Source organism: Peromyscus maniculatus, chromosome 11 (assembly GCF_049852395.1).
Source record: "Peromyscus maniculatus bairdii isolate BWxNUB_F1_BW_parent chromosome 11, HU_Pman_BW_mat_3.1, whole genome shotgun sequence".
Classification (NCBI taxonomy): Eukaryota; Metazoa; Chordata; class Mammalia; order Rodentia; family Cricetidae; genus Peromyscus; species Peromyscus maniculatus.
The window spans coordinates 89,094,911-89,166,290 of NC_134862.1; the positions used below are offsets into that span (position 1 = coordinate 89,094,911).

The window sequence follows — 71,380 nt, forward strand, 5'->3', positions numbered from 1 at the left end:
GGTTCTCCATCACAGGGACAGTAGCTTTGCTGGAAGGAAGGGGTTCAAAGCCGGCGGGAAGCTGGAGAAGCAGGAGCTCTGCTCAGCTCTGGTGGGACCTTGTGGACCCCGGGCCGAGACTGGAGGGAGAGGGGTCAAGCCTGAGAACACTGGGGAAATTTAGCCAAAGTCAGACCTGGGCCCCAGTTTCAGCCAGGCAAGTCTAGAATCTTCCCTAGGGCTGAGATATTCCAAGTAGTCTCCGATCTTTGGAATGGGCTGGCAATGCCCCCCGCCCCCCCACTGGCTGGAGCGAGGCGTGTGGGCCGGCTCCCTGTGAGTAGGCGTGAGAGAAGAAAGCCCTGGATATCGTCAGAGAACACGGAAAATGTACAGCAGTTAATTTAACAGAGACAAGAGACCCGAACGAAGCCAACGGCGACACCAAAACAGTAATTCACAACCCGGCACTTGTCATAATTCAGCAACCGAGCCAGGGTTGAAACCAAAACAGCAGCCTGTGCCACGGTATCCAACTGTGCCTGTGAGGCAGCCAGCCACAGCCCCACAAAAGCCTGCAGAGAAAGTTTGTCACAAGCCTATCATCACTCTCGGCTCAGATCTTCCCTCCTCCTCTGCTCCTCGCTGGCTCCTGGGCCAGGGCAGGCAGCGTAGGAGAAATTCAGAAAATGAAAATCCTGTCTGAAGTCCCAGAAAAGCCTCAGGAAGTGGTCACTGCCTCTTCCCACCTCTCCCACATCAGACCACCCTGCAGCCCCGGGACTTCAGGGTATCTGGATTTGGGGCCCGTGGGGATGCGGAGCCCAGAAGAGAGAGGAACCCGGTGTGCGTAGGGGGTGGAGTTGGGGGTGAGGGGTGGCTGACTGGGGTGAGGACAGCAATGATACAGCTTTCCCGAGTTGTCACCCATGCTGGGGTGGGGCTTTGCTGTGACGTAGCTTACCAAGAGTCCCCCATGCTCCTGTAAGTAACCCCATAAACTCACTGGGTCCCAGGCTTAACTTTGGTGGTATCCTTTCTTTGGACCTTTGGTAATCTACCTGTGTTTCCCCAGGAAAGGTTACCTGCCCTGGGGGGAGGGAGGTTGCGGCATGTTGGACTAGTGTTTGTTTTGCCAAGAAGAATCTGGGCTCTCCCTGCTCTGGGCCTGCCAGCCTTCGTGCGTAGGAAGGTCACCATGCCTCCCCTGCCTGGGTGGGCTTGGGTTCTCTAAACCCTTGGCTTTGGCAGGACTGGGAAAATGAAGGGCTGGCTTTATTCCTATACTGTAGAGAACAAGGCAGATAGAGGGACGTGGGTGACGCTAGACCATAGTCACCCCGAGACGTGAAGGGTACTCGGGACCACCATGGTTGGGATTCAGTCTGTCATGGTGCATCATGGGATGGAGGCTGGGTCGTACTCTGAGTGGAATCATCCCCTGCCTCTGTGAAGCCAGTAACATTCAGAAGCTTTCGAAAGCCGACAGGAAGAGGAGGAAGACTGTAGGCTCTGAGCCTCCCCTCACCACTCAGCTGACCTATTCACAACCCTATGTCCCTGCTACTACCCAAGATGACCTCCATGTCCCCGACAACCTAGGCACAGAACTCTCTGGAAGGATACAGAGCAGCTGGGCCTTGAAGAAAGGGTCTCCCCAGCCTTGCTGTCCCTGGTGGAAGCTGGGCACTGCAGGGATGTGGAGTGAAGGGCCTCTTTTGTCTGAGCTCAGGACCTGAGCACTTTTAGCACTGAAGGAACATTTGCTAATGGCAGAACCCCACAGCTGGGCTGGTGGACCCCACCCCCGGCCCACAGATGGTGTCCTGGCTTCCTGCCTCCACTAGGGGGAAACCTTGGTCTGCATTGGGCACACTTCTGCCCTGGAGTATGTGATGGCAGTGTCTACAGAGAACACTAAGCCCGAAGCCTCCCAAACCACAGGGGAGGCCAGCCTCTGGGAAGCCATGACTAGGGAGGCTGGGGGGTTCCCAAAGCTCCCCTCGGATCCCTATAGTGGAGCTAGAACATGATCCAGAGGGTGTGAGAAAGACCTGCCAGAGCGTGACCACTAACAGCACTGCATTTCTGCATCCCCGGCATGCTGTACGTGGCCCCAGCTTTCTTCATGCGGGTCTTTAAGAAGGACGCACATCACTAAGGACTGGGTGGCCCACTCCCACCTCATGTGAACTGGAGGCATGTTAAGGTGGCCACCCACCCAGCCGGGAAGAGACCAGCTAAAGAGAAAGACAGCTGTGTTTTGCATCTTAAGGAAAAAGGATCACTTTCCCCCTTCAGAAACCTTAGACCTTTGGGTGGGGGATTTTTTTGGTCTTGGGGTTTCAGCCACCGTATGTTGGCCTTAGACCCAGTGTTTGAGATGTATAGATGGCTTTTCTTTTGCACTTCTTGATCCTTTTCTGTGTGGGGGACATGCTGGGTCTCCTCTAGCTGAGCTCTCCTCTCTGCTCCCCAGCCCCCAGCATCCTACACCCCACGATTTTGTCATGCATCCGTGCAGCCTGGTCCTGTGAGGGAATGCAGGAACTGGATCCCATAAGCCAGGCAGCTCTCAGCACCAACTGTCTCCTGCTGCCATCTGCTCCCACCCTCCATCGGGGGCCCGCAGAAGCCAGGGGGCATGGCTTTGAGGGCAGATGAGGTCGAGGCTCCAGGAAGGCAGGGGAAAACACTGCCCCATCCATCTGAAGAGGTTCACTCTCCCTCCCTGTGACTCCTGGGTGGGGGGGGGGTCTGGGGGAGATGCCTCCACTCTCCATGGGAAAGTTTAACTAATCTCCTCTCTACAGGCTGTTCACAGAACCCAGGAGATGAACTGCTCTGGGCAACACCTGGGCCAGGCCTTCTGGGGGGCTGTGCTCTGGGGCTGGACACAGGTCTGGGGCCTGGAGGCAGGGAGCAGACCATGTCCTTGTCACTCCCTTCTCGTCTCTCCAGGGCAGCTGGAGACTTGAACCAGGGCAGCAGTTTGGTCAGTCTGAGGCTGGGGGTGGGTGATACCATTGTGGCCACAGTCCACAATCCACAGGACCCCTGGCCACGGTCCGGGGTCCCCAGTGGTCTCCACAATATACACTACATACTGCTGCTTAGTTTTAGCTGGGCAAAACCTAGAACCACATGGGGAATGTCTTAATGAGGAATTATTCAGATCAGATTGGCCGGTGGGCATGTCTGTGGAGGATTATCTTAATTGTTAATTGAACAATTGTGCATTGACATTAGCGGTCCACCCTGATTGTGGGCAGCACCGTTTCACGGTCCTGGACTTGTAAGTGTACATAAAACTAGCTGCGGGGCCAAAGAGCAAACAGCATGGACGCATTCGTGTCTCTGCTCCTGACTTCGGATGTACAACCAGCGGCTTGAGATCCTACATCCAGACTCCTCTGCTATGTCACCTGGATTAGAAGAAGCAAAAATGCAAACAAAAACAAAAGCCTCCTTCCTCCCGCCTGCTGCTCATTTGTCAGTATATTTTATCATGGCGACAGAAAAAAAAAACCAGGGCGCTCGGGCTACCCGGCACCTCGCTCTTGCTCCAGGGTCCCACTGTGGTAGGAAAATGGCCACTTTGACCACGATGCCACGTCAGTTCCCGGCAGTGTCTCGTTCCCCAGGATGCTCTCTGTGCGCCTTTGGTCTCTGCTCCTGGCACTCATAGCCAGAGAATATTCTTCTGAATTCTTTTCCAAGGTTGGGACAGTGGCCCTGAGCTATGCCGTCCAGGCTGCCTTGTCATTGAAGGGCCCTGTAGCCACGAAGCAATTTCTGGCTTGATGGCCCTGCTTTCTAGATGGCTGGTGTTTAGTAAATGAACTCTGGCCACCTAGATCCAAGGGCCAGGCTGGACTATGTGGAGTAATTTATTCACTGTCCATCATCTCAGAATTATTCTAAAGCTGTGCCTCACCCGGAGGCTGCTGTTTGTGGTTAATGGTAACCCTCAGACTCACTATTCTGGGGGGCTCCTAAGTCTACCCACATCGGCTGCCTGGAGTTGGGGGGTGTGCCAGGGAGACAGCTTTCCAAGCTCATAAACCCCTGTATTAAGTCATCCCACACTGGAACTCATGGTGACACTTGTCACTCAGAAAAGTCCCACTCGAGTCTGGCTCACGTCACGAAACAAGCAATACAAATTGCCGTCTCCTTTTAACTCCCCCTGGAGCCACCCCCAGCCCAAGCCAGGCACATAGACGTCTCCCTCACTGTGGGGGCTGCCCTTGCCAAGGCCTGTCATCACTGGCTATGTGGAGCAAAGGGCTATGGGATGGCAGCTTAGGAGGGCACATTGACCCATCCCTGTGCCGTGGCTGTCTGGTACAGCTTTGGTACCTGACGTAGCTTCCTCGAGGGCAGTGATCTGCCAGAGTGGTGTCCCAACCCAGGGGCTGTAGACACACAGAAGCAACAGAAGGAAACGCAGGAAGATACAGGACCCTGGCAGGTGTTTGAGGATGCAACTTGATCCCACACGGCCCTGGAAGAAACTACTGGGTAAACACAGGGTAGGACAGGCAAACTGGTCCAGAGTCAGAGCTGGGAGGGAGTAGTCACAGGACTACATGTCTTCATGATGACGTCAGGGGCCGTCCAGTTTGGGGGTCTGCTCCCAAAGACGGCGATTAAGAAGCCTGGTAGGGGGCTGGAACCCCGGGGCCATGGGAGCTGCTTCCCAAAAGCCTCCATCCACCAAGGCAGTGGGCGGAGAGCTCCTTTCTTTAGCCCTGGCCATGCAGTGACAGAGCCTCTATTAGATAAGGAAAGGTTCTCCAAGAGGGACCCACTGATGGCTCACGGCCAGCGCGGCTGGGAACTGAGCTCTGGGCCTGCCCCACATGTTAGCGCTTCCTACGTCAGGACGAGGATGAAGGGAGATGCGAACAGCCACACCATCGCTGTAACTTCGGGTCGCCTTTCTCTTCACCAGACTGGTGCCCGCAAACCTTCTGTGGGTCTCTCGCCCTGCTGACGATCTAGCTCTGTACTGGTACGTCACTCCCAGGTTTGCCGCTTAAAGGGCCACCAAGGGCCACAGGTCCTGACACCAACTCCAGCCTCACCACGCATTCTCTTGCCGCACGTACGAATTCCAGGTCGAAGCCCTCAACCTCACGATGTTGCTCTTCTCACACTTCAAATGCAGACGAGTCTCCAATGTCCCCCCAGGACTTGCTCGGGAGACCTGAACGGGCGAGGTTATTTACATTTCATGGGTCCCAAGCTGTCTGACTATTCATGGGAGTCTCTAGAGACAGCCGCATGCTTGGCAGTGGGTGGGCAGCCCAGACTCAGCTCGGGTGTTAGGAAATAGCAATGAATGGATGCCGTCACCTTCCTAAAACCGGACCATCTGGATTCGGAAACACGGGGATGTCAGAAGGAGAGGGGACCAGAAACAATAGTAAATACATCCAAGAAGGCTGTTGGTCTGCAGCCACTCACAACTCAGTCTGGTCATTTTGCATATAAACATCTGGAATTCTAGCAATACCATCCCAGAGGTGGAGCCGGTGCCAACCTTGCCTCTGGGAAGCAAAGGTCTCACACACACACACACACACACACACACACACACACACACACACACACACACACAGCCACTAAAAGGCTGGGGTATCATCAGACACCTGTGGAGACCCAAGGACCTTTCTACACTGGGCTACCACCTGGCTACCTTGCAACCTCCACCCTGATACTGCCCCCAGGAGACCACAGAGCAGATACGGGGAGCCACATGGCTGAGCGAGGGGGTGAGGGCCCGGGGGAAGTGTCCCATGAAGTCCTAATGCCTGGAAGAGTGCCTGATCACCTGCACGAGGTCTACAGCAGCCCATCCTGGCAGGCCTGGGGGAGTGGGCAGTGGGAGTGGCATGCCCAGCGTCCCTGGTGCTTGGCCAGTTTCCTGCCTCTAGCCCAGTCCTGAAGTTCTGGCCCTGTTCTTCCTGTGCCCTCTGGAGCAGAGGGAGAAGTTGGCCTCAGAGCCTGCTGAGAAAAGCAGGTGTGTTTCTCGAAATAAATAATATGTTTTGAAATACTCCCTTTCTACCCCAATCTGAGAGGTGGCAGGAGAGAACATGTGAAGGTCCTTGTGCCCGGAGTCAGCTGGTGCAGCCCTCACAGGACCCTGGACTTCCCTGGCAGGTTCTGGAGGCTCACAGCTGCTGTGGGATACCCTGATCCTTGTACCCTGTGAGGAAGAAGAGGAGAGGTGGTTAGGAGGACGCCCCCTTTAGGATCTGTCTAACACGACCCCAGACCAGAATATACTAACGAGACCTTGTTTATAACATGAGGACCTTATTTGTACAGTGAGCAGCAAAAATCTACTATTTACAGGCAAGGCTATGTAGGAGGAAAGAGGGGAGGAGAGAGGAGAGATGGAGGAAAGCAGAGAGGGAGGGAGGGAAGAAAGGATGAGGTTGGCCATCCAAGAAGGGAACGACTATCTGACATATGCTCAAACCAGCTGGATTGCTGGGACAGGAACGGGGCTGGAGCACACTGCGTCTTCAGAACATCGTTGCTAATGGTGCGATTTTTGTTTTCCTGTACCAGAGAGGAAACCCAGGCTCTCATATGCACTGATTAGTGCTTCTCCCCTGGCTGTACCCACATCCCTCCCTGGGAAAGTTGGAACACTGATGATGACGCGAGGGAATTGTTGCTAATCTGACTGGGTGAGGTTACGGAGCTGAGAGAACAGGGAAGGGGTTACTAGGCTGTGACTCTGCCAGCCGGTTACCTTGGTCTAAGAAGGAATGCCAGGGGCCCAAGCTGGGTCTCTCTCTCTGTGTAGTGGGTCTCCTGTCAATCTTAGGTGTTAACAATCCAGTGATGGTTAGGGGTCTGGGGGAAATAGAAGTAATGAGCGTGGTCCTGAGTGGCCAAAGATGGTGGAGACGTTAGGGACCTGTTATGCCAGGCACTCTCTTTCCCAAAGAAAGGCTACAAACGCAACTAACCATTCACCTATAAGGGGCTGGGTATCTGCAGGAGAGAGGGTGTGCATCTACCAACAGACTCACCTTGGGAGACTGCAGCCGCAGAGAGGTAAGGCAGCAGAGGGAAGAGGAGAGAGAAAGAGAAACAGTCTGAACACAGAAGCCAAAGCACTGGCAATGTAAATCGAGGGGGGGACTCTACCAAAGACCCTGCCAAGACAGGGCTTCAGCCAAGGTGGCCTTAGTCCTTCCAGTGAGCAGTCACTGGGGCCAGCTCTACCGGTTGCCTGCCCCCCGGCTGCCTAGTGGCGGCTTCCAGCCATTCTCACAGCTCTGAGCTCTGCTCACCGCCTGACTTTCTGCCTTCTTCACTCCCGGCTCCCAGCCCATGCCCTCAGGGTGCATTCTGGGTGGTTTAGAAGAGGGACAGGTACAGAGATGGCAGGTGTGACCGACAAACTAAAGATGCCGCAGTGACCTGCCCCGGTCCCAGCCCAGCTCTGTCTGGGCTACCCTATTAGTCCTGTCTACGGACTGGACCCACATTATAACGCCTGCTGCTTTGGGAAAGACCTGAGAATGGAAAACGTCTTGCAGACATCTTGGATCAATTGGTAATGAGTGCCCAGAGCCTTATGCCGAGACAAATGTCACAAATGATCATCAGTGTCTGCTGTGGATGTAGCCCTAGAAAGAGCTGTCAGGGGAGCTACCAGGCAAGCAGTGACCAGCGATCAAGACAGGCTGCTATGACTGTTGCCGCTCGCTATTAACATAGACGGAGCGTCGATGTTCAGCCGACTCTCTGATTCTTCTCAGAAGTTTTTATTTGATACTGTGTTTGCTGGTGGCCAAGGTGCCATGGAAACCCGACCTGTGCTCTTACGTGAGTGATGCCAGAGGGACACCCCTCTAGCCAACTGTTCCTGGGACAGTCGGTTGCAGCTGTCCCCTTCTAAGGGGCTATTCCAAGACCCCCTCCTCAAACATGGCTGCCTAGTGCCAGACCAGCCCATCTCATGGGAGGGGGCATCCACCTTTGGAGAAAAAGTGAAGAGGCAGTGGCTGCTGAGATCGGTGGGTGCATCTGGCAGTCTGCAGAGAGAAGGCAGGAACCGACTCTCTTCTGCAGCCCCCCCAAAACCATGGTGAAAATTTGGTGCCAAGACAAAAGTCCCTGGATACATCTCAGATACCCAAGGGGCCCGACAAACCCACCAGGAAGAGCTGGGCTGGAGGCCCTGACATCTGTACGTCCTGCAGCCGGATTATAGCTCCTACACCAGCCCACAGGGTTCCAGCCAAGCCAGCAGCCTGAGAGACAGGCAGGCAGGGAGGACATGGACCCCCATCAACACACCTTGGGGTCTATGTTATCTCATCTAGGGCTAACAAGAGTGCTCTTAAACTTATGGTTTTGGTCTAGACCCCTGTTCCTGGGGATTAAGGAGGACCAGAGACAAGCGTGAAAGATTCCTGACTGACAGTGGTTCAACTCACGACACTTCAAGTTTAAGACGTGGTACTTGGAGTCCTGAACTCACTTTTGACATGGTAGCCCTGGCATGTGATGGATTCGATGGGCAGTAATCAGAGGCAGGCCAAAGAGATTTGGCATCAACACACATTTATGGAGACCTCGTCTGGCACATTCCTTATTGCCATGGCAGACCTGGAATGTCCCCCGAAGGCCCAGATATGAAGGTCGGCCCCCTAATGGGAAGTCTTGGGCTTACTTGATGTATTCCCTCGAAGGGGATCTGGAGACTCTCGTCTCTTCCCTTTCTTTCCCCTCCCAAGGCATGAAGGGAGTGACTTTTGTCCTGCCATGGAGAGCTGTCTGGTCACAGCTCAGAGCGACAAGGCCAACCAAGCCTCTACCAAGTCTTCTAAAACTCAGGGTGATGGAACTCATTTTTCTCGATAGGTTGATTTACCCCAGGTGAGTTACGATAACAGAAAGCTGACTAAGTCTCTTATTAGAGTCCCAACACTGCTGACCCGATGCCTGTTTAAGGAGCAGACAAGCCAGTGGTGTGAGGCTGGACTAGCCTTCCCAGGTCTTCTAGAGTAGCCACACCTCCTAGGATCTAACTGGGAGTGGGATCTGGGACCTGCAGACGTCCCACGAGTCCCAGGGGAAGTGACCTAGTGGCCCCTGGGAAGTCAACAGTGGAAGCGAGACTCAGTGGAGGGGTCATCAGATTCGGGGTGAGCTGTACAGTTCACCTCGATGAGGCTCTTCCCAGCAGAAAGGGGTATTCTCCTCACTGCAGCCTGGTGCTCCTCCCCTGGCTCTACCGATGGGACATCCAGACAGTCCAGCCCACTGACCTCCTCTCTCAATTCTGGGAAGACAAATCTGGCACCCCCGGCCACCCACACTGAGTCCCACGAGGCTCTGACACTTGAACCTTTCTCTGGTGGGGTGATTCAATTAGTCACTGACTCTGGTCCTAGCATTGTGTGTGCCTGAGTTTCCTGCATCTTCCAAAGACTGACTGAGGCTAAGTAAGTTCTGGATCAATTTAGACTATTCTAGGTCATTCTATGGCCTCTGATCTTGGCTTCTCCTCCTGCCTCTAGGGTTCTCACCTGGCACAGCTCCTCTACGCTGACAATTCAAGCTGTGAGCCAAAGAGGAGCAGCATGTGGGGAGAGGGTACAAAGAACAAAGCAGCTGAGGAGATGTGACCCCAGTCACTGAGGCCGTCCGCCCCGTGGGGGTAGGGACAGGAGTAAGCAGCTGTTCAGGGAGGTGATGTCTGACTGAAGAGTCTGCCAGGTTATTTTTAAAATGATCATTTGTCTTTGGTAAAATTTGATTTTGAAAACTTTATATACTTCCACAAAACTCTTTCATGCCTAAACCGATTTTGCATTAATGATGGATGAATCACTAACGCCTTCGAAGACAGTGAGAAGTTTCTAACCAACCAACCAACGTGTGTAGCTCAACCCAGGGAGGAGACGTCCAGGTCCGTGTGTGACACAGTTACACGGCTTCCTGCGGGTGAAGGCAGTGTGTGGCCTTGTTCTTCCCCTGGAAACTGATGCAGACACACAACCATGGGCCCGGAGGCTGACCTCAGTCTGAATCCATCGGCTTAGCCAGGTTCCGTGGGAGAGCGGCTTCCTTGGCAAATGCTGGAGAGGACCCTCCCTTGGAGAACCCCCTGCAGGGCTGGTGTGGTAGAGAGAGAGGCCTCTGGCACAGGTGGCCAGGGCACTAGGGTAGAGGAACAGGTGTGCCCTTGGAAGCTGTGTCCAAGGATGCAGGCGTCTTTGGGGTGAGAGGTCCTGGCCCAAGTGTAGACTTCCTGTTCCTCCTGGGCTCCTCCCCACCTCTGGCACCCTGGCCAGACCCCGCCCCACTCTGCCCTCCACACACCAGCCATTACTCACTGGCAAGGATGACCATGTCCATGCCCCAGAAGATGCTCATGATCCAGCCCACCATGACGATGGCCGTGAGCACCTGAATTAGGGCCGCGGCGATATTCAGCCAGAAGACGCAGCACACGTGCCTGTCTGGGAGGTCAGTGCGGGCCCCACACAGCACAGTGAAGGCCGAGACGAAGGTACCTGGGAGAGGCCAGAGGGGACAGCTTCAGGGGAGACTGCAAAGCTGCCAACCCACCCCCACTGCTCAGCCTCCAGTGCTCAGGGAGAAGCAGGGGGGAATTCCCACACTCTGTCCTCAGGGGCCTCTGTCCTGCTCAGGTCCTAGCCACTGTGTGTCTCCAAAGTGAGGAGATTAGGATACCACTTGGAGGAGGTGTGACGTGGGGCTGGGGGGGGGGGGCACGGGAGGGGGGCACTAGGGCCCAGCACCAAGCTTGTGGCTTCTGGAAGACAGGAGTCATTGGGTGACCCAGAAGTCAGTCTCAGAGAGATGGAGATGGAGAAGCCAGGAGGTAACCTCAGCCCACGGGATGATTGCTGGGAAACAGGACCGGGACCTGGGACCTGTGGGGTGCGGGACTTCAGCCAGACAGTCTCAGAGTGTCCCTGATGTTCCCACAACCACTCCAACCCACAGGGGAGGGGTGTAGGAGGAAGGGCCACCTGGGGGGGTGTTCCCCTTCCCATTTCCCACCCTCCCCTCCCCTTCCCATCTCTCCCCTTCCCTTCCCTTCCCTTTCCCCTCCCTCCCTCCCTTCCTTTCCTTCCCCCTCCCATCTCCTCCCCTTCTCCCCTCTCTCTCACTCCCCCCCCCCCCCCCCCCCCCCCCCCCCCCGTTGAAGACACTGCTGCTTACTGAGCTTTGCTTGGCTGTAGATCTTCACTGATGTGAGCTCTGACCTCCCCTCACCCCCCCTGCCCGAGGACTCTGCCTGCTCTCCCTATAACTGTTCCCTGGGGGCCCTCACAACAATTACCACAGGCTTAGTGGCTTCCACAACACAAATGCATCCTTCCTCTGCTTTGGAGGTCGGGACAGTCTGAATAGACCTTCGGGGCTAGTATGGGGATACCATTTCCTGTTGTCGCAGCTTCTAGAAGCTGCCTGTGGTCTTGGCTCATGGCCTCTTGCTCCGTGGCTAGAGCTGGCGGCTTAGTGTCCTGTCCTTGATCTGCTCTGGTCCTGCTGCCTGCCTTCTGTGAGGACACACCTGGATAATCGCATCTCTCAAGATCCCCTGCTTCATCTTGTCTCAGAGTCTCTTTCATCACGTAAGTCTACATAGTCACAGGTGTCGGAATTAGGACACAAACATCTTTGGGGGCAGGTATTCATCCTTCCACTTTATCTTACATATGGAGACTCAGGAATTAAGTATGTTACTCAAGGTCACAATCACAAGCTGACCCCACACTGACCCCAAGGGTCCATGACCTGTCAAAAGCAGGCCAGGATCTAAATTAAGACATTTGGGAAATTGGCCCATGGACTGGTGACCATTCTCATGACCCCAATTCTCTCGGTTCCTGCCCTGGAGGACACTGAGATAGTCCATTCACTTCCTGCTGAACTTGGTTTCTAGCTCCCCCTTTCCAGCTTGCTGGCTCCTACTTGCTTTGGGACACAGGCTTTACTCCGGCCTGCCCTAATGCCTAAGATCAAGGTTATGGGAAACTGAGTCCAGCTGCTGATTTCTCATCCTGACCCTCCCCATACTCCTCCTCATCTGAACCGCCACCCCAATGAAGGCCCCGCCCCACCTCGCCATCTCCTTTGCTTTCACACCTCCAGCAAGGGTACTGTACCTCTCGCCCAGTAGGTGGTCTGTGGGGCCACAGAAGAAGCCTTGCACTGAGTATCTTCAGACCCTACAGCACCCACCGCCTGTAGCATTGGTTACAGACACAGTACCCGGGCTCCCCAACACCCCTGGATACCTGAAGTGCTCAGGACTCTGCATTTCCAAACAACTCCCTCTACCCCATCCTTAGGAAGGATGGAGGAGCTCAGAAAAGCGTGACAACCAGGAAGCCAAGCCCCCACCAGCCACACGGGCCTATCCCAGACCATGGCAGTCCCATGGGAGCCGCAAAACCAAGCTCTTGTCTTCACAGAATGGACAGTCCAGCAGGGGCACCCAGCAGCTGAGGGCTCTCCCTTCTGGGTGATGAGGCGGGGTGACCCCTTTGCAAGTCTGTGTAGGCTGCCTCCAGTACTAACTCAGTCCTGCCCCTGCAGTCTGTAGGGCTACGGGGACTCCCTACTCCCCTGGGGAGATTGAGGGCCTGTGCAGAGTTACAGGAGGGAAGACCTTGGGACGTGAGAGCCACTTTATCTAGTGGAGAGAGGAAGGTGGGTTTAGTCAGCACTGGAGCAGCAGCGGCGACCTGGGCTGAGATGAAGGTGAGGAGGAGCTGGGTCACTGTGGAGGACTCTGAAGGCGGGGATAAGTTCTACCCAGCCTGCAGAAAGCAGAGCTCCAGGGAGCTGTGGGCAGAAGAGGGATGTGGTGGGAACGGAGGCTGAAGGGAGAGAATCTGACAGCAGGTGCTGGTGGGTTCCAGCCTCCCTGGAAGGAGAATGCAGCCTCTGAGAAGTGACAGGCACACACACGGGGGACTGAAGAAGTGCATGGCACCATCCCTTGCTGCTGCGGGAGGGGCATGTGTGGGGGACCGGAGACGAACGCAAGCTGACAGCATTGCACAAGAGAAGCTGCAGATGTAAAAAGATGGTGGGAGAGGAACTCAAATGCGTGGGGGACATATTAAGTGAAAATAACACAGATGCCATTACTTGCAGAGCTAGCGGGCTGAGTACACGCTACCCCCTTTCTACCTACGCTGCTGCTGCTGCTTTTTTTTAACATTTATTTATTTATTAGAGGGAGACACACATGCCACTGCATGTGTTGAGAGATCAGAGGACAATGTGCAAGAATCAGTTCTCTCCTTGTACCATGTGAATTCCAGGGATGGAACTCAGGCCTGCAGGCTTCATGACAGACAAACATAAAAGCATGTATATGTACACACACAAAAAGTGGAGAAGGCTTTTTTTTTTTTTTTTTTTTTTTTTTTACACAGAGTCTCATGTAGTGAGGCTGCCCCTGAAACCCTGGCCACCCCGTCTCTACCTCACAAGTGCTGGAATTATAGGTATGTGTTACCATGCCCAGCTAAAAGCGTCATCCATAATGATATTCATAGATCCACGAGTCACCCCACCCATTGTCACCCACTGTGGGCTTTTGCCAAGGTGCTCTGACCCTCTGTTCCCGTAACTATGGCCTCCCTTCTCTCTTCCTGCCAAGGAAAACATCTCTAAAATAGGCATTCTTCCCCCCACAGGATATAATATACAGCCCAGGCTACCAATTCGAAATCTTGGCCTCAGTTTCCCACGTGCTGGGATTTCAGATGTGTCCCATCATGCCCAGCTCAAGTTAGGCATCTGTCATCACTGACAGTAGATGGTAGCTCATCGGAACCGACAGACCACAGGTCTCTGGGAATGCCTGTGGAGTATTATCTTGATTATGTTAGCTGATATGGGGAGAGCCATGGGAATTGTGGGTGGAACCATTCCCTGAGCAGAAGGTCTTGGGCTGAGTAAAATGGAGAGAGTTCAGCAGTAGTCGAGCATGCGCCCATCACGCTGCTTTTGGGCTGCGCACGCAATGCTGACCAGCTGCCTCAAGCTCCCGCTGCCTGACTTCACCACCATGAATGTGAGCTAAAATAAGTTCGCTCTCCCTTGGGTTGCTCTGGTCAGGGCATTTTATCACATCAACAGAAAAAGAAACAGAGACAGAATCCAAAGCCGTTTGCACATGAAAACCCTTCGATGGAGGCTTCTGAAGACGTCGATTCTGGAGTTCCAGCTCGAGCCCTCGAAGGCACAAGGCTGACTCTGGAAACTACTTCTCTAAAAACACGGAACAGAGGCTAGAATGCAGCTCACTATCATGCGTGAAGCCTTGAGTTCCATCCTCAGCACCAAAAGAAACCGAACACAAGCATCCCCGCCCCCCAGCTGACAGAGATGGGCAGCTAGGTTTGAGAATACTCACTCTGAGGGGGGCAGAGATTTGCCTCACAGACATAGCATCAGAAAGCTACCCCACCAGGCTGGGGAGATGGCTCAGTGGGTAAGAGCATATCCTGTGTAAGCAAGAGGACCTGAGTTTGAATCCCCAGCACCCACAATTCCAGAGTTGGGGGTGGGGTGGGGTGGGAGTGACCAGGATGAAGACAAGCAGACCCCAAGAGCTCTCCAGCCAGCCTAGAAATGTTGAGTTTCAAGTTCAGTGAGGAACCCAGCTTCAAAAGCTAAGATGGAGCCGGGCGGTGGTGACGCATGCCTTTAATCTCAGCGTTTGGGAGGCAGAGCCAGGCGGATCTCTGTGAGTTCAAGGCCAGCCTTGGTCTACAGAGCAAGCTCCAGGACAGGCACCAAAATTGCATGGAGAAACTCTGTCTGGAAAAAGCAAAAACAAAAAACAAACGAACAAAAAAAACTAAGATGGAGAACAATAGAGGATACCTATCATTTTCCTCTGACCTCTATGTGTACAAGCACCTGCACATATATTTATGTACACACACACACACACACACACACACACACACACACACCCCAAAAAAGAAGAAAGAGAGACTCAACCTTATCAATAACTCAAGTGTCCATGGTTTTGCCCTTTTGATCAGTGTGGTAGCCTCTCCATGTCACAGGGCAGGGCTGCCCTGGGGCCTGGGCCCTGGGCATGCTGCTTCTGAGGTGACCACGGCACCACCCGGCCCAGAGAAATGATGATAACACTCTACCATCCAACACAGGAATCTGTGCTCCACAGCACCCGGCCTGCGGGCCTCGGTGTGCGTTCCACACACCCTCCCGTGGCTGTGACAGCGCTTAGCAGGCAGGCGCAGCCTGAGGAAGGCCTTCCCACAGAGTCACGGCAAACACACGGCATGCCAGTTTACTACCACGGTCCCTCGGGCCACCATTCCACCTGGTGAGGTGTCTGTGCCCAGCTTCCCCAGGGAACTCAGGATGCAGGTTGAACCAGGAAGTGGGAGGAGAAAGAGCCCTCACTGACTCCCCTCTCCCACCCCGTGGGAGTCCCCAAAGGGCTTGCCTGGGGTGGAACACTGGGCAGGGTTCCCAGAACTCGCCTTCCATTCCTTCCCCCACTGCTGCCAGGAATAAAAAGTGAGCCATGGAGTCACCCCTCTAAGAGCGGGGGGTGTCTCTGCTTTTAAGAATAGAGCCCGGGGGCTGGAAAACTCCATCCTTCGCACTCTGGTGGGGTTCAGCTTCTCCTCTGCATCACATGGGAGCTGTAGATGGTGATGATGGGTTTGGGTTGGGAGAGATCTTACTGACCCTTGGAGCTTGGAGAAGGGCAGGACTGGCCCTCTGCCCTTCAGTGAACCTGCAGCAGTAGTAAAACATGCCCCACCGGGCACCAGGCGGTGAGTCAGGCCTGGCCCCAGATGTGGTCCACAGCTGCCTCTACAGTCCTTAAGTTGTGATGGTGGTAGTGAAGGACAGCTAAATACCTCCATCACTCAGCTGAACACAGTCATCCATCTTCAGGGCCTGACTGGAAATAAGCTTTGGGAACAGGAAGACAAGGGCAAGGGAGCCCCAACCCTACAGCCATTTGGAAGTTCAAGGCACACCCCTAGAAACAGGCCCCACTGAGGACAGCCCGGTTCACGGCAGATGAGGTAAAGACAGATTGCATTAGGGCTAAACTCAATCCCAGGAAGCTCCAGTCCAAGGGAAAGCGAACCAGAGGGCCACAAACGTCTCTGGATAAAAACCCCAGGGACAGCGTTTAGTGAAGCCTTGAAAGTAAACAGGCTCGCTCGCTCTGGCCACAGCCTGTTGGCTTGTCAGCATGGTCAGCCTCAAGCAGTCTGAGAAGAAAGCTGTGCTAGACAGGGCAGAGAGGTCGAACTGGAGGGCCCAACTGGGCTGCCATGTGACTTGGTAGTGGAATACCTGCTTAGCACGGTCAAGACCCTGGGTTCTAAGGCCAGCACCGGCCTAAAGGACAGCTGTGTCTTCCTATGGAACTGCATTGAGTCAGTCATTCATCCAGAGAGAGCATCTCATAGATCCATCCTGGGTCCACAGTTTCCCATCCTGGCTGGCAAGGGACTTGCAAGACCACCTCATAGCCAGGGTGTGTATCGTGAGGAAAGCATGGGCGGGTCTCATGTTATCATCATCTTGACACCCTCAAAGTTCTTCAGAACAAATTCACCTGTGAATGTCATACCTACACCCTGGACCAGTGGTAGGAAGGGTCAATGGATAGCTTTAAACTTTGCAAAGAGCCCAGATGTCTTCGTAAAGATATCACACCATTCGTGCGGACACCAGAGAGCCACGGACATCATTCATCTCGGTAGACCTATTGAAGCTCTCTCCTGGAGTCAGCAGCTCCTACTGACCTTCCTTCTGAGGATGAGGACTGTGGAAATGAGACCAGCTCCACCTCCACCCTTCTCAATGCCTCCACCTTGACCTGGGGTTGATTGTCCCGCTGGAGGCCAAGTCAGCTGGAACCGGTCATTAATTTTAATGGCATTGGACATTGCATCAGCTGCCCTGGGCTTGTTAGCAAATCTCTGCCCTCTGCCTCCCTTCCTCCTCCATCTCTGGACCTGGAGGGACTGTGGGGACCTGGGGAAGCTGTGGAGCAGAGTCAGACACCTGAGTTGTCCCTGCGGGTCTCCCTGAGATGCTAAGTGTAAGCAGAAGTTTAACCTCACAGGATGCTCTGAATCTCATCACAGATCCTGGGCTTCACTCCCACAGGATACACCTAGGAGAGGGCATGGGACGTGGGCTGGAGGACCAGAGCAGTGGGAAGGCCCTAAAGCACTCTGCTTTGTTCTTACCCCCATCTGGCATGTGCCTCCCTGAGGACGGTCGTGTAGGTGAGAGAGTGGGGGACGGATCGCCGGTGACATTTGCTGAAGAGGACGAGGCAGCTTCCACTGCCTAGGAATTTACAACCTGGCCAGATGACATTTCCACGGATGGAGAGGCACCCAGATTAAAAGCAGAGAGGGGCCCTACCCAAGCTGGCAGCTGCCAGGAGCGTGCCTGTGATCAAGGACATGGCAGATGCTGATGAAGCCCAGAGGCTCTTCTCCCAGGGTACTATAGACACTGAGGAAGGAGCCTAGGCCTGCCTTCTTCCTTAATGGTGTCATTGACACAGGGGCTAGGCTGAGATACCTGGGCTCATGGCTGAGCCCCATTCAATCACCGGAGGAGTAACATGATAAAATGCCTATTATGTGACTGGAGGGGGGGGGGAACAGTCCTCCATAGTAGTCTGGACTGGAGCAGAATCTTGGCAAGTGAGCTTATTAACTATAAATATGAAAGTGAAATTGAAAGCAGAGAAGCCTAGAATTGTAATCACAGTAACCGATGACACCATTATTCATTCTACTTTTTAAGAATATGTTTGGCATGGCGTACGTCTGTGTAGGTGTGACGGGGTGCACTCACGTGTTTGTGCGTGTGTGTGGCTGGAGGATAACTCTGAGTGTCTCTCTCTGTCACTCACCATCTCATCCTTTCAGGCGGGGGGCTCTTCCTGAGTCTGGAGCCAGACCAGTTAGCTAGTAGCCCCCAGAATCCCTCTGTCTTTGCCCAACCCTGGGGTGGGCTGCTGCACCTGGCTTCCCTGTGAGTGTGATACTGAGGAAACAAACACGGGTCCTCACGCTTGCACAACAGACATTTTCCCCGTGACGTCATCTTCCCAGCCCTTTTACCTTTAAAAAAAAATTATACTGTAACTACTAAGTTCACCGTGTGTCGGTGTCATGAAGTCTGAGGCTTGGTTTCATCCGTAAGTCGACGTTTAATGCAGCCAGGAAAAGTCTGATCGTGGCTACACAAAGAGATGGGGAAGCTCTCTAAAGTGAGGTTACAAAAATAGGGTGCATACTGTGCAAGGAGATTATTTAAAAATATCCACGTGTGTGGACAAGGACAGGAGCGAATTAATGAAAAAATAATTAATGAAAACTTGTCTTTACCTTGGCTGAACTGCTGGTGGCTTTTCCTCTTTTTCTCAAAAACAAATACTCTTTTCCGTTGAAGAAAAAAAAAAAGGTCACAATCACCTGTTGAGATTCAGCTTTCCGAAGATGTCCCCCAGTGCCGTCTTTCTGGCTACAGAGAGGGTGATGTAACAGTCAAGCAAGCGAGGGGGACAGACGACACACAGACGTCTGACAGAAGTGACTGGGGCCGTGGAACTGGCCCAGGGTTGCCGGTGAGACCCTTGAACTTCCAGGAACATCCCCAGCCCTGGGGCGCCCAGTGCTGGTAAAAGAAAGACCCGGGGGTTCTGAGGAGTCCCCTCCCAGGAGAGCTTGACTAGCTATCCTGGGTTTATTCCGGTGACCACTTAACAAAAGAAGGGTTAAGTGAGCTGAGCTGGCTCCCCAGCCTCCCGAGGACCAGGGAGAGGAGGCGGAAGCAGTGTGGCCCAGGCTCGGGTGTTCTTTGTCTGGCTGATGACTCCCCACAGGCCTTTCAAGCACGCCCCCCAGACGCCATGCCCTACAGGGTAGCCCATGAGCCCATGTGTATACCCTCCGTGCCAAGGGTCGTTTCCAGGACTCACAGGACAGACTCAGGAATGGCTTCTTCCATACCAGGATGGCATTGCTGCTCACAACACTGGAGTACTCCATACTATAGGGAAGGGTTCCCCCACCGGGACCCTTATTTTGAACACAATCAACTGCAATGAGCTTGATTTTCCAGTGAATTGCTGGAAACGCCTGGAAAAGCAGAGTGGGGTGGTGGTTATGAGTGTTGGCTAAAGGGTCAGCCTGCTGAGTGTTACTGCTGACTTCAGGGTTCACAGGCTGTGTGGGCCTAGGCAAGACCCCGCATCTGCAGGCCTCACTCCACCAAGTCTTAAAGGGCCAGTGTCCTCCCTGGAAAGATGTGGGGTAGAACAATGTCCAAGTACATACAGCAGGGAGCTTAATAGGGATCACACATTTAAGGGGCCTGGAGCAAGCTGAATTCTTAGTAATGGATTGTTGTTGTTGTTAATAGTCATTCAGGGCTGGTTTGCTTTCTTGGTCCAATCATTCACTATAACCCAGGGTTTTCCATCTCCCTGCTCCGTGTTCCACAACAGGACTTTTTCACAAGGCCGACATCCTTCACGATGACAAAACTGTAGCAGTTCCAGTTTTCACGCCCAAATACCACACGGCCAGAGAAGAAAGAGCATTTCTGTGCCAGCATTCCCACCAGGAGTCCTGAGATTTGCCCAGCCTGGACTTCGTAAGTCACGTGCACGCTTACTCAACCATTGGCATGGACAGAATGTGACCACTGTCTTAAGTAATGACGTCTGTGCAAGGGGAGCGTGGGTCCTTGAGAGAAACCTAAGTCATCTTGGGATATAGAAAGAGGGCTAAATGATGCGGCATAAACAAGTCTGCAAAGTTCATGCTCAGAGGCGAAGCCCGTTAGAAACGCAAGCAGAGGAACCATTCAGGTTTTGTTTCCAACTTTTTTTTTCCAAGTAGGGTATTGTTTTCTTAAAACATGGCCCCAGATTCATTGACACTTCTTATCAATAGTCAGTCGTGGTCAGAAAGGTTATTAGTCATGAACATGGACACTCAGCTACCCTCTGATGGACACAAACAGAAATGGATAGAAAAGACGGGACTATTTTCCTGGCTCAGGACACCGGTGCCCTTTACAACCCCGCTGCTGCGCTATGAGGATGCCACACCATCCCACATGAGACATGCTTGGGAAAGGCCATGTGACAACCCTCCTCAGTATCAACCAGCAGATCTGGAAGAGATGAGACTTTGTGATGATTCTCTTCCCTGCCACCAAGTCACCCTGAGACAGAGACCAGATAGCCCCACTGTGTCTTCCTGTCCAAATTCCTGACACTCAGCATTGGACGAGCCTAAGAAAATGTTCACGCCACGGAATTTGGGGGTGGTTTAGCAGGGCAGCAACAGACAGCTGGTGTCAGAGTGTCTCTAGGTAGATGTTGGCCATGAGGAAGGAAGAGAGCAGGAAACGGGCCGGGCCCGTATGGCAGTCCAGCAGTTGTGTGGCATCTGACTGGAGTCCTGGAGGCCTTCTGTGCTCTGCTTTTGGACTCATATATGTTTCTTCCCACCTCCCTCCTAGAGCCCTGCCCAGAGGAGAGATGCAGCCTTACTTCCCACTGACTCTGTCCCAGCCAAGTGTGGCTTCTTCAGGAGATCCTCAATGGTTCCCTGGCTGACAGTTCCTGTTGCCTACCCAGAACTCCACATCACTGAAGTTTCACCCTACAGATAGCTTATCTAACTGCCTACCGGTCCCCCCACCCCGTCCCCTCCCCGCCCCCATCAAGAGAGGCACACAAGTTCTTGTTGATACCTTTGTGTCCTCTGCACCCAGCCGAACACAGAACAGCGTTTCCATGCCTGGAGTTGGTGGCCCCAACTGTGATGACATGTAAGTTAGATTAAAGTGGGCAAACAAAGAGAGAGGTTTATTTCAGTTCATGGCTTCAGAGATTTGAGTCCGCAGCTTCTCGGCCTCATTGCTGTAGGTTCATTATAAAGCATGATGGTGGGAGGGGGCTAGGGGAGCAGGCTGCTCCTCTCATGGTATCCAGGAAGCTGGTGGGTAGAGACAAATTTTCCTTCCAGGAAATGCCCCCAGTGACCTACTTCCTCCGATTGGTACACACACACACGCACGCACGCACGCACGCACGCACGCACCTCAGGTTTCTACCACCTTTCAATGATGTCATTGTTATAGAACACTGTCCTAGCATGGCATGGCCATTACAACCTTGAAATCGGAGGGGCTGTGATGACCCACAGACACTTTCCCAAAACTGGACCTGTTCCCAGTCCCATAGGAACAGGGCTGGCATCAGACCCTCACCTGAGAGTCCAGCCATGCCCACCTACACTCTGCCACCTGCGCTTGGGAGATGCCAGAGCAAACAGAGGGTGGAAGGGTGCCTGTAGGGACAACTCCATCCACGTGGCTTGCAAGTGACTGTCACCCATGCCAGTGGGAGTTTCCAGTGTTACAACTGTTCTGAGGCCACCACATGTTTGTACCACCTCACCCACGTGCCTGAGGGAAGCCTAACACACCCATTGCTTCACGAACGGGACTTGGGCGAAGTAGTTTCTTTGGCCTGTCATCAGTGCAGTCTCTAGGGTGAGTAGGTATCTGTCCGTATGTCCCTAGGAAAAGTCATACAAAAGCCACCAAATGACTCCTTTAAGGCAAGTGCCCCAAACGCAGTAACTTCCCCAAAGCCCATCAGCAACCAAGCTTTCCATGCCTGAGCCCTTCTGGAGCATTTTAGACTGAGCCATTACCAGCTAGTCCAGCATCCTACTCCTCCCCAGTCATCTCCTTACAGCGCTGCACTGGTGTCTCATGCCGTCTTTTTTTCAACCTGTTACCAAGACATTTCACAAGGCGTTCGAGAGAGGCTGGGGTGATGAGATTAGGACCAGAGCCTTTAGCAAGTGTGGCATAGGCTTCAGGTCCAGACCACAGAGCAGTGCACTGCGATGGGCAGGGGGAACACACCAGCAAGGTGACAGTACTCGGGGTGTGCAGAAAGTACAGATGCGTGTCCACTGACCGGAAACCAAGCTCTGGGGCCAACAGCATGGCTGGGCAGGCAAGGGACTTACCATGCAAGGCTGGTGACTTGAGTTCCCATCCTATCCCAGAGCTCACGGAAAGGTGGGAGGGAGAGAACTGACTTCACGGAACCACCCCCTGGCTTCCACGTAAGTGCTGCAACAATCACACACACACACACATCCGAATCACGCACATGCACACGCACGCACATGCACGCATGCACACGTATGCACACATACACATATCCGAATCACGCACATGCACATGCACGCACATGCACGCATGCACACGTATGCACACACACACATATCCGAATCACGCACATGCACACGCATGCATGCACACGCACGCATGCACACGTATGCACATACACACACACACACACGTGCACACACATATCCAAATCACACACATGCACATGCACACATGCACACATATGCACACATGCACACACACACACATATCCGAATCACGCACATACACACACACGCACACGTGTGCATGCGCGCACACACACACATACACACACACACTGATAATAATGGTATTTTTTAAGGCCAGCTGTAAGCCCAGCTTGGTGGTGCAGACCTGTAATCCTAAATACCTGGGAGGCTAAGGTAAGGATAGGATACATTTGAAGTGAGCCTGAGCTACAAAGTGAGTTCAAGGCCAGCCTGGGTAACTAACTGAGACTCTGTCTGAAAAATATAAAATAAATAATGGGCTGGGGACGCAGCTCAGTTGAGTGGTTGCCCAGTATGCACAAGGCCCTGGGTTCAACCCGCAGGCAGTGGGGGGGGGGGGGCGACAGGGACCAGACACCTGACCGGGCTGTAGCACCTGCTTCTTGTCAGTGTTTGTCTTTAGGTCCCGAAGAGTCTCTTTCAAAATGCAACTTTACTTTCAGGTAAGTCCCCATCTGATTTCACTGTGTGGAAGGGAGCTCAAACGAGAAAACCCTGATGCTGGGGGGACAGCTGAGCAGGACTCAGAAGGTCAGGGAGCGTGGCCTTCAAGGAGCAGCCGTGTGCACACACCCCCAGAAGCACAGCAGCAGCAGGCGAGGCTGCAGGCTTCCCCCACGGCCCTCACTTCCGGTGGGCTCCTCCTCTCTGGACAGGCAGACTGGCTTCATTACCCGTCTAATCAGCACCTGCGACCACGAGGCGCAGAGGAAGGAACTCTACCCTGACTTCAAGGGCCGAGTCCCTGAGCAGCTGTGTCTCTGCCACCCTACGCTCACCCAACAAAGCCACCTCCTCTGCCACTGCAAGGCCAGCAGGCAGGGTCCCCAGCACTGGTCAGAGAGAGCTGCCTGTTTGAACGGGGACGAAATTGCTAGGAGAGCATTTAAGGCTATCGTTTGTAAGGAGAATTGAGAGAGGAACTTGGTAAGAAAGCACTCCGTGAGCAAGTGTAAATAAAGCCCCGGGTTCCGTCCCAGGCACCACCAAAAGAAAGACACTTGAGGAAGCACGTGAGAGCAAGATGCTAACACATGCTGAAGATGCTGAGGCATGCTGGGAAGCTGGCAAACAGTCATGACCTCGCTGTCCTCCACTGCCCAAGGCCCAGCTCTGGTCCCTTGTTCCCCGGGACGAGTGCCTCATGGCACATCTTGTCAGCTGAGTGGTATAGCCTCGACTCAGAACAATAAACAAAACAACAACAACAAACACACAAAAGAAAAGAAAGAATGAAAGGTTGTCTAGCCATAAGTAATCCTTGGTGTGCACCGGTCTGTGTACGTGTGTACCTATATGTATATGCATGTGTTTGCATGTGTTAACATTGGTAGTGTGGAGCTGAAGGCTGATGGAGACATTTCTGTCCATGAGACTCCTTTCATAAAACACGCATAGTCCATACAACAGCCTCCATGTGATGAAATTCATGTCGGTGCAACTTTGAGCACACAAGAAGTCCTTTCCTGACATGAGTGGCAGGCTGATTACAGAGCCCCAGCCCCTGAGAAGGGGTTGTATGGACACCAAAACCAGGCTGCCAGCCTGCTACACATCTCCGGCCTGGGAGTCCAGAATTCCTGGCCCAGCTGTGTCCCACAAACACATGGATTCCCCCCAGCTCCTGGAGTTTCCAGCCAGCGCCTCCATGGATTGCCATCTCCTTTCTTCTGAGACCTGGAGTAAGACAGCTTCTCAGTCTACCTGCGGAGGAATCCCTGAAAGAACAGCCATGCTCCTGCCCACTGTGTGATTGAAGGAATCACCAGCCAGAGCGGGGAAGCTCGGCCACTGATAACATCCCAAAGCAGAACTTCCTAGGAAGAGGCAGTATAAAGGGACTCCACAAGGCAGCCCAGGGGCTCCTCTTTCCAGCAATCTAAACAAGCAGAGAAGGGATGGAGGAAGTAGCCCAAGATGGGAGTCAGGGTTCAGCTCAGCCAGATGCCAAAGCAGGCCCTGGGGAGAACTGGCTGAGACGTTTCCTATTAGGGCAAGAAGCAGCAGATGAGAGGGCGGAGCCTGGACCCAGCACATTCGCCTTCAACATCGCGGTCCTAAGGAGCCACTGGGGCTCCAGCAATGCTAAAAAGGACTGGAACACAAGAGGCCAGCTCAGCATGCAGTTGCTGTAGAAATGGCTGGTAGATTTCTGTTTTGTTTTGTTGGTTTCTTAAAAACATTCCCCCTCTCTCTCCCCCCTCCAACACCTCCGCCCCCCCCCCCCCCCCCCCCGCCTTGGAAACGGCACAATGGGGGATCTGGTCCTCTGACTGACACCAAAAGCTGTCTTGAGTCTCCCTGGCAGGCCTGTAGAAGCAAGGGCTGGCTGGCTGCCAACCCCCTCACCCTCTCTGTCCAAACTCTTTATGGTCCCTCAGCCATCCCATCCTGCTCACCAGCACCCAGTCATCAGCTGGGAGCTGTCCAGCCTAGAGCCTGGCCTGTGTCTCCTGCCTGTACTGTCTGTTTCACCAGCCCCAGAGGATCCAATGGTGTGGAGGTGGGCAGCAACCCGGCGGCACCCCAACTCCGGTCCATCTGTCTTTCTGGAACCCTTAACCTTCAGCTCAAGGTCCTCCCCACTTCTCCTACACTACTGTGTCCCCCATCTTATCTGATGACAGAGTGACAGGGTAGCATGACACTCGTCTTTACTAGGGGGTCACTGTGCTGGCCCACTCCATGCAAGCCTTACGGTCCCTTGAGATCAATACGATTCGCCAAGGAGGGGGTACTGCCTGGGCAGAGACCAAGGGCTGGCTCCTAGTGCTAGGCTACCAGATTTCCTGCGGTCATGCCTCAGTATCTCCTCCTGCCAGGTAGGGTAAAGTCATAGCACCCACTTCAGAGAACTGGTGTGAGGAGTGCCATAATACACAGAGCCCCTGAGCAGCCTGGCAGCCCATGGTGGGGAGCCCAGGTACCTGCAAAGTCACCCTGGTGCTGTCATAACTGTCACTGGGTGTGTGTGTGGCGGGGGGATCCGCACCTGCTTGTCCCCCTGTGCCTCCCTCCCACAGTCTGCTTGCTCACTGAGAGAGCTCACTTCCCAGCTCAGATGCTGCCCCCTGGACATTCAGATGCCCTGGCTCCTCAGCAGATTTTAAAAGGCTCCAGCACGAAAGGTGCTAACTAATGTGAATAGTTCCCCTGAGAAATTTGTCGATCCCACCTCAGTGTCCATATCTCTGAAATGAGAGGCTTCTCACAGGTCCCTTCAGCATGAGCATTTGTGGCCGTGGTCCGGTTCTCCAGGCTAGCTAAGCACTGGGAGGCCCACGACTTTCCTACACATGCCTGGGTGGAGCCTCTTGGGGCACTGAGGTCTTTGCTCAGAGCTTGGGATAGCTTCTCTGAGACCAAGCAGTCAGACTACCTGGGTCCCAGGAAGACATCCCTAAGCCAGCACAGGGTCTCTGGAAACCTAACTAAGATGCCCCACCTCCTAAAAGGAGCCTGCACAAACCATGAGCGTCCCCAGCCCAGAGTACTCATGGTGAAATGCAGCAGTGACACTCTCTCATTTTTGGGTTCCTGGCGTCCACCGAAGCGCAGGTTCCTAAGAATATCCCTGTAGACCCCAGATGTAGCCGAGGGTCTCCTACATCTCAGGCACTTAATATGCACTTAACAAAATGATTAAATAAATGAGATAGATTTGAGGGGAGAAACAGACTGAAAAATGTTCCAAGAATAACAAAGAGCGCTCTGCGCAAGTTCAAACGACTTTTCAGTGGCCTTGACCCGAGAAAACCTGTGCTGCGAATTCTGCATTATGAAGAAAGGTAACACTGGGGGTTTACTGAATGGCAGGCACAGTGACAAGTTCTCACCGCAGCCGAAATCATACTCCATCTCGTCACCTGCTTTCAACCATTGCGTCTGTCTCGCTGTTCCTGTCTGTCTGTGCACACCAGCGCACACCAGGCAGTGTGGGTATTGAAGAAGCTTCCAGGACATGGGAAGAAGAGGATGGAGACCGGAAATGGCCGTACAGGGGTAGCCTGGTGCACACAGCCAGGATCTACAATGTGGCACTGGAAAAAAAAAATCTCATCATAATTTTTGCCCACCTCTACCTTGACGGAAGCATCTCTTTTTCTTGAGAGGGCAGGCACCAAGCTAGACTTCTACCTGGACAGAAGTTTCTGCACCACCATGCAGCAGTGAAGCCACGTTCTCAAATGACCACCACTCCTTCAAGGTGACAGTTGTCTATACTCCGGGGACTGGCGCTTCCTGTTTGATGTCACCACATACAACACTTCTATTGACCATCGTTTGCCAATACCACTGGGGTGTTTTGAGAAGTCAACCTATTAGATACACTTTAAAAAGTATTTTAAAATAATGGTGTTCTCATGAGGAGTCTAGATGGTAAAGGGGTCTGATGGCACAAAATGGGGCTAAGAAACTCTGGCTTTGGGTCTCTAACTGCTTCCCCGACATGTCACCCCCCACTCTTCAGGCTAACAGGCTCGAAGGTCCTTTGACTGGACTTTGGGTCTCTAGGGCTGGGAAGGATGGAGGCTGGAGGAGGGGCAGGCTTAGTGATGTTCACCAGGGGAAGAAGGAATAAGGGAGGGAGAGATAGAGAGAGGGAGAGAGGCAGAGTGTGGTCTGGCCCCAGTACCCACCCTAGTGCCCTAGCTCACCCCACAGCATCTACATCTGTCTGCGGTTCTGAGTTTTCCCACCTGTTGGAGGAGTTGCGCCCGGCTCCTGGCTCCCGCTCAGCACGTTTTTATTTTATTTTACACGGTGCTTGTGGGCATTGAGCATTGCCGGGTGTTCTGACACTGGCAGTGTGCTTTGGATGAGCCCTGTTGCTAAGAAACAAATCCCAGCTGTATCTTTAAACACTGCTCTAGAAAAGCACATTCCTCCTCACTCAACTCCGCGGTGTCTTTTCTTGGGCCCTGTTTAGTTTATGTGAACAGTTACTTGCCAAAGGCCACATTTTGAACCTCAAGGAAAATCCAATGAAAGCTCCATTTGCTCAGAGGAACCACTTTGAGAGCACGGAGCCACGGCTTGGGGTCGAGAAGAAGATTCCTAGCCGCCACAGTCACCCGCAAACCTCAAGCAGGGACGTGGGAAGGAGGCCCTTCAAGGAGGACGAGTGGGCAGTGTGGGCCAGCCCAGCCTGGAGGTCTAGCGCCATCTTACTGAAGGACCAGGTGAGCCATGGCTCTGTCGTGCCAGCAGCTTCTTGCATTTCTAAGATGCCCGACCTTACCTCTCCTTGCCAAGCAGTTCCATGTTCAGTTTGATTTAAACCACATGCACTTACATCCCCAGTGCCCCTGCCCCTGAAGACTGGGATTTTCTGGGTTGACTGTCACAGGTACAAGGGTTCCCATGTGGGCTCCCATGTGGGTTCCCACTCCCCCATGCCTTCCTGAACACAGACATAAACAGGAGCTACAAAGGCAAGCTGCTGTCTGCAGTGGTCACCGTGGGACTTCCTTTCTCCAAGCCCAGGCTTCAGGGTCACCTTGCGCTGAGGCCTCCCAGAAGTGCTTTCTAAACTGTGCAGACCACAGGCCACTCCACTCCTGCTCTGGCTACATCAGACTCTCTGCCAGACTCCCCAAGGGATTCTGATGTACATGAGGTCAGGGGTCAGCAATATAGGACTAGGTATCAGCTCTATTCCTCCAAATTAACTAAGCATGTGTTTCAGGCCAGGCAGGGCACCAAGCTCAGAGACACAGTCTGAATGAGAACCTCTCCTCCACTGGACCAGCCCATGGTCTAGCGGTCCTACTGAGTCACACAGCATCGGGCCCCATGGAGCCAGACCAGACCAGAGAAGCTGAGGTGACTTTACCACAGCGACATTCCATTGGGCAATAACCACACTTAATCTCCACTGTGTGCAAAGTACTATGTATTCTAGGGCTGTAGATGTAATAACTTGACTAGCTCTCTTTAAGAGAGTTTGAAGAAATAGGAACTATTCTCCCCATTTTGCAGATCAAGCGACTGAGGCACGCGTAGAAACAGTGTGAAGCCTAAAGTTATCAAACTTCCAGAAGACTCAGGAGGCAAACGTTTTGTAACCTGGAGGCAGGAAAGATTACTAGAATAGAAAAACTTTAAAAGGAAAAGAAACTGAAATGCAAAAGAGGCGGGTCACTTGACCAAGTTCACACAGCTATCACGTGGAGTGCAAGCCAGCGAGCGCTCTTTCAGCTAAAAAGAAAGTATCCGGGAAAAGATCATCGGGGTTGGGGAAGGACACACATGATTTCTCACCCACGACAGACCCCGCTCCAGTGAGCTGGGCCCCTGACTGATGGCCATCAACTGTGCCCTCACTGGGGAGCTTGCTAAGGATGCCCCGAGCAGACCTTCCTCTGGGCAGCAGTTGGGTGGCTTTGTTTCTGCTTCTTGCTTCTCAGAGAACGAGCCAGCTGGCTTTCTTTCCCAAGGCATTTTGTACCTTCAAGTCCAGGCTCCTGCCCACAGCTCGGCCCAAACAGTGGTCATCAGAGGGGACAACAGGCAGCGAGGCCCTGTGCAGGGCGACACTTTCCTCATGCAGCAGGCTCCTCTCTCTCCTGGCCACCCACCCACCAGTCCCTGCCAAGCTGCCAGCTCTGGGTGCTTTAAAACATTTTCAATTAAATGCGTTGTGGGTAGAGTCTGGAGCGGCATGGCAGGCAATGCACCGGTTCCCACTTCCACCGTGGACGGGGTGGTGGCGAGCCACATTCCTGCAGCTGTCCCTGCCAAACTACGCTGGGCTATTTTGGAGCACACACCAAATGCCTGGGAAGTCCCCTAAGCAGCCCTGGCAGGGCCCTCAACGCGTCATTGCTAGAGCTGACAGCTGGACAGGTGGGTAAGCAGGAGAGGAAGCCATCTCTCCCTGAGCTTAGAGTGTGACCCACTCTAAGTGTGATCCCGAGCAACCCAGACATAAGCCCTGTCCAGACCTCACTCACTGTTATGGAAGCACAAAATCCTACCTAACACCTCTCATTCATCATTTTTATTAAAAAAAAAAAAAAAAAAAAAAAAACCTCAACAAATCACACGTCACCAGCAGCTGCCAGCTGTCTGGACCATTTGCCCACGGAATAGTGACAGGTGTGAGAGGTGAGACTATGTGTCACGGGACTGAAGCGATGCATCTTTTTAACGTATACCAACTTCCCAACACACGCTTGTCCTAAGCACACATAGAACAGCGGCAATCTATGCTCACACCTGCACACATCTGGCTCACACACCGTACCTTATGTTTGGCCAGAGACAATTTGGAGAACCTCCTCTTCTGGGTGGCCCTCTTTGTGTTTTTGGCACTACATAAATAATAACAGTCAACACAATGGCTTTCTAGTAATTCAAAATTCCTTCTGAGTCATACTTCTGTATGATTCAAACCCCTTGGCTCTGCCCAGGTGCTCAATTAGGCAGTGCTGAGTCAAATCCTGACCCACTCTCTTGAGAGCCCTGGGGGGACCTGAGCCCCCCATACGGCCACTTACAGTTCCTATGGCCTTTCCAGTTCTTCCTTATTTGCCCCATCTCCCTCCACCTCTCTAAATAGCTCACTCCTGGGGACACAGTTCCTCTGCGAGTCAGCACTCATGGTTGGCACTACTGACAAAAGACGATCCCACTCAGTGCCATTGGTATAGCTGGCGTTCCTAGAGCAAGAGCCTCAGTTCTGGCAGCCCCGACAGGCTGGGCTTGGCTACCCATCCCCGTATGCCCATTAAAGACACGGACATCAAACAAATAAACAAACGAATCAAAAAACAAAATAAAATAAAACCAGAGAGAGGAGATTTAGTCCGAGGTGGACACGCTGAGAAGAGAGACAGCGAGAAGGTGCGTGATTAAGCAGTCCTGGTCAAGGTCAAGTGTGGTCCTGCCACCCTCCTTTCAGCACAAGCCCCCAGGGTAGTCCTCTCAGGAGACAAATGCTGGTGTTCTGTGGGTACAGCCTCATCACTGTAGGTAACACCCTGGTACTGGGGGGGGGGTCCTGCCCCAGGAGGCTTTGCTCTTCCTGGAATCCAAAGTGGCGAGACCAGTTAGGCAGCCAGACACTCTTGGGGGGGTCACCATGTCTACGATGGTCAAGCGGGAGTCTGAAGCAGAGTAAGGGAGAGATAATAAATGAAGGCCAGGGGCCAGGCTTCCGCTCCGCTTTGCATTATACTGGGCACAAGTGAGGGCTTGGAGCTTTTTAGCACAGGCAGCTTCTGAGTGCCTGCTCCGCTGAGACCATCTACCTCTTGGGACAAACTTTCCTTAACCCTTGGCATTCCGGGTCAGAAACTATTTCTTAGTCGATGCTTTCTTGTTTAGCTGCTCCGTTAACCCTCATCTACATTACAAGTCTTCTGCACCTCAGCAGTACAACACACTCTGCAGAAGTTTGGGAAAGCATGGTTAAAGAGAAAAGGAGCCCTCGCTCCTGGGGTGGCTCCAGGCGATCTAGTGCCCAAAGGCTTTTTGATGCCTAGTGGTTTGGGGGAAGGCCTTGGGTCCTTCTGACCTGGACAGGTTAAAGAGCCTGCAACCTTTCATCCTGCTTTTCTAACCTGACTATGTCCTGAAGGTGTCAATGGTGTTTGTGGAGACCCAGGACCCGGCTGTGGCATGGTTCTTGGAATGTATTTGCAGCATTTGAGGGAAACAGTCCCCGGGTAGCTGCCAAATTCACCACCTACTTCCCCCCAACACTGCATATCAACCTCATCCTTCAATGTGCAAAACTCCCCACAAAAATCATGTTTATGGAAATCATATCACCATGGCAACAGTAAAGGTCTCACAAGTATTTTTAAAATAGCAAATTAACAAAAAACCCACTTATAAAAAAAAAATCTAAAATCTGTTCCTTTATGGGCATTAACGAACGCAGGGATTTGAAGAAAACACACAATGTGTTTGATAGCAAAGAGTCAGCAGAAAGGACTCTTGACCCGGATTAATTGGGAGCAGAGGGCTAACTCCATGAAAGCCAAGTTTGGCTTCTCTAATAAGAGGTCGCTCTTTGGATTTATTCTGGAAAATGACACCAAACTCTTTCCGGTGCCGAAGGAATGTGGCTAAGAGACTCAAATTGCTGAAATACTCATTTCTAACTTTCTATTTTCACATCACTGATATTATTACCTTCCCCACTCTGCAAGACTATTCCATTTTTAATTCATAGGTTTTTAGCAGTTGCATAAGCCTCCGCCACTGTGATTTAGCCCGGCTGAATCTCTATTATAAAACCTGTTCACTCAGAAGTCTGCACACAAACTCACACGGGAAGGGAAAAAAGCCAGATTCACAGGAACCCAGTCAGAACCTCTTTGCTTTTTAAGTATGCAATTGATGTGGCTAGGAAAGGGGGGTGCTTTTAAATAGAAGATGCACTAATTTTTGGTGTCTTTTGTAAGATTTAAAGCACAATAGGCGTGTTCTGATGACTTGGCTCATAACAAGGGATCCCTGCGAGCTGGAACAGTGCAAACACTGGAGGCTTTTTCTGTGAGTGCAGGGGAGAAAAGCAAGCCTTGCAATGGATGATTTCCTTCTACACGGGGGTCTCCAGCACCACAGGAGGGGAACCAGAAGGAGGGCAAGCAAAATGATGGGTCCTCAGAGTGGGAGGTACACTGTTTGGTGGGAGGATTCGCTTCCCTCAGCCTCTCTTGCCACCGGAAAACCGAAGAACAGCTGTGCAGCATCGGCACCACCACAGGCTGGACAGATGTTGTACCTTCCCAAACGAGGGCTCCGGGCAAAGGAAGGGACCGGCATTCCCCTGGAGATCGAGTAGAACCTGAGTCTTGTTGCTGGAAGTGCTCGAGCAAGAGCAGGTGGCACAGAGCTCTGAAAGCCAAGCAACCAGGATCCAGGACTGCCTGGGGCGGAGGCAGGTTGGGGAGTCCTGTGCTGCACCCTCTAAAGCTGCCTGCCTGCCGTCCCTCCCAGAGTCAGTCTCTTCCCAGCCCACCTGGGATCATGGCATCTCCTGAGCACCGAGAGCCATCTGGAAGCCGGGCACCCACGCTTTTCAGACAGCAGGATGCTCAGGCTCTGGAGCCGGCTGCTGCCGCAGCTTCCAGGAGGAGGAAAGTAGAAACCAACTTCTTCATGAAAAGCAGAGGGAGAGGGAGTGCGGTGTGAGCCAGGGCTGGCAGCCCAGGGTTCCATGGTCCAGTTGGGGCACTTGAGATGCAACCTCCAAATCGGAGAAGCTTGGAACAGAAAGCAAAAGCTCGCATACCTAGGCCTGAAGGGGTGGCCAGAAGGCTGGGTCAGAGCTGCAGGCTGGGAGCCATGGCCATAGCCTGGTAGCCAGAGGGAACAGAGAAGCCCCAACCTCTCCCCTGTTCTCCTCCACCTTGCCAGGACCTTCCTCAGAAGGCACAGGACCAGGAAGTGGCAATGCAGGAGCCAGAGGACAGCCTTCAGGTGCAGAGCAGATTATGAGGGCAGGAATAGATGAGGGGACAGAGAAGGCGGTAGGAGCCCATTCCCCAGCGGGAGGCTGAACTTCTCATGCATTCAGAAGCTGAAGGCATGAGAGAGGCCGAGATGGGGCGCTGGGCTCCCCACAGGACGGGCGCAGAGCTAGGCACCCCTGGGCCTGATTTTATTTCCTTAACTATCTCATCACAAACTAGAAAGCAGGACTAATAACCCGCACTACCCCAAATGGGTACAAAGTAGAGCCAGGCAGAAGCAGTGGGCATATCACAGCAAGAGTACAGTTATTACAGAGGTGGAACAGGAAGTCTCCCGGGAATGCAGGCCTCAGCCCCGGAGGCACATTGCCCAGCTCATCGCAGCAGCAGGAATGGCTGGAATTCTATTTGGGGCTGTGCCCTGGGCCACATGCTGGAGGAGACACAGAGAAGGTGCAGAAAGACCAGACTAATCCACATGCTACATCAGAATACGCCGAGTTAGAGCTGTAAGCAGACCAGACACTGGGAAGAGTGGGTTCCTGGTTTCCATACATTCTGGGTTCTCACTCTCCTACCATCTTCAGAGCATTGCCCTTCACAGTGGGTGGTAGTCCCCGGAAGCCCCCTACCAACTGAAACGAGGAACTGGAAACAATCCTGGGAAAACACAGCATACACCCCTCCCTTCCCTGGGTCTACTTCCCCAGAAGACCTCCATGTCTGCTCTCGGGCCTGAGCAGAACCCACCACGGTGTTCTAGAGAACCACAGGAAAAATAAAGCATACAGTGGCCCAGCCAATCATCGGCCTGAGCAGTTCAGTATCAATACACGACAAACCCATGACTCTGCTGTGTCCCCTTACCCTCCAGCCCACATCGGTCTCCAAGCTCTATAAGCCTGTTAGGACCCATGAGATTCAATCCAGCCATGGGCAGCAAACCCAGAACCACAGAGGTCAAACCTCTGAGCTTGGGGCACGAGGCCACCACCCTTTCTGTAGAAGAGTCCAGAAGCCTAGCAGTTTGGTCCTAAGATGGTCATGTTTACTCTTTCTCTTCTGAGTCAGGCCACATGATGATTCCTGAACCAATTCCTCTTGTGCACTAACCCACATTGCCTCTCTCCGCAGCCAAGGCCAAGACCAAGGCTCATGACATCTGAGCTCGGTCTGGCATGGGCAGTGACTACTGGTTTGAGTTGGTTTCTCTGAGACCGGTGAATGATTCCTGGACTCCAAATGAGATGGAGAATAACCAAGAAAAGAAAGACATCTTAACAATGTTGTGCTTCTGACATCCGGTCCAGTTCTGGTGGAAGCATTCAGATTCTTGATTGGTCCCAAAGGACCTGTCAGGCCACCAAGGGGAATCTGGCCTTGTGTGCTGGCTTTGCATGATGGGGAAAGTTGCCAGAGTGACAAGCCATTGCTGATGGGCCAAGGGGCACCTCAGACTTCCAAACAGTGGCAATACACTTCTTATGACCTTAGAGTTTTAATGGTAGGCACCCCAGGGAAATCTCCTTGGGGAACCCAGGTAAATGCTACCACAAGCATGCTAAGAAAGAAGGCATGACTACCTCAGGGACAGTATTTGTGATTAAGGTACAATTTCTGTCTGAACCACTTAGCTATATCTGGCCTTCAGCTATGTGACTTTTTAAACTTTTTATTTTAAAATACTTTTAAACTGGCAAAAAAAAAAAAATCAAGGATTTCTCAGAGAACCCCAGTCTACTCTTATCAGATTACCGATATCTAATATTTCTCTGTTTGCCTGTTTTTCTCTTCTTCCTTTGTCCTTTCTCTTCCTTCCTTCCTCCCTTCCTCCCTCCTTCCCTCCCTTCCTTCCTTTCTCGAGAGCTGAGGATGTACTTGAACCCCTGTTTCTCTTGCCTCTGACTTCTGAGTGCTGGCATCACAGGTACTTGCCACCACGGTGGTTTTAGGTTCCAGGTGGTGCTGAGGATCATTCCCAGGGATGGGAGCCAGCTAGGCAAGCACTTTACCAACTAAGCTACATTCCAGTCCATCCTTTTTTTCTTCTTCTTTTTTAACCACTTGTGAATAGGCTGCTGATTTTGTGGTATGCCTTCATACACTGGTATGCGTTTCCAGAGAAGAGAGATATTCTTTCAAATATTTATAGCACAATTATAGAACTTAGGATGCTAAATAGTAATACACTGTCTTATCAAGTCTACAGCCATGGCCCTGTTTTGCCAGCTGTCCCAGTGTCCATGCTGGTACCTTTTTCTTCTCCAGCACAGGATCTAGTCCAAGGCCACAGTTGCTTATCACTGAGCAGACCAGGATAGACTCAAACTTGCAATCTTCCTATCTGCCTCCTGAGTGCTGGGAACACATGTGTGTGCCACCTTACCTGGCTAATGTCTTTAAACCACCTTAGTACTTTTGTGGTGGTTTGAAAGAAAACGGCCCCCAAAGGGAGTGGCACTAATGGAAGGTGTGGCCTTGTTGGAGGAAGTGTGTCACTGTGGGGATGGGCTTTGAGGTCTCATAGATGCTCAAGCCACTCCCAGTGAGACAGACTACTTCCTGTTGCCTACAAGATGTAGGACTCTCAGCTCCTTCTCCAGCACCATGTCTACCTGCACGCTACCATGTCCCGCCATGATGATAATGGATTGAACCTCTGAACTGTAAGCCAGCCACATGTTTTCCTTTGTAAGAGTTGCCATGGTCATGGTGTCTCTTTATAGCAATAGAAACCCTAACCAAGACAACTTTCATGATTCAATTTGAGTTTGTCTGATGTTTTCTCATGAATAAATTTAGGTTACTCAAAACTCATATTATATTCCTCAGGAACTCACATCAGGAGGTACAGGATGTCTGTATGCCTCTTTTTGGTGACATTAACCTTTAAGAAACTTTAGTTATTTTTCACATATTAATAATTTAGCAGCTTTTAGTATACTCACAGAGTTGGACAACCGTCACCACTCTCATTTTCAGAATACTGGGGGCTTTTCATTACCACCACAGTTGTTAGTGGTCAGTCACCATTTCTCACAAGCTCAGTACCATCCCCCATCCTCTGTTTCTCCAGTCTTTATTAAGATTGATCAGCTCAGGGCTGGAAAGATGATTCAGTGGTTAAGAACACTTGTTGTTCTTCTAGAGGACCTGGGTGTTAGTCCCAGCACCCATGTGGCAGCTCACAATAATCTGTAACTCCATTTTCAGGGGACCCAACACCCTCTTCTGACCTCTACAAGCACCAGGCATTCAATGTGGTACACAGACATATATTCAGTTGAAATACCCACACCCATAATATAGTAGTAGTTGTAGTAAAAGGATTGATAACTCCTTCCTAAACACTTATCAGTAGTTAGAAATACAACTTCACAGGAGAGGGTTGATGATGGCTAGTGAGTGATCTTCCAGTGAGCCCCCCCACACACAGATCAAGTCACGTGGACCTTACCTCTACATTCCTCTTGTGATAGTCGAGACTCCAGAGGCTCATCAGAGATACACATACTGTCTCACACCACTCCCGGTCACCCTCATCCTACTCGGAGCCTTGAGAATGCCAACCTACCTGCCTCTGACTCAGGGAGACTGAGAAGTGAGTGGAAACTTGTGTGCCCTGGATAAGGGCATCCTAGGTTCCAAGAGTAAGGACGCTGTTTTTGTCAGCCTCCCACTGCTGCAGCAAAGTACCCGAGAAAATGAAAGGAGGGAAGGTTTATCTTCGCTCACGGTTTCAGAGGCTTCTGCTCATGGTTGTTTGGCTCTGTCTGTTGCTCTTAGGCCTGCGGCAGGCGAGGCAACACACAGTGGTGGGAGTCTGGGGTAAATGAAAGCTGCTCACCCCTTGGCAGCCAGGAAACCGAGAGACAGGAAGTGGTTGGGATCCCAGCATCTCCTTCAAGGGCATGCCCCCAGTGACTTAACTTCCTTCTACCAAGTCCCACCTCTTAAAGTTTCCGTGGCCTCCTAAAACTATCACAGGTTGGGGACCAAGCCTCTGACCTCTGAGGGGCACTCATTCCAAACTATAGCAGGCCTGCTTTACCCACTATACAGTCGGAATGTAAATGTATCTTCACTCCAGCAAACACCTGTGGTGATATATTGTTTGTAATCTAAGGAATAAAACTTTCCTGAAGATCAGAGGACAGAGCCAGCCATCAATTAGCCACAGAGGTCAGGCAGTGATGGCACACACCTTTAATTCCAGTACTTGGGATCACACACCTCTAATCCCAGCACTAGGAAGGTTGAGACCGGAAGTGATGTGGCTGGGTAGAGAAAGGAATATAAGGCAGGAGGAGACAGGAACAAGATGTTTCAGCCTGAGGAGTTGGTGAGGTAAGAGGTGGTGGCTGTGGCTTGCTCTGCTTCTCTGATCTTTCAGCTTACACCCTGATACCTGGCTCCGGGTTTTTATTATAAGAATTAGGATTTGTGCAACAATCACCCCTTGGAAGAACAGAAAGTGCCACAGGAGGTAGAGGATGAGTGGAGCACATTTCCACCCTCTAGGATATGATTTCACAGGAGAGGATTAAGATGGTCACAAAAGAACCAGTTTGAGGCAGAGAATGGATTGATCTGTTGGAGGAAAGAAGAGCCGACCTCCCTGGAGCGGTGATGTTATCTTTCAGAGGAGGCTGTTTGAGGTGGGACTTGGAGGCTGTGCAAGGGCTGGACAGTGAGGCAGAGGCAGAAAACACAACTACGGCTCCCTAGACCTTTGAGATCAAACGTGGCCTGTAAACTTAGTTCAGTGAATGATGGGGAGTGACTGAGGACTTCAGGGTGGGAGACATAATGACCAGAACTGAGACGTGGGCAGACATGTGCCTAACCTGCAACACAGGAAGTTTACTGTAGTAGGGAGCACCACAGACACACTGCAAGGAGACCTGGGAAGTCCTGAGCTGCGGCTGGTCCTCCCTCCCACAGCTTGGCCTCATGACACTGTCATCTGCCTGACCAGGGCCAAGGGCAGGGTCAGAGAGAGACCCTGTCATGTTCACTTGTCACGTTCAATGTGTGCCCATGGCACGGTGTCATTCTGCCCCATTGAGAAGAGGTCCCACTTGGGAACATGCTTCTTTTAAAAAGAAAACGTGCCATCAGCCTTCCAGACAATGGCCCTTTGCCTCTAAACTGTGGCGCTAAGGTGACTTCACTCGTGTCCTTGCCTGGCTCTGAGACAACAAGACGTGGGGCCCTTACCCATTGCTCTGCACCAGGGCACCTGGACAAAGCTTCCAAGCTTTCAACAGCAGACTTGTATGGCATTGTGTAGTCATGGATACAAGCACCTGTGTTGATACACCAACTCCGGCAACTAAGGCTGAATACCGTGAATTGAGATACAGGGGTGTGACAGGAGGGTGCTTGGCCATCCTCTGTCGGTCCAATGGCTGTGTGGCTGTCCACAGTGCTTCTCCTCCTACAGTCCCTCAATTTAACACATATTTAGTGACCAAGAAGGAGAAGCATGAGGCTACGGTGATGGATGGTGACATGGGATGAGCACTGGTGGGGAAGGAGGGCCCCTTTCCTCATCTGTAAATGGAAGGGGTTAGAAGGCCCTCTAGTTCCATCATCCTAGAGAAGTTGGGCTGTTTTGTCTGTGCGAGTTTCCGGAATGGTCTCCACTCAGACCAAACTCATCTTTGCTTCAAAGCCAATCTTCTCAGTCAACAAAGCTGATGGAATGCTCAGCTCAAGAGAGGACCCTGGCCATAGCCCCCACCCATTCATGTTCAAGGACCTCTCTGGCCATAGCCACCACCCATTCATGTTCAAGGACCTCTCTGGTCATGGCCCCCACCCATTCATGTTCAAGGACCTCTCTGGTCATGGCCTCCACCCATTCTGTTCAAAGACTTCTCTGGTCATGGCCCCCACCCATTCATGTTCAAGGACCTCTCTGGTCATGGCCCCACCCATTCATGTTCAAGGACCTCTCTGGTCATGGCCCCACCCATTCATGTTCAAAGACTTCTCTGGTCATGGCCCCCACCCATTCATGTTCAAGGACCTCTCTGGTCATAGCCCCCACCCATTCATGTTCAAGGATCATCTTGCTCTTTTGTCTTTTTAGTCTTTTCAAGAAGAATTGCTTCTTCTGTGTAACATGATTTTTCATAAAACAAATGTATAACCAATTCTTATATTCAGCCTCTAATTAGGAAAATATTGTTCCCGTCTCATTTGAGACAAAGCCCTCTGTCCAGGCCAGGTGACACCAGCATTCACTTCTCATAGGGATGTTCCCATGCTGAAGACCCATCTACTACCCCACCTAGCCCCAACTGAAGCTTCAAGACACTAAGTCACCAACCACCATGCATGCCTCAAGGATGTGTCAACACACTGGTCTTAGAAGACTGGAAGTTTCAAACACAAACAGGAACTTCCAGTGTCCATAGCAAAATAGCCATAGGCCAAGTCTCAGAGGTAGGAGTGTGTGTTGGTGTGTGTGTGTGTGTGTGTGTGTGTGTGTGTGTGTGTGTGTGGGTCTATGTCTGTGTACATATATATGCTCCCCTCACCACACACATACACCCTCATTCACCACTTTACTGTTTCCATGGCTTTTTGACAAATTCTAAAGTTAGCCTCAGGACACACTCCTTGAACATGGGGCGTGCCACACAGATGCCTTCTTCTTAGTCTGTTGAATAGATCCTAGAGTCCCTATGCTTTCCCTCTTCCCTGGCATATTGGATGTGGGCAGTCTGGTCAGGTGCTGCTATAGTTTGGATCTTGTTCTAAAGGCCCAAGTGTTGAAAGTGTGGCCCTCACCGGGACCCTATTCCAAGCACTATGAACCTTTAGCCTAGTGAGAGGATCTTACATCACTGAGAGCATGCCCTCGGAGAGGACGGGAAGACTCTATTCCCTTCTTTTCTCTCTCTCTTTTGAGCAGCTTTTCTCTCCAGGTGAGAGCTTGGCTCCACCTCATGGTCCTGCCATGATGAGCTGCTTCACCACAGTCCCAAAGCATGCTATGAAAACTCCAAGACTGTGAGCCGAAATCAAGCTTTTCTCCTTGTAAGCTGGTCGCTGGCTAGCACGGATACCCAGACGGAACTCCCAAGTCTTGGCTCCCTAAGACTCATGGGAGGACCACGCTGAGCAGGTACAACTGTCAGTTACACACTAAGTTCAGATCTGGTGTCAGTCTGAGAAAGATCCCTTCCGTGACCTTGGGAACGGAAGACATGCTGGCCCATTCATGGATAATGACATTTCCACCCATCAAGTATTTTTGGTTAACATTTTGTGGGGAGGTCAGGCAGGAAGATGAGCTAAGTGAGTTGCTCACAGGTCCCTGCCTCCCAGGAGCCACATGAGGGACCACACTCGGGTCTGAAGCCTTCTGGTTCACACCCTGCCCATGATGCTTTGCAGTAATGTGAGTCTAACAGAGATCAGGGAACATCTTGTTCAAGGCCCTTCCTGTCATCCTACTGAACTTGGTGCATCTTCCCGTTTCCCTCCTTTTCTCTTTCCTTCTTTACTTTGTCTTGTTTTCTTTTGCTCTGTTTCCTTGAGATGGGGTCTACAGCCCAGGCTGGCCTCAAACTCGTGATCCTCCTGTCTCTGCATCTCCAGTACTGGGATCCCAGACACAGGCAACTACTCTAAGGCTCTCTGATGCTCATTTCCCAAGTCCTCAAGTTTTCCAGGAAAAGCATCCCCTCACTGCAGCCGACTATATCAGATAGGCTACAACCATCCTCAAGAGAGCACACACCTCATCCTGTATCTACTGGCCTTCCTTCTTGGGAAGACATCAGCTCCTGCGTGCTGGGACCTATCTACTGTGTCTTTGTATTCTAGCTCCAAAGCAGAGCTGTCACACAGTAGGTGTGAAGCACAGGTCTGTCAAAAGGCAGTCACAAATCATCTCCTCTGCTCAGCAGGTTGCCTCCTCATCCCTGAAAAGCCCCCTCCTCCCACAGTGTCTGCTCCTGGCTGCAGCTAGTTTCCAAGTCATATCTCAGAAGAAACATGAGCGTAGCTTACACAACCACTTGAAATTCTGCAAGTGTAGAGCACATGCTGGATTTTGTCAGGTTTTGGAAACTCATTACACACCAAAAGAAACACCAAAGTCTCATTGATAATTTAGTGTTGGTTATACATTGAAATGCTAATACCTTGGAGATATATGTATATAGTGAAATATATCGTTAGATTAATTTTCCCTGTATCTTTTTTTTTTTACTTTTTGTAAGTTAGATACCAGAAATTGTTGAAGACTTATAAAATTTCTAAAATTCCTATATGACCTTTATAATGTCCCACTGAAAAATTCTGACCTAGGGTTGTATAAGTCATAACAAGACTTGAGATGTTACTGAGGGCTGTGGGAGCTATTGGAGGGGGTTGGTTTTGTTTTGTTTTGTTCTTGATTGTTTTTGAGAGTTTAAAACAAAAGTGAAATGATCTCACTTGGTCACACTTTGAAAAGATTGCTCTAGCTGACATGTTGAGAACAGACTGTAAGAGACACCTGTAACAGGCACACAGTGAAGGCACGGAGGCCATCTAAGAAGCCATCACAGAACTGGAGAGATGGCTCAGTGGTTAAGAACACCGGTGGCTCTTCTGGAGGACCCAGGTTTGATTCTCAGCATCCACTTGGTGGTTCAAACCATCTGTAACTCCAGCCCCAGGTGTTCTACCGCCCTCTTCTGGCCACACAGGCACTGCATGCCAGGGGCATGGACACCAAATGAAGGGAACTTCTCAAAAAGAAGCTATCAAAGACGAGTGTCGTGGCTCAGGAAGCCTGCCTGGACTACAGAGTGAGGCCCTACCTCAAAATCCAACAGGCCAGAGAGATGGTTCTGTGGATAAAAACACTTGCTGTACAAGAGTATGAATCCCCAGAACTCATGTAAAAGCCAAGGGCACAGTGGGAGTTTGCATGAGATCTGTCACCCAGAAGCCCTGTGGGGAGGTGAGAGGTGGAGACAGGAGAATTCAGAAGCTCAGGGTCCACTTTGCCTGGTGAGTGCAGTAGAAAAAACAACAGAGACCTTGTTTCAAATAAGGTGGAAGGTGAGGACGGATGCCTGAGTGGTTCTCTGATTTCCACATGCATGTTGTGGCATGTGCACCCCGTATCATACATGTTTGTGCACATAAACATAGACTTCATACGCGCGTACGCGCGCACACACACACACACAGAGCACTCCCACATCATACACACACACACACACAATGTGTTCACACACACAGACTGTATACACAACACACATAGCACCCCCACATCATACACACATACATGTGTACACAAACACAGACTGTACACACACACAGCATCCCCACATCACACACATAAATGTGTGTGCACATAAACACAAACCGTACACACTCACACATACACACAGAGCTGTCGCAATAATTTGAAGAAAGGCAGAGGTTTAGGCTAGAGAGTGGCAAGAAGCCGTCGGGTACTGAGTGGAGTGTGACAACAGAGACAAGAGTATTTCTCAGGGATGTGTGTGAATGAGGATGAGTCAAGGGTGAGTCTCGGTTTCCAGCCAGAGACTTGCACTGAGCTGGAGAGAGGTAAGAGAAAGGCAGGTTTGGGGGAGAGCCGACATTTGCTTCTGGAATACCTTGTGGTTTGGGAGGGAGGTGCCGGGTTGGATGCAAGGCTCTACAGTTTGAGGACAGAGCCAAGGATCTGAGCTTGGGAGTCATCCTCATGGAGCTGAGATTTAAAGCCTAGGCAGCAAGTGTAGGCAGAAGAGAGAAGATCAAAGTCAAGATCGAGGCCCTGGGGAACTCCCACGTCTGGAGGTTGCTGAGAGCAGCGAAGGAAAGGAAGGCATGGGGGATAAGAAGCCAAGCGAAGAAACGTTTCAAGGAGTCCAGTGCAGGAAGGAGGGATGGGGACTGCCCCCTGGATTGAGCAACCTGGAGGAGAATGGTGACCCTGACAAGTACAAGTTAGGTGCGTGGAAGGTGAAGACCTTAGAAAGAGGGAAACATGCTGGAGACCACGGACAAGGACACTTCCAGAGAGAGCTTTATTACAAAAGAGAGTACAGAACTGTAAAATGTCCAGAGGCAGACGCATGATCAAGAGAGGCTGTCCTTAGAGCTAGGCGGCGGCGGCGCATGCCTTTAATCCCAGCACTCAAAGGCAGAGGCAGGCAGATCTCTGTGAGTCCGAGGCTAGCCTAGTCTACAGAGTGAGTTCCAGGACAGCCAGGGATAAACAAAGAAACCCTGGCTTGGAGAGAGGGCGCGGGGGGCGGGGGGGCTGTCTTTGAAAGACGAGACACAATTTCTGCATGTATATATGCTGCTGGGATGGACCGCTGGACAGGAAACAAAACAATGCCAATTCTTCGTTCTCCCAATCTTCAGAGAGCATGTGTGTATCGCTGCTTCCTGATTTATCACCTTCGGATGCCACTGACTTTATTGACTTCCTGCTATGAAACATCAAAATCAGCTTGGTCCATCATCTCCCTCTACTCTTGTCTGACTTCATCCATCATGCCACCATTGTCCCATTATCCCAATACGCTACTCACACCCTGGTACCCTCTACTAACCTATCAACAATAAAGAGCATCTCTTCCCTCCCCACCTTATACAATTAAGGTGTTAACACCTCTCCCCATGAGTCAGCTTTGGTGCATACTCCAGGACAACAGCAATGAAAAAAACTAACAGCAAAATCGTAACAATTCCAACTCAGGTCTCACACGGCATGTCATACCCTGCTTCTGATGCGCCAGGATTCAGGCTTTGCTACAGAGAGAGGGCAGAACCTCCCAGCACCTCTTACAAGATCTGTTCATGTCCACCATGTGCCAGTTCTGGTGTCAAAGGGCAGAGGAAGTACTCTCCTCCGCGAGAGGCGGATAAGCCTTAGGGCGCCAGGGGAGAGTGCACATCCTTCCTTCATGAAGGATAAGGAAGAAGCAACGGTTTAGTCCCTCACCTTCCCACTTATTTCCTCTGTATTGTCCGCCTTCTCTAGGCTGGTTTTCGTTTTATATTGTAAAGGTGGGAAGTCTTTACGCATTCCTCTGTAGCGATTCTCAAGTGATCTGCAGTGTTTTGTTGATTTTAGAAGGTGAAACCCACAAGGCAGCATTTACATCATTTTAACTAAGCAAAACAAACAAACAAACCTCCCACTGCAGAGCCAAAGAGCCCATATCCTTCCTGTACCAAGGCACCAAGGACACACACCACACAGACTTCAAAGATGCTTTTTTTACATTCTATCACGTACATTATTCACATCTGGGCCACGCTTTAAGTGGCCTCCTGTTTGGGCTCATATACGCCATTCACGAAACTGTGTTTGGTTTGTTGACATGGAGTTTCTGACTGCCTTTATTTTTTTTTTTCTTGTTGATAGGAGAAACATTCCTTGTGTGACACATCCCACGATAATGGCCTCAAAATTCTTTCCCGGCCATTATTGGAAATCTCCCTCCTCTGGCTTTGAAGTCCGATGACTTCGGATCTAAGTGGGCTGTTTCACACTTGGCTCTTAATGCTTTTGCATGGCCTTTTTATTTTCCGGGTGCAGTTCTCTTTTCTCTCCCTTCCTTCCTTCCTGTTTTTATGCAGGGTCTTATTTGCTAACATGGCTCAGCCTTAACTTTGGAATTCCCCGGCACTAGCCTCCTGAGTGCAGGGATTGAAGGTATCAACCACCAAGCTGAGCCCACGAATTACCTTCGGTTTTTATTGCTTGCATTCTTTTTTTCCCATTAAGATCTTAATTTCTTGTGCTTTCCCCAGCAATGCTCTGCACTGTGTGGAATGTCCTGGTTTCATGTCACCCTCAGAGACCTCTTTAATGGGGCCCTCCACCTCCCCTATGCTAATGAAGACTGGCTGTCTTCCAGGCTGCTTTTCCTGGCTGGCCTGAGTAGCGTTGCCAGTCAGCTGGATGGTATTTTTGCTCTACCCAGGTAGAAGCTGTGAGTAGGCAAGAAGTTCTTGAACCCTGGCCACTGGCCTCTTTTATTTCCCACTCAGCGTTTGGCAGCAGGCAACGACAGATAGCATCTTTCCATTAGAGTTTTCGCTCAGGCCTCCAGTACCAAGATCCTGAGCCCACAAGTGTTGCAGCCCTGTCTAGGCCTTGTATATTGTGTAGATAACAGTATTATTGTTTTCGACCTAGGAAGATGGGTTATTTAGCCTTTAACACCAGCCAGTGTCAGAGCTCTTGGCTCAGGGCCCGAGACCTTTGGCCCTGAAGACTTTACAACTCTCCGAAACTTCTGCGGCGTCTCCTCTCTGGGCCTCTGCAGTCTTTCTTCACTCTTCAGCCTCAGCTGCCCTCCATTGTCTTCTCTCTGCCCTAGCTGCCTTCTTCTGATGCTCTCTTTCTTCTTCAGCTGTCCAGCAGCCAGCTTCCTTATCATTAAAACCAACTGTGATCTTAACAGATTTTTAGCGATGCTTAGCACTAGTCCAGTGCCCCAGGAAGAAAGAGGCCCCCATTCCCCTGTCTTAGCAGGACCTGCTATTTCCTGGAGTGCATGGTTTTCTTACAGATACTCCTTTACTCTGCTGAAGAAGCATTTTCAAGGAACTCCCTTAAGAGATCTGAGTAGGAGATAACCCCCCTGGTTCTTGCTTCCTCCAACCTATTTAATGAATGTATTAAAAAAAAAGGGGTACCAGGCCAGGTGCTTTTAATGTCTAGTCCAAGATATAATGTTGTTCATATGTGCCCATCTATTGCTTCTGAGTTCAAAGAGAAAATTTTAAATAGTTGCTACTCTCGAAGGATCTGAGGTTTCTTTAGATGAACACACATAAATTCTCAAACTAGTAACAGAAAGTCATCAAGACGAAAGGCACTGCAAGGTAGGGGCTGATTGGTTATCAATTTGATCCTTGGGCTAAAGGAAAGAACTAGAAGCTGAGCCCACCTGAGGCATCCCTGCTGAACTAAGACCTCTGTCCTGTCAGAGTATAAGCAGTGAGTTAGGGGAGGGATAAACGTTTATGTGACAGTCAGCAGTAGACTGATGGCCAACGTTAGGTCTGATGGAGTAGTCAATGCTCAGTGGACGAGGCCTCCATGTTAACCTGCTCTTTCTCTCTGAGTCATCAACAGTTATATCTCACCAAATCACAGCAGGTAATAATTTTTAAATATGGCAGCATAATGATACCCTTCATCAACAGACACGTTTTCAGACCATTTTAGGGCACAACAATTAACTTTCACACACACACACACACACACACACACACACACACACACACGCACGCACGCACGCACGCACACGCACACACACACACAGCCATTGGCAATTGCCTTTATCAGTAGTTTATCTGGATTGGGATGAAGATGTCTCTCCTCGCCATCACATCATCATCTGACAAAATTATTTTTCAGCCTGGATGTGTAGCTCAGTGGAAGAGTGTTTGTCTAGCACGTACAGAGCCCTGGATTTGATCCCCAACACCACAAAAATAAATGAATAAACATTTTCACTGTGACAATGGGAAGTGATTATAAATCATCTCTCCTCCCCAAGCCTGCCCCAGGCAGGGAGCATCACTCTTATGGCTAGACCTTATTATCCAAGGAACACCATGGCACAGATGGAGAGGAGCCCGGGGGATGTAAAGGATATGGCTCCGGCAAGGTGGGTCTCATGGCCTGATGGGCCTGAGTAACCAGCAACACAGGGTGGTGGGTAGTTTTCATTCAGCCAATGCCAGCTCCCATCTTTGTGGCAAAAAAAAAAAAAAAAAAAAAAGGAAAGAACTTGTAAGAAAGGAAATTCCCAGAAAGGAAGAACCTTTGTGTCAGTGGTCTGAGCAGTTTCTAGAGAGTGGGTGCTATCGGGAGCAGTGTGTGGAGCCACAGGGTGAGTTTTCCTGCACCTGCCTCTCTGGAAGGCATCCTCTAACAGTCCCACTCCACCGCTAGGGAGAATGAACTGCTGCTAAAACTCTCTGTTCCTGCTGCCCTCCTAACACTGAGCAAATTCAAAGTTGAAATGAATTCTCCAGCACAGGCCTTGGTCTTGGCTGCTTTATTCATCCCCACATCCCCAGTGCCTGACATATGGTGATGCCTGTGTTGGCCCAATGAATGGGTGGATGGATTAGAAGCTGCCTTTCATCAAAGAGTACAAGAAGCAGCCTGAGTATTCAGTTGTCTCTGGAGCTTTGAACAAGCCAGGAGGATTAGCAGAAGCAGACCTGAGCCAAGAGGAGGACTTCCAAGAGTTGAGACCATCCAGACCACTCCCCAACCAGGGCAGTGGAGTTAGCAGGAAGGCGGGGAGGGGGGGGGGATGCCTTCCAGGTCTGGGGTCTGGGGTCCAGGACACCATGGAGGTGCAGAGGAAAGCAGAAAGATGAGGAGCACTCAGAAGCAGAGCTGCCACTGGACCAGCTACCCTACCCAGAGACGAGACAAACAGGGGTAAAGCAGAGGGTGGCAGTGTGCAAGCTTGTAATAATCCCAGCACATGGAAATCTGAGGCAGGAGGATTGCTTTGAGCTTGTGGCCAACCTGGGCTGCCTAGCAAGTACCAGGACAGCCAGGAATATATGGCAAGAACTTATCTGAAAAAGAAAAAAGGTGTGTGTGTGTGTGTGTGTGTGTGTGTGTGTGTGTGTGTGTGTGAGAGAGAGAGAGAGAGAGAGAGAGAGAGAGAGAGAGAGAGAGAGAGAGAGAGAGAGAACAGGACACGTGGACCCACCATTTCTAGAGTGTTTTTTATAGTAAGCTTTCAGCTTTAACTTCTCACATTTCATTAATCCAGTCTCCTAGAGAACCATGCATCTCAAACTTACAGATCAGAAGCCCTACCTACCAAGGGCTTGAAATCTCCCATTCCTTGTGGCTAGGTGCCAAGGCCTGCACACCCAGAAAAACTATATAGTAGCCTGGGTTAACTTGCTGAAAATTCAAGTCTATGGACCACATTTCGCCTGTTATTTCTTTGTAGAAATATATATATATTTCTTTTTTATCCAGGTTTCTTAGAAAGGTGTGTGTGTGTGTGTGTGTGTGTGTGTGTGTGTGTGTGTGTGTGTGTGTTTTGTGTGTTGTGTGTAAAACTCCCTCAAGATTCTGACTTTACAAAGGGAGCTGTGAAGAAGAGAAAGCTAGATGCCTGGGGTACGGTTTTAGAGGTGAGTGGAAAGGATGCTATCACAGCAGCAGGGCTTAGTGTAGGGAGATCCCTAGTGCTTCGCACCAGAAGGACATGCTTTGGCACGTCACGAGCAGGTGGACCCTGCCACCTCCGAGGGCCGGTTTCCTCTCCAGCAGCAGCTCAGTGCAGCCCTGCCCACCTGACTCCACAACATGTGTTTTCTCAAAAGCCTACGATATGTTCATTTCAACACTTAGCAAAAGATTCTGTCAAGATGCACCTTGCCTTGTGATCGTGGTGTGTCAGAGAGACGGGCAAGAGGTTTCTCTTTACCGCAGTAGGTGGACCGTTTCTGATGGATGGAAATTAACACTAGCTTGCCCCCGCCCCAGCAGTATCATTTAGAGTTGGCCTGATGACATCAAGCGTGAGGCTAAAAGCATCTTGCAAGGGAGAAGCCCAGCTAAAGGCTCTGACTTTCTACTCAGACAGGACTCCCAGCCCCGGCATCCCTCAGGGACAGAAAGACTTAAGCATCATTGAGGCAAAACCAACAGGTTCGGCTGAGTGGGTGTGGCCTTTAAAATCACCACAGAAGAGGTCCCTGCTGAGGCCGTGAGAAAGGCCAGAGTGAAGCAAAAGGCCACTTCCAGCTGACCTCTGCTTTTGGGAACTTGCAGCCATGCACAGGCAACTGGCTGGCTGGCAGAGGTAGGCTCTCTGGAGAATGCATAGGATGCCTGCTTTGCCAGACCAGCACGCTGCTGCTGAGGGTATCTCCTCGGTGTGCAGGGTCCACTGGTGGCAAGCAATCAAGTTGGGGGTGGGGGAGGGGCGTGCAGTCAGAGATTAGGGGGGTCTGGCGAGAAGAGATCCCGAAAGCTCTCCTTCTCTACCTCTACTCACCCTTAGGCACTATTTTGGGACAGCGATGGCACTAGGGTGTGTCCAGACAGCCAGAGCCCGACACAGACTTACCGGGGAGCTCTCTCCGCTTTCTTACAGACTCACTTCTGGCCACATGCAGTCCAAATCCACATGCGTGTAAACTAAATAATAAAATCATGCCCCCCCTCCCCTCGGTGTACAGCGGGGGTTCTGGCAAAAGTGCAGGCACCAGGAAAAGAGACTCTGGCTAAAGAGCGGTCACCCCCACAGGCTCCGCACCGTATGAGAGTATGACCTGGTACAGTATGTCTCCTAAGCCTGTGTGTCCCCTTCCCCCCAGCTCAATCGACTTGTCAGACTCCCTGGAGCTTGGTCAACCCCAACCGCAGCCATGAGTTCCTCCTGTCCTGCCTCCTTTCCTCCTGAAGTAGTGGGATCACCGAGAGACGCACTTGATAGGGAAGAAGAATCAAGATTCCACTCGCTTGGACCGCAGCCTAGCCTGGAGCCAGGGAGCCGTCGGGTCCCTGCCTGAGATTCCAAGATTCTCCTCCAGGTTTCTAGCTCTTCTCTACCTGGCCACCTCGCTTGCGGGTCAGAGACCCCAACGTGGCACCTCTCCTTCAGGATGCCCACACTCCACAGGCATCAGCCACCTGCCAGAAGACCAATGGTGCGAGCACAGCCTGAGGCCGGTGGGCACACCCACGGGTCCCTGCCCTGCTCACTTCCCAGCAGGCAGCCCAGGTCATAGGGGCCACGGGGGGTTACCAGGGTCACAAGGGTCGCCCCCCCCCCCTTCTTACCCAATCCCGGCACGAAAGTGTTGAGGAAGAGACAGATGACAGCCACCGGGAAGGGCATGTAGGGGATGGCGGCGCGCAAGGGGCCCTTCTTCTCGCGAACCTGCACGACCACCCCGCTGGACGACGACGCCCCCCGGGGATCAGCCGCTGCCACAGCCGCCGCCGCCGCCGCCGTCTCGGCGTCTTTGTGCAAAGGCTCCATGGCTGGACGCGCTCTCCAGGAACCCGACAGCCGCCCAGGACACCAGGGCAGGCAACAGCCGGCTGCCGGCTCGGGGCTGCGCGCTCCGCGCCCTGTTCAGGAGGCCAGCGCGCTCCGGGTGCTGCGAAGCGGGCGGAGAAGCCCGCCCTCCCGCGCTCCACGCCCCCACCCCGGGTGGAGGGCGGGAGGGGCAGCGTGACACTCGGTGACAGCAGCTCCCTCGCCCCTCCCCTCCGGGCCCCTTCCCCGCCCCCTCCACACCTCTCCGCTACATCATTCATCAGCAATGGAGATCCAGGCGAGCGGACAAAGTGCGAGGAAAGCGCAAGGATGCTGAGGGTCCAGGTACCTGGAGGGATGGACGTGCCTCACCCTCCCACCACTGGTGAACTGAGAACCTCACCCAAGGTCCCCGAGAGCTGGGCGTGCCCTAGACTGATCCAGTTGGAAAAAACCTCAAGGTTCAGTCTCTCTTCTGGAGTGTGCGTTTAATGCTAGGGAGATGGGGGAGAGGGACGCGTGGAGCCTGAAATCTAGGAAGTCTTCAGCTCACTCTGCATTTCGAGTCACGGAGAAAAAGCAACGTGTTTCAAGTCTCAGATGATGATAGGACTGGGAGCGAGAAATGAAGCTTGCAGCTTTATAAACCCAAACCCATGCATGTCTGCAAGAGATGTTCCCTTCACGCACCTCTCTCTCTCTCTCTCTCTCTCTCTCTCTCTCTCTCTCTCTCTCTCTCTCTCTCTCTCTCTCTCTCTTCTCTCTCTCTCTCTCTCTCTCTCTCTCTCTCTCTCTCTCTCACACACACACACACACACACACACACACACACACACACACACACGCTGTCTCACGTACAGATTCACGCAGAGAACTCTTGAGGGAGAGGGTAATGGGAGCCATGCCCTGACCGGTGTTGTGGGCCATTTGGGCGGTTTATGACTGACTACCAGGTAGTTAAAAACCAGTGCGACCACAGCGCCTCCTGGTGTTGAAAATGCACCAGTGGGGATAAACGAAAGGACTTGGCAGAGTCCGAGTCAACCGATTTGTCTTCCCAGTAAGACTCTCCATCTACACCTTGAATAAGTGAATCGATGAAAAGTAATCTGCTCTAACTGGACATGGTGCTTCATGTCTGCAACCCCAGCCCTTGCGAAGTAGAGGCAGGAGGTGCTCATCCTATCAAGTTCAAGACCAGCCTGAGCGAGGCTACGCTTCTAAATAGACAAGTATGTTGAAAGTGTACTGGGTGAACTGCAGGATTATCGTGATTACAGTGGTAGCACCATGGAGCCAGTGACAAATATGGCGGCTGGGATGTGCGGACGGTGTCGAAGGTGCTGTGACTGAGACCCTCCTATGGAACCAGCTGTAAGGGCTATCAGCTACTAAGACCTTTCCAAGAAAGTAACACATGCCGGGCTGTGGTGGTGCACGCATTTAATCCCAGCACTCGGGAGGCAGAGCCAGGCGGATCTCTGTGAGTTCGAGGCCAGTCTGGTCTACAGAGTGAGTTCCAGGACAGGCACCAAAACTACACGGAGAAACCCTGTCTCGAGAAAAAAAAAAATTAAAAAAGAAAGTAACATACGTCAAGATTTAATGACTAAAGGAAACTATTTGCAGGTGTGTTTTATTTTAACATTTATCAAAACATCCTCTGCTGGGCACCATCCTAAACCCTTAGCCACATGTAATGCCTGCCTTAACTCTATGAAGTATTACATATGACCCTGTTTTATAAGTGAAGCAAGTGATCAGAGAGAGATTAAGTAACTGCACGAGGCCATCCATGAAAATGTGAATGCAGGTGATCTCAATCTAGAACCCCGCGCGCACGCGCGCACAAATGTCATTTCATCTAAAGGTCCAGAAACTAACCTCCATTCTGTGAATACTATACTCCGTCACAGAGTACCTGGACCTGCTTTTAGGTCTCTCTACCATTATTAGTCCTGAGGGAAAAGAACCCAGAGAGGGAAATAGATCTTCATTCCCCAGTTTCCTCTGGCTGTCTTCCTCACACCCAGGCAGAATCATTGTGGGTGCCAACACACGAGAGCCTAGGGAAGCAGGGAGCACCCAGACATTTGGTAAAGCTGGGGGCCTGGAGCGCTAAGGTGGACAGGAAGCTGGCTAATGCTGAAGGGCAGGGGAATGGGGACTTTATTCTATTGTCTCGGAATCACTGACGTTTTAAGAAGGCATAGGGCATCCTGCGAGTTCTATGTATCCCTACTGTGTGACACGTGACCCTCAAACTGAGCAGCTTGACATGGCTATGTTTTAAATGATCATACCCTATAGTGCGAACATAGCAGAGGCAGCTCCCCCACCCCACCCCACTGTGTCCAGATCTGCGCCCGGGCAACTCAAAAGGCTGATGGCTGTAACTGCTGGGACCGTAAGATCCACTTCTAAAAATATTCTCAGGTCAGTGGCTTCAGTGAGAGGGCTTGAAAGCTGGATCCTCTGGGGTGGTCCTTCAGGTCACCTCCATTCAGTGTCCCTGTGACCTGGACTTTTTACAATAAAATATGGTAGCCAGTTTCTAAAATGGAACTTGTGAGAGGAGCCTTCCTGAGAATGGTGACTTCAGAGCCAAAAGAAGTACCACACCCCCTCCTCCAGAAGTCACATCGTTCCACAGAACTCTGTTAGGGACTCAACCACCTACCCAGACTTAAATACAGGGCAGCCCACCTCTTCGCGGAAGAACGAGGGCCCGGGCTTTAAAGCTGACGTTATGACTACGTCGGCTGGGAAGACCCCTCAACCAGCGGTGAGGAGGATGGCTGGAGAGGATGAGGTTGGGCCACATGCCCACAAGGACTGAGGGTAGATGAGGAGGAGGACTCTTCCTGACCTATAAAGACACAGAGAAGGGGAGAGACAGTTCCCAAATGATAATCGGGCAGAACTAGCTGGCAGGAAGGAGCTGCTGTGTTTGGGGCACATTGGGTACTTTTCTCATTGCCATGATCGAATACCTGATGAAAAGCAGCTACAGCAAGGAAGGCCGTCTTTTGCTTTGCAGTGGGAGAGAAACCACCTCCAGTCCACCATGGCAAAGGGGAGGCAGGAGGATCAGGAAGCAGCTCGTTGCCTTGTTTAGTTCCTAAGACTTGCTAGGAATGCTGGTCAACGATTCCCCCAAAGCTTTTTCCTTAGGACCACACAAGTCCACTTGCTCATTTCACTCCGCGTGTCCCAGCCCTCTTTCCCACTCTCTTTGGCGTCTCTCCCCAGCACCCCCTGATCCACTTCCCCCCTAGCATTTAGCTTTTGCTCCTTTTCTATAACAAGGCAGCCTCACTTAGCCAATTACTTGCTGGCCTATTTAGCTCCTAATAAATCCATTAAGCTGTAATCAATCCTCTGAGCGTCCTTATGATCAACTCTCTTGATTAGAGCTGGCGGTGATTAAGTCTGAGGGTCTCTGTAATCACCGCTGAAAACCTGAACAATAAGTCAACTTGATTGGCAGGAGAAGAAAACAAAAACAAACCAACCGTTCATCTAGCCAGGCCCTGACCATGCCAACTGCCTGCCAACCTTCTCCTCCACCCCGAAGGTTGAGGGTCAGGATCCCAGTAGCCTCAGAGGAAGTAGTCTTTGAGGTGGGCAAGAAACCTGCAGAATTCTAACCTCCTCGCTGGTTAGGATGTCCCTCTTCCAGATCTTGCCTGATCAGTTTCTCTCTATCCACTCCCTAGATCTCTTCCCTACCACACAGATACAACTAGGGCAGGGCTTTCTGGGAGATGTCAGTCTCCGAACTGGTCTGGAAATTCCCTGTGATGGGGGCTATTCCTGACAGAAGCAGAAGGGGCCCCAGTGACCTGACCAGAGCGGGCATGTGTGGAGAGGGGTTGCTAGGAAGCACAGATGATGAGTATACCCCAGAAACTGAAGGTCAGGCTCACTCTCCTCCCCCTCACCAAAGCACTGAGTGGAGAAGGAATGAGGACACTTTATGGAGACAGAGACACCAACCATCCACCTCTCTCTGCTCTAAGCATCCTTAAGATCAAGCCTGGCCTCTACAGTTGTACCACCTGGAGCCCCAGCTCCCCAACCCATGGCTAGCAGAGGCTGGCCCATCCCAGACAATCATCAATATGGACTGAATCTGCCCCCTCATCCAGGTGCCAACCAATACAACACCCTGATGCCCCACAATTCACTGATGTCTTCTCAGAAGTAGTAGGAATCCCAGAATTGAAGACTCTCTCCAAACTGAGAAAAGACAGGGGAAGTCAGGAGGGAGGGAAGGAGAGAGAGGGAGAGAGAGAGAGAGAGAGAGACAGAGACAGAGACAGAGAGACAGAAAGAGACAGAGAGAGACAGAGAGAGGTTGGGGGCGGGAAGAAGGGACACAAAGATAGGAAGTCTTGCCTTTGACCTTGAAGGTCACCTTCTCTACACCCCAAGGGTCGGGTGTTGTTCAGTTTTCTATCTCTGTAACAAAACACCTGAGATAGTAAGTTTGTAAACAGCTTTATTTTGGCCCAGTCGGTGATCAATCCACCCTGACATTCCACCTCATGGTGGGAACGTGTGGTGGGGCAGACTGGCTAAAGAGAACAGGGAGGGTGGAGTCTCACAACCCTCTTTGAGAACATATCCCCAGTAACCTATCGACTCTTCCTAGAGTCTGCCGCCCGAAGGTCCACCCCTCCCCACAGTGCCAAGCTAGGGACCAAGCCTTTGGCACATGGGCATTTAGGGAAGGCTCTGAATCCAACAGACAGTGAGTCATTGTGCCGTCATACTCACCACCATGGCATTTCATTAAACAAGCAATATCCTACAAAACAAAGCAAGGAAGAGCTTGGCTGAGTGTTTGCCCGGCGTGCATAAAGCCAGGAGCTGACCCTAGTACCGCATAAACCCAGCGTGGCAGCATATACCCATAACCCCAGCACTTGGGAGGTTGAGGGAAGAGGATCGGGAGTCCAGGATTATCTTCTCCAATGTAGGGAGTTCGAGGCTTGCCGGGGATACCTGAGATCCTGTCTGCAAAGAAGAACATTAAGAAAAGAAAGCAAGGTAAAGCCAACTGAGACATCAGGGGCTGCTCTCTTCCTCATCCACAAGTCACCAAGGATGGGTCAGCCGAGACCGGTGTCCTCTCAGCCAGCTCCTTCGAGTCTGTCCCTGCAGCCCCCGGCCTTTGAGGCCCTAACCAGCATCCCTGGCCGGCAGTTTGAGATGCCCAGCTCAGCCTGCCAGCCCTTCTCCTGCTTCATGAGGCGGCACACTGGCCCCAGCTGCTTTGGCACGGGTTGCGTGGTCCCCTGCTTCCTGTGATGACACATGGGGACATGAAGCTCTGTTATTCTGGCAGGCACCACAGACTGGTCCCTCTCAGCATCTAGTTCCTGGCGTAGGTTGGTTTGTTTCTCTCTTAACCACCCGGCACGGATGTCAGTACCTCTGAGGCTTGGCGGGGTGGGGGAGGGGCGCTGCTCTGCAGCAAAAGGGAACCAGAACGCCCAGGGGCAGCTCTTCCTGCCCTGTCCCCAGCATCCTTCACAGGACAGCATCCCCTCAGGACACTTGGGACAGCCCCAGGAATCCCAGCCATGGCTAGTCCCAATCATGACAATGTCCTGGACATGTACGGGGCGCATGAGACCTACCACCGATGACGGGGTGGTCTGAGTCTGTAAGAGAGAGAGCATCACACAGGTTTGGTGTCCTGACATTCCGGGGAGGAGAACCCACCTCTGCCACTCACCAACTTTATAATCTTGGGCCCAAGCTTAGAAGCTCAGAGATTTGGTTTCTGTATTTCCAAAATAGGACAATAGTAGTACCTGCCCCTAAAGCACACTGGAGAAGCTGGACACCATGCTGGCCCCTAGGCAGTGCTCAGCTAGCGGGTCTATGACCATAATCATCATTAGTAACTCTCTACAGAGGAGACAGGACATTTCCCTTAGGACCAGACATCTACAAAACACCATCATAAAGTGCAGGTGATTTGTCAGGCCAGTCACCCCCTGAGGTGGCAGGAGGTGAAGGGATGGCCCTAAGACAACAAGAGATGGTCCTGTGGGGCAAAGCAGATGTTCTGAAGAGAGGAAGAGTGGCCTTTCCGACACCCAAACACACCAGTTATTTGACTAACTAGTCTTGGCCATCTCTGTCCACCACAGTAACTTCTTCAGGACAAGGCCCCTGATGGTACTAACGCACTGGCCCCTTTGGGTGATTCGGTTCTTACTCAGGTTGCTTCCACCTTGCCCAACAGCTAGGAGGAAACTGTGTTGGGGGAAGATGAAAAACTGAGTCTTCATTGCAGTGAGTGTTTGCCATGAAAGCCGTTTGGGCAAAAAGGTATGCTGTGTGACACACTGAGACACACTGCAGCTACCGTGGCGAGATTGGTTTTAATTCTCATTTTTATACTTTATTTTTTGTTTTCTTTGGGGGTTTACAAGGGCAGAGGGTGGATATGGAGGGATGAGGAGATGAATAGGATTGGGGTGCATAATGTGAAATTCACAAAGAATCGTTAAGAAGTGAAAGAGAGAGAGAGAAAGGAAAGAAGGAAGGAAGGAAGGAAGGAAGGAAGGAAGGAAGGAAGGAAGGAAGGAAGGAAGGAAGGAAGGAAAGGAAGGAAGGAAGGAAGGAAGGAAGGAAGGATAGGAAGGAAGGAAGGAAGGAAGGAAGGAAGGAAGGAAGGAAGGAAGGAAGGAAGGAAGGAAGGAAGGAAGGAAGGGAGAAAAGTTGAGTCTTAGGTCACCACAGGGCCAATGGTTGTCTTAGTTAGGGTTTCTATTGCTATGAAGAGACACCATGACCATGACAACTCTTATAAAGGAAAACATTTGATTGAGTGGCTTACAGTTTCAGAGGTTTAGTCCATTATCATCATGTCCGGACACGGCTCTGTGCAGGCAGACATGGTGCTGGAGAAGGAGCTGAGAGTTAATACACCTTAATCTGCATGCAACAGGACATGGTCTGAGACTCTGGGCATGGCTTGAGCATATATGAGATCTCAAAGCCGGCTTCCACAGTGACACACTTCCTCCAACAACACCATACCTACTCCAACAAGACCACACCTCCTAATAGTGCCACTCCCTATGAGCTTATGGGGCCAGTTACGTTCAAACTACCACAATGGGTCAGAAGGGGAACAAAAGATCACAGATGGCCAAGAGGGGTTAGGGCATTAGTGTCTGGAGTCTCCACAACAGAGGTATAGAAAATATACCCCAGGATGGCTCAGGACTCCCACATCCTAACATCTACACCCTGTATCACCTCCTCTGAGCTGGACAGGTGCCTGTAACTTGTACAATATGGCAAAGGAGGTATCACTGAGGTCCCAAATGTACTCATTTGAATCCTTCTCAAGGAGATTTCCCTCACTGGGCCTGTCAGTCAGATAGCTACCCTCAAAGAGAAGCTGAGAGCTTCTGAAGTAGGGACTCTCTCAGGGACACACCATAGCCATGTTGAGGGAGGGCACTGGTGGGTTTAGCCTCCAGTCGAAGCAGCAAAAGCAAGGATCCTGGTGGTCTGGCTGCTCAGATACGAGCTCTGTCAACAGCTGGAGGGGGCCTGGAAGTCGGCTCTTCCAAAAGAGGAATGCAGTGGCTGCTAACCCTTAATGGCAACCCAGGAGACACCAAGAGGGATCCGGTAAAAACCTAAGAGATCCCCAGACACCAAGTTCAGGCTCTGGGCCTACAAAGCCAGCCATAGGACAATCTGCGTCGCTTCCAGTGGCTAAATCGATGGCAGTAAGAACTGATATGAAACATCCTGGTACGTAGTAGGGCACAGAAGACAGGTGTACCTTAGCATGTGGCTTCTTACTGGGAGGTGTTGCTCCCATGGACCAGCATCAGCCCTGACCATTGCCCATCCGTTTCATTTCCAGGTGGATAGGAATGGATCTGCTGCCCTGGGACCACTTGCCTGAACCTGAGACCAGACAGACTTCTTCCTGAATCTCACTGCCAAGTACCCAAGGACCAGTAGGGCTCTGGAGCAGAGGGCTCTGCTCATATAGACAGGGGCTGGCTGCTGGCACTGGATGGTATAGACTCTCTGGTCAGATCTACTGTAGGACTTCCCTCAGGCTCCTAAGGAAGAGTCATCCCAGCATTGGTCTCCAGGCCTTTCAACACCTTTATTTGGATGGAACCCAGGGCCTCACACACACCAAGTTCTACCCCAGCCATGCCCCGGCTTCTCTCACTACCACAGGTAGACCAGTGCCACCCTGGGCAGAAGCACCGCACTCCCCAAGACCATACCAAGCCAAAGCACAGACTGAGGCCTGTGCCGAACTGACTCAGGACCCACCCTACCTGCCCTTACTTACCTCAGCTGCCTTCCCCAAGCATCAAAGGTGTGTGGAGCTGTGTCCCTGACCCCTGTGTGCTCACATATAGCAGTAGGCGTGAGGACTGGCAGTGTTTTTCTGGGTGGAATCTCTAGGTGGCTTCTAAGTCATTGATAGTCAACCCTGGAATCCTCTCTTAAAACAATAGCGTACACAAAGACTCAAGTCATCAAAAACTCATGTTATCTCAAGAACACAAGGGTGGAGCTCTGTCAGACCAGATCCCTCAAGGAGGGGTGGAAGTTAGCCTTACCTCTGCCTCCTAACCAGTGATGGCAGCCCCTCAAGGGACATGGTAGGGCAGGCCTGTTTCTTGCAAGTTTGGACACTCATGTTCAAGGCCAAAGAGGCCTTCCTGATTGCTTTTTGGCAAGACAGGAAGTCCCACCTTCTCACCTTAATGCAGCTGTCAATAAGAGCTCAAAGCTGACTCCCAACCCAAGGAAGCTAAGGAAGACCCTAAATCCTCCCCTCTGAGACATTTCCCACCTGGAAGACTATAGTCCCTATGCTCAGCCCCTGGCAAGTGGTCTAACATGTGAATTTGCTATCTGTGAGACAAATATTCTTGGCCTGCCAGGGAGGCTTAAAATAGACTTAGAGTTGAAAGGAAGCTTATCCATTATTTAGTTCAGCTCCCTTTGCAAGTGAGAATCCTCTGCACCCTCAAGAGGTGGTCTTTAAGACAAATAAAAAGAATCTTTTCAAGGAGTAAGATGATGCATTCATATTTCATTTTATTTCTTGAGGTAGTCTTGCTATGTCACAGCCCAAGCTGATCTTGAACTCACAATCCTCCTGCCTCAACTTCCTGAGTGATGGGATTGACACCATACCTAGAAAGAGGTAGTCTTTGGACACTCTGCACAATGGGGAAGTCACTACCTCAGAGAGCAGATGTTTCCCTATTGGGCAGCGCCCATCATAGTCCTCACCCACCTCCCCATTGCCCTCACCCACTCTGCCTCTGCAGCTTAAAGACCAGGAGGCTGTGCCAGGAAGGTCTGCTCCTCCCTTGCTCAGCTCTGAAGTGGAGGATGTTGTCTATGTGTTAAACTGGTGGCCCAAGGGACCACATCTTTAGGTATCCATGCCCATCTCCTGGACTCTCAGGCTGGTCCTGGGACTTACTGTGGCCAACAGAACACTAGTAAACATTTGTTTGTTTGTTTGTTTGTTTTCAGAGTGGTTTCTTGGGGTTTGAGGTTTTTGTTGTGGTGGTTTATTTGTTTGCTTATTGAGACGGTGTCACGTTGTGTATCTCTAACTAGCCTGGAACTCACTCTGTAGACCAGGCTGCCTCAAACTCACAGAGTTATGCCTGCCTCTGCCTCCTGCATACTGGGATTAAAAGCATGTGCCACCATGCTCAGTCCAAGCATTAGGTTTTAGACACACCTGCAAATTAGGATTTCCTTGCTTAGAAACCCCTACAGTGTTCGTTGCTATGCCCAAGGACCTTTTCATAGGCTGCCAAATGATTTAAGACAATGAGGAAAGAGACCCTGAGGAGGACAGGTTGTGTGCCCCAACCTCTGATGACCTCCCAGCTACAGACAACCACTCACAGACCTGCCCTTCAATCCCATCCAGACCACAGAACTACCTTAAATCATAAATCATTCTTTCAAGCCACTACAGGTTGGGATGGGATGGACTGTAGTAGCAGGAAACTGAAAACTGTTCATCAAATGTTCCTGGGAGTAACTTCCTGGGATAATGTGGGCATGATATTTTCATCCTGGGACAACCAGTTTGCAAAGAGCATAGAGCAGCTGGCTCAGTGGGGAGCTAAACAACACCTCAGGGACCCACTTCAAGCCCTGCCACTCAGAACACAACTAGACAACGGAGAGTGAGGCAAGGCAGGGCGCCCTGGTTCAGACAGAGTAAGAGGATCAGCATCAGCAGAAGGATGCTTCACTTCCGACCTTTGTCTTAGACCCATTGCTCTTTGTCTTGTTACCTGTCAGCAGTCACCTGGGTACATACCAAGTGGATGGAGCCCTGGGAACCACCTCGAAACTGTCTCCAAACTCAATGAAATCTCTAAGGTGCCAAGGAGTCCAGTCTACCCTGTCTGGGGAAAGACTGAGCGAGAGAGAAGCAGAGCTGTGGGAACTGTTCTTCTGGCTCTCCTCAAGGTGCAATCCATCCCTGAGGTGCCTTTTGCCCAGGATTCCTGGTCTGTAGGTAGCCTTATTTCTGCCCAACGAAGCCTGGAACAAGGATGCCCCCTTGAGAAACCAAGTTCATGACTGCCCATGAAGGGGCCTCCTGCAACCATGGCCCCTGCAGAGTTCTAGCAGTTCTTCCTAGAATCCCCAGGGAGCATGAGCCCCAACCCCTACCCTGCCCTCCCCAGCCTTGGCCTTCTTTTGGGGGGAGACTCTTCCAACTCCATCCTAGGGAGATACTGCCCAGCACAGCTCAATCCAAAGGAACTGAATTCATACTCTCAGAGTAAGCCAGACACAGAGAAGAGATTTCCTCCCCATCTTCCCACTCCACCCTGCCAGAGATGCTGGCGGGGACCACTCTTCCATACCTCTGCTAGACCCTCTCCCACGCACCATAGGAGAAGCGATGACCCTGAGAAGCATGCAGCCTGGAGTCACACCAGCCTCCGAGGAAGCAGCCAGAGGTGACTAGGGTCAGTCAGGTCCACGGGACAAAGAGCCCCCCACCAGCTAGGGGTGTGATAATGGGAACTTAGTGGTGATACCGAAAGACAGAAATGGGTCAAGTGGGTTACACTCAGGAGACTGATGACTAAAAGCTGTTCACTGGGATCTACGGAGGATGCTAACAAACTAACTCATTGTTTTGACAACTGGCATGTAAAAGAGAAAATTAAGCAACAGAAAGAAGCCACTTTGGTCAAGAGTAAAAACAAACAGCAAATCCCAGAAGAGTTTGGTCTGGACTGAGCCCAAAGTGTGGAAAGAAAAGCAGAGCTCTCTACTAATGCCCTGGGGATGGGAGTGGGGGTGCCCTCACCCTGAGCATGGTGACAGCAGGGGGGTCCTAGGGTCAGGTCCTCCTGATAAAATGTTCTGCTACAAAACACCCGGTGATTTGGGATGGGATAGCAGGGCAGAATGTTCCAGAAAGCCTCTGAGGCATTTTCTCAGAGTTCAATAAGGTAGCTTACACAGTGGGGGGTGGGGAGATGGAGGGGGACATGGACATATGGACACGAGACAGGAGGCCTGGAGCAGGAGTGAAGACCCCAAGTTACTGGGCACATTCTGCCCAGCCTTCCAGAGAGTCGATGACAGAAAGTTGTGGGCTTCACATCCAACCTCAGAGTCTGGAAGAAGGAAGTCAGGGCCGGCTGCTGGAAAACTGAGGGACCTGCCAGAGCAGGAAAGTTAAGGCTGAGGCCCTGGGCTCCATCTCCAGGAGGGGGATGAATGAAAGAAAACAGGAGGAGGAAGCAGAGAAGGGAGATTCTGACCCTGACATTTTTTTCTTAAAGGGTGAATAATCCTAATCTGAAAATTCCAAATACCTCAAACTAAAATGTTTTGAGTACCACATGACACTACATGTGGAAAATACCATGTCTGACCTAAAGTGATAAGCCAGTCAAAACAGGTGCACTAAAAATATTGTACAAAATTAACTGCAAGTTCTCTCTCTCTCTCTCTCTCTCTCTCTCTCTCTCTCTCTCTCTCTCTCTCTCTCTCTCTCTCTCTCTGTGTGTGTGTGTGTGTGTGTGTGTGTGTGTGTGTGTGTGTGTGTGTGTGTGTAAGGTGTACTTGAGATAGTTATGGCTTTTATGGTTACATTTGGGTTCCAAGCTACCTCATTATGTATGTACAAATGCCCCCCCAAAAGAAATCCCAAATCTACAACACCCTCACATTTGGAATAGGAATGCTCAACCTGTGTGGGTGAAATCCTGCAGTGCTTAAAGACATTCATTCTAGAGTCGGACCACATCGGTCTGAATCCCAACCCCGTCAGTCAAGTGGCTGTGTGACGTTGGACAAGTGACTTAATTTCCTTGTGTCTCCACTTCCTGTCTATAAAATAATAAAAAGAGGGGAAGGCAGCTGAGCATCCTGAGAATGCCAGGCCATGAAGGTCCAAGATGGCAGCTTCCCTTGTCCTACAGGGTGTCTACTCTGGCTGTGGAGCTCCAAAGCAGTAGAAACCACTAAACGCCTGAAAGCATCCCTAGCTATCTCATCTCTGAACTCTTCTCTCCTGGAGAATAAATGTAGCCACTGGTCTTCAGGTAGGCTTTATGCTAGATGTTTCCTCGGCCATCTGGTCAACCTGTGAAACGGATCTTATTTGTCATAGGCCTCCTAGAGCAAGAGCCAGCAGATGAAGGTGATATAGACTAAACACTCATTGTCCCTGGCCCAGAGGGCCCCAGGGACACTCACCTCTCCACTGGCCTCCAGGCAAAATAGTCTCTCAGGGCCCCTCCCAGTTGCCTTACAAACCTGCCTGAGGAGGCAGGGTAACCTGAAGACTGGAGAAAGTGACTCCTTCCCTCAAGTTCAAACCTCCCATACAGAGAACACCAAATGGTACCACCTACTGCCCTTTGAGTGTGAGGCTCAGTCTATGAGCCCTGAGCTCGTGGCTGTGACCAACTTGACCTCATTTATCTTCACAGTCCTCTTGTATGTGAGGCTCCCAGCCTACTCATCCTGGGCTTGCCTCTGGAGTTAACAGCTAGCATAACAGGCAGTCATGGGAAAGGCTGGGGGTGGGGTGCAGAGGGGGTGCAGGGAGGCAAGTCCTGCACAGCAAAACTGATGTGGGGCTCAGTGGCCACCCAGAGAACCTGCTCCAATAATGAAGGACAGCCATGCCATGTACTAGCCTGAACCATCTACCTTTTCGTCCTGGCTGGGCCTTCATTCAAGGATAGCCTTTGGCAGCATCCGCAGACCCAAGAGGAAGGGGAGAGACTCCCAAGAGACATTCCAAAGAGACTAGAGGCAAGAGGACAGAGTGTGGTCTGAGCTTCACCTGAAGCCAGGTGGGTACCGGTAAGAGAGCTGGAGAGGGTCTGAGGAGAAAATGCCAGGATGGAGACAGGACAGGAGGGGTTAACTGGGGGAGAAGTGAGGTAGGGAAACAAATAAACACCATTTAGAACAACTTCCTCATGCTGGGTGAGCCCCAATTCAGGTGAGGACTTGACTGAGAAAAGCCTGTTCTCAGCTACAAAGCTGAGCCCTAGCCCAGAGGAGTATGGCAGAGAAGAAACACCCAAAAAACTCTCTCTCAGAGACTTCTCTCAGAACGAAGAGGCTGGAACACCTGCCCTAGAGCTCCGGGGACTTCAAAAGTGGGTCAACATCTCAGTGTGATGGGGCAGACCTGAAACACTGGGCTCCTCTGCCCTTCACCCAGCCTCTCCCCTCTACAGAAAAGCATGGCTCGGCTGATACAAAGGATGGGGGTGGGAAGGGACGTACAGCCCTGTTCCTCTGATAATGGGAGAGCACATGGAGAGGGTGTCTCATATGTGATGTGAGGGGGAAATTGGACTTGGCCCTGAGAACCAGGCTGCCCCACCCAGGCCTTGGGCATGGTCACCATGGAAACCTTACTGCAAAGGACCAAATGACCTCCGATTTTGCCTTTCATCTCTCAGATTTGGGGTTTGAAATGCAGGCCGTGGCTGCTGGACTCTATTTCAGTGGCAGCTGAGCAGCACATGGGTCCTGAGGGCTGAGCTGGAGTACCACAGGCTCACCCAAATACATGATAAGGCATCTCTCTGAGCTGCCACTCACCCCTGGTTGGCCACATCCCCCATTGGTCCACTGTGACCTGGTAGTAATACCTTAACAACAGTGTTGAACAGGGGAAGACACCGGGTGCTTGGCCAGGCACCAGGGATACAAAGAGACCCTGACTCAAGAACACAGACAAGTCAGGGAAATACATAAATCATGTCGGTGGACCCGACCACTGGCTTTGCCTGCCTTGATTTGAGTTCCCAGTGGTTATTCCTGTCTGAAAATATTAAATGAAACAGAAATACACAGTTCCTAAATTTTATACTGTATACTTTCCTGAGTAGCATATGAGACCTGGTCCCATCCTACTCTATCTACCCAAGACAAACCGTTCCTTTGTCTAGCGAATCCAAGCTATAGATGCTCTCTACCCACAGTCGCTCAGTAGCCATCTTGGTTACCAAGGTACCATGGTATCACAGTACTTGTGTTCAAAAAACTTCTATTTTACTTAATAATGGTCCCAAATCACAATCTTTTATTACAATATATTACTATAGGTGTTTGGTTTGGTTTGGTTTGGTTTTGGTTTTTCGAGACAGGCTTTCTCTGTGTAGTTTTGGTGCCTGTCCTGGATCTCACTCTATAGGCCAGGCTGGCCTTGAACTCACAAAGATTTGCCTGGCCCTGCCTCCTGAGTTCTGGGATTAAAGATGTGCGCCACCGCTGCCCGGCCAGGTATTTTAGATTATTATTAATTGTTAATATTTTACTGTGGCTCATTTATACATTAAACTTCTTCATAGGTATGTATAGGGAAAAACACACACCACATGCATGGAATTCAGTATCTGTGGTTTCAGGGCACTGAGTGCTGAGGAACAGCTACTGTTGAAGCCCAGGCTATCCTGTGACTTGATAAGGGAGTGATGGGGAGGTAACGGGTGTGACGACGGTGGTAGAGGATAAGCTATCCAGGAAGGGGGCTCAGAGGACCAGGCCAAGGGGCTGCTAGGGGGCACTGAATGGCCCTGAAGCTGGTGTGCGGGCCGAGCTTTAGAACCCGGGGCTTTTTTTCCAGCAGGGCTTAGCCTGGAAGGCACGGTCATATCAAACCGACTTCAAGACTTCCTCACACTCAGCGGAGCATGCGCAGAATACTGTTATCCAAATTTACTGCTCTGCTCTAGGGGTGCTTACACCCCTCTATTTGTTTTTGCATCTTATATATCTTCCTAGATTAAAGTTTAGGTACCACGGGCTTCTGAGCAAAGCATGGCCCTCTCTTGGAAATGCCTACTCTGGAGATGGCGTGGGGGAGGGGACAATAGAAGTATAAAACCCCGTGCCTCGGTTTGGCCTGCTCTATGTCTAAAGGGTGTGTTCTTGCTTCCCTGCTTGCTCTAGTTAAACTCTTGGATGTTTGACCCCTTACTGTGTCCTGCCCGAGTGCTTTCCTTTGGGAACTCAAGAATCAAGAAGGCTGCTGGAGACCTGTTCATAACAGAGACAGGCAATGTCATCCCTAGGACTGAAGGGCTTAGGTCAGGAATGGAAGAGAAGGCAAGAAACATCTCACCACCTCGGAGTCCCAGCATCTCAGTGTCCCAGAACCTTGGAGTCCCAGCACCCCAGGGTCCCAGCACTTTGAGCTTTCAGCACCTTGGGCTCTCATTACCTTGGAACTGGCAAGGCTCCATGAGACACTAAGGAAGGCTCTTCTCCCTACCCAGATCCCCCTTGCAATGAAGCATGCTTTTTTTTTTGTTTGTTTTTGTTTTTGTTTTTCGAGACAGGGTTTCTCTGTGTAGTTTTGCGCCTTTCCTGGAACTCACTTGGTAGCCCAGGCTGGCCTCGAACTCACAAAGATCCGCCTGTCTCTGCCTCCCGAGTGCTGGGATTAGAGGCGTGTGCCACCACCGCCCGGCGAAGCACACATTTTACTTCTGTCCCACCTTGCCTGGTTGACCTCTCAGGTCCGTTGGGAGAGCAGGAATATCCCATGGATTGCAGAACCAACCCCTAGCTCTGCATCATACTAGCCCTGAGTGAGGTGGACACCGATTTACAACAGGACATGGGGTCAAGCAAATGCTCAGATGTAAAGGTATTATCATAGCCTACTGAGATCATAGGAACCAAATGATAAGAACTCCCCCCACACTAGAGATACAGAGCCAGGGGTGGGGGGTGGGGCCATCAGGCCCCTTCCTGCTGTGACGAATGATAAGCATCCAGAAGGAAAACTGAGGGATGCTCCAAAGCTCCTCCTTAGGGAGAGCCAGACTAAGAAGCGCTTGCTTGCCTCCTCCCCAATCCATGTCCTAGCTGATAACCTGGTTGGCCCTCCTCGTCCTCCTTCACCTCTGTGGAGTCAGGCTCTTCAAAGCGGGGTGCAACACTGGCTGACTTCCCATCTTCCCCAACCAGAAGACCTAGGTTGAACCCCAACTCTTAACACTGTGTGCTGTGTGCCCTTGGGTGCCTGCTCAGTCTCTGAGCCTCTTTTGTAAGGGAAGTGTGGTAATTTGAATGAGAATGGCCCCCCATAGGCTCATATATTTGCATGCTAAATCTCCAGTTGGTGGACTGTTTGAGAAGGATTAGAAGGATTAGAAGGTACGCCTTGTTGGAGGAAGTGTGTCATTGGGGGTAAGCTCTGAGGTTTCAAAAGTCCTTGTCAGCCCCCCTCCCCACGCCTGTAGACCAGGATGTAGCTCTCAGCTACTTCTCCAGGACCATTCCTGCCTGCATGCTGCGATGTTCCGGTCATGATGATAATGGACTGACTCTCTGAAACTGTAAGCCAGCCCCAGTTAAATGCTTTCTTTTAAAAGAGTTGACTTGGTCATGATGTCTCTTCACAGCAATAGGTAAGACAAGAGGTCAAAATAAAACTGTGGTTGAGAACCAAGTACTAGGGAGCTACTTCCTATCCTTATCGACTTATATCCTTATCCTTACATACTTATATTCTTATCTTTATTTACTTATCTACTTATATCCTTATCTTTATTTAAGGATAGGTAGCCCTATCCTTACTATTATAAAGCCCACCATGGAGTTTCCTGATCATTTGGCCACATGGTTTGTAGATCATGAAACTGGCCACTTTGGGCCAATCTTAGATCAGCTGGCCACTGTCTGCCTGGAGAGAGGTGCTACCTATATGGGGGGTGGGGGGACTACTCTGTTACTTGTCTTTTTTGGGGGGTGGTTGGTTGGTTGGTTTTTATAGTCAAGGAAATTGTCTTTGTGCCTAATGTTAAAAGTTATGTTAGTGTAACTTTATTTAAACTCATCAAAGATACATTATATCTATTGAGATAATGAGGTGGATTTTCTGTTTTAGACTCCTAATATGGTGAGTGCATTTACAATTTTCCAGTATTAGACTTTCCAAATACCCAAGATAAATCTAATTTAAGTGTATGAAATGGTTTTAGAATCATTCTGGTATTTTATTTGCTGATGTTTAAATGTTTTTGCATCTGTATCTGCCAGTGAAACAGACTTGTACTTTTCCTTTTTCATAAAGTCCCTATTTTGATATCAGTCTTGAGGAAGGAAGATGCTAGAATGAAACTCAAATATGTTGTTTTGCACCGAACTCCCTGGGGGCTCATTTTTAATAAGCAATCAATGACACCTCCTGAGGGCTGCCTTTTGCTTAAGTATTTAAAAATTAATAATTTTCACAACCTCTTCATGTAAGTTGACATCAGAGGGTAGATGATAAGGTCCTTTTTTTTAAGAGCTGGGTAAGTTTATCCTGCTCCAATTTTCCCACACCTGTCTGCTGTAATTCCTTGAAATCTGCGCACATGTTTACACACCTGCACACCCCCGCCAGCCCTTCACAACCTAGGACTCAAAGCCAGGACAAATGGCTGAGGTGCCTATTAATGTATCAGAGCAGACCTGGTAGCCAAGTTCCCCCAGCATCCCTCAGTCCCTACCTGTGAAGGGTCCTCCCGGCTGGCATATCCCACCCTCTACCCTGAACTCTCCAGCCCAGGGCCTGGGCTGCTCTTCCTCCAGGCCCTCTTCCCTATATAATCCAGCCAGTTGGGCCGTGTGGTCCTTCTTACCCTTTGGGCCTCCTGGCCTCCTGGCTCTTCCCCCATCTTTGTCCTCCCCTCATATGGCCCCACTCAGTCTGCTGATCGTGTCCACACTGGACTCTCCCAGATGTCTCTGTCTCTCTCTACACTTTTCTATGCCCCCCCCCATCTACAATAAACTCTCTCTTCCACCATACCTAGGAACAGTCATGTCCTCCTTTTTATTCCTTTTTTCCCCCCAAGAAATCCAAGAAACGTCTGCACACAGCATGTGTGATTCTGAATGTCTTAGAAGGAAAGTTTACAAGTGCTTGAGAGCATGGCTGCTCTTCCAGAGGACCAGGGTTCGGTTCCCAGCACGCACATGGCAGCTCACAATGGTCTGTCATTCCAGTACCAGAAGTTCTGATGCCCTCTTCTGGCCTCTAAGGAAACTGCACACAAATGGTGCACATAATGTACAGGCAGGCAAAACACTCATACACACAAAATAAAATAAGTCTTTTTAAAAACAGCTCATACCAAAGGTATCAGTAGTTGAGGCTTCTGGGTAAAGGAGTGATCGTAATCATCCTGATAGAACTTCTGGGACTGGGGATATATAGAAAGAGACATAAATAAAATTCAGATACACCATGGGAAAGGACAAACACATTAAAGGCTTATAACCCCCTCCTCTGCAAACAAAAAACAAAAAACACCTTTTTAGATTTGCTTCTAGGTGAGTGACCCAGTATGAGAGTCTTTGGCTGCTGCCCAGTGCCACTCAGGAACAGGTGATGTTACCATCATCTGACAACGTTACCATCGTCAGTGGAGTATCTTATGAACAGATTCTTCATCTAGCAGGCTTTGCTGTCTATCCCTTTCACTCTCCCTGGGGCCTCCAGCCGCTGGCTCTGGGAACCCTCAGAGCAGTGTGCAGCTGAGGCATTCAGAGCAGGAAGGCACCTGCGCGCAGCACCTTCCCACACAGCTCCGCTGGCCTCCTTCCTTTCATCTTCTGGCTGCTGGGACTTGAGCCAGGCAGGCTGCCTCATCACCAGCTAGGACTCCGGCTTCCTCCTGAGCAGCTAACCACAAGGCTCTTTCCACTGTCAAAGCCAAGCCAGTCTCCTCTTTGAAAAACTGGACCCAAGGAATTTCTGAGAGCTGATCCAAGGTTCATGAGATAAGAGAGTTAGTTACATACAGGAGAAAGAGTTAGGGATTTTCTTTCTCTGACCCTTCTTTCCCCCACAGTGATGGTAATTTTATGTGTCAGCTGGATTGGGTCATGGGATGCTGTGGTGGTTTGAATAGGTATGACCCCCCATAGACTCATGTGTTTGAAGGCTTGGCCCATAGGGAGTAGCACTATTAGGAGATGTGGCCTTGTTGGAGGAACTATATCACTATGGAGGCGGGCTTTGAGGTCTCATATATGTTCAAGCCACGCCCAGTGTGAAGGTTCACTTCCTGTTGCCTTCAGATCAAGATGTAGAATGCTCAGCTCCTTCTCCAGCACCAGGTCTGCCTGCATGCTACCATGCTTCTCACCATTCTGATAATGGACTAAACCTCTGAAACTGTAAGCCAGTCCCAATGAAATGTTTTCCTTATAAAAATTGCTACAGTCACAGAGTCTCTTCACGGCAATAGAAGCCCTAACTAAGTCAGACGCCCACCTACACGGCTAAACATTATTTTGGGTGTGTCAAATAGACTGGGCCCATCCACTGCAGTCACAGCCAGGTGGGATGCAAAGGCTGGGTAAGAGAGAACTCGCTCTGTCTTCAAGTTGTGACGTCAACCTCCTGCCTTTGGTCTTGGCCTTGGGCTCAGACTCTTCTAAGTCTGGCTTGACAGCTGCGTGTCATAGAATTCCTCAGTTTCCATAGGCACATGAGCTAATTCCCTGTGTCGTACATGTTTCTCTGTTCACCCATCTGTCTCCCACGGACTCACTAGCTGAGGCACATGAGAACTCCAGACAGTTCCAAGGTTGGGATACAAGCCGACTATGACGGTTGACGACAGTACCATTTGGCAATAAAGTGGAACTCTCCCCTTTCTCGGCAGGGACTGCACTAAGCCAACAGCAAAGCAGGGCATCTTGTGCACTTGTCTGTGGCTACATGAAGTCCCATTCTGTCTCAAGCCTGATAGCTGGACTAGTTCCTTTGGTAGAAGTTTCTGTCATGGGCTTGGCTTCCTGTCTGGATGCCCATCTCACCAACATACTCCACCATCAGTTTCTTGCACCTCCTGTGAGTCTATTTCCTGTCCAGGAGCAAGTGTTGGCCTCCTTAACCAGACTTTATCAGGTCAAAACGAAGGGGAGGGGAGGAGGACCCAGTCCAGCCCTCAACGGTCTGTGTGGCTTATCGTCTCATTATGAAGGAAACATATGCTCAGAAAGTGAGAGCATGGACAGGTACTGAAGCTTCAGAAGAGACAAATTACTCATGGCTTGTTGTGGACACAGTCCATGTTAGTAGTCTGGCCAACACCATGTACTAGTCAATGCCCTGTAACTTTTCCCAATTTAATAAAATACAGGTAGAAGCCTATAGAGCAAAAATGGCCATCACAGTCTAGAGGTGAGTGAGATGTTCTCTAAAAATCATTCTCTTGAAGTGATATAGTGGAAGGAAGGGCTATGTTCTCTCTCTCTCTCTCTCTCTCTCTCTCTCTCTCTCTCTCTCTCTCTCTCTCTCTCTCCCTACCTCTCCCTTTTTCTTGTTTTGGTGTTTTTGGTTTTTGGTTTTTTTGTTTGTTTTTCAAGATGGGATTTCTCTGTGTTAACAGCCGTAGCTGTCCTGGAACTCGCTCTGTAGACCAGGCTGACCTTGAACTCACAGAGATTCTGCCTGCCTCTGCCTCCCAAGTACTAGGATTAGAGTTGTGCGCCACCATGCCCTGCTCATTTAAATTTTTTGGTCTAGGGGGCAGGTGCATGTCATAGTGCATGCATGGAGGTCAGAGAACAAATTACAGGACTCGGGTCTCTCCTTCCACCTGGTGGGCTGCAGGGATCAAACTCACGTCGTCAGGCTTGGCAGCAAGCACTTACCTGGAGAGCCATCCACCTCTGGCCCCACCTCGCTCGCTCTTCTTATGCTTTCTGAATCGAGTTTTACTATTTGGATTCTTATCCATCTCATTCTTATTGCTTTGGAGCCCAGTTTATAAGATTAAAAACGTATGCTCCTGCATCACCAACAGATCTTATGTGTGGGCACACATCCTACACGCAGTCATGCAAACTGGAG

At 51.1% G+C, this 71,380-nt stretch overlaps 1 protein-coding gene across 1 annotated transcript; it reads right to left on the reverse strand.

The window, feature by feature from the left end:
* Nucleotides 1–3,446: 3,446 nt before the first annotated feature.
* On the reverse strand, nucleotides 3,447–50,118 carry Stum (stum, mechanosensory transduction mediator homolog). The gene is made up of 3 exons (XM_015992995.3): nucleotides 49,773–50,118; nucleotides 10,356–10,535; nucleotides 3,447–6,196 (listed from the first exon to the last, which is right to left on the reverse strand). Exons 1-3 carry the CDS (start codon nucleotides 49,972–49,974, stop codon nucleotides 6,162–6,164), a joined length of 417 nt encoding a protein of 138 aa, XP_015848481.1. The 5' UTR covers nucleotides 49,975–50,118; the 3' UTR covers nucleotides 3,447–6,161.
* Nucleotides 50,119–71,380: the final 21,262 nt, after the last annotated feature.

What these genes read in the sequence shown, in the direction of transcription:
- Stum (XM_015992995.3), bottom strand. Translation starts at nt 49,974, where the DNA reads ATGGAGCCTTTGCACAAAGACGCCGAGACGGCGGCGGCGGCGGCGGCT. An exon ending in CACTTTCGTGCCGGGATTGG is followed by an intron (nt 10,536 to 49,772) that starts GTAAGAAGGGGG and finishes GGCCTCTCCCAG; the next exon opens with GTACCTTCGTCTCGGCCTTC. An exon ending in GGACATGGTCATCCTTGCCA is followed by an intron (nt 6,197 to 10,355) that starts GTGAGTAATGGC and finishes TCTTCCTCACAG; the next exon opens with GGTACAAGGATCAGGGTATC.